The sequence below is a fragment of the Trichogramma pretiosum genome, unplaced genomic scaffold, assembly GCF_000599845.2.
Source record: "Trichogramma pretiosum strain Unisexual culture from Peru unplaced genomic scaffold, Tpre_2.0 scaffold112, whole genome shotgun sequence".
NCBI classification, from domain to species: Eukaryota; Metazoa; Arthropoda; class Insecta; order Hymenoptera; family Trichogrammatidae; genus Trichogramma; species Trichogramma pretiosum.
This window is the reverse complement of record NW_019641022.1, coordinates 3,870-75,958: the sequence shown is the minus strand read 5'-3', so window position 1 is coordinate 75,958 and position 72,089 is coordinate 3,870. Positions and strand designations below refer to the sequence as shown.

Genomic DNA, 72,089 nt, shown 5'->3' with positions numbered 1-72,089 from the left:
AATTACATGCAGAATCTTTGCGACCTTCGTGTATTGTCTTATGGTGTCTGATTAAAGCACTTTGTCGTCCAAACTTTTTCTCGCACCTATCGCATGCATAATCTTTTCGACCATCATGTACTGTATTTTGGTGTCTAGTCAAATCTATTGATGTTCCAAATACCTTCTCGCACTTGTCGCATGCGTAATCTTTGCGACCTTCATGAATTGTCTTTCGGTGGGCGAGTAAATTACTTTTGACTCCGAATTTTTTTTCGCATTTGTCACACGCGTAATCTTTGCGACCTTCGTGTACAGTCTTTTGATGGGTTAGCAAATGGGGTTTTTGTCCAAATTTTTTCTCGCACACGTCACACGCGAAATTTTTCTGACCTTTGTGTACTGTTCTTTGGTGCCCGATCAAATCGGGTTGTCTTGCAAATTTCTTCTCGCACTTGTCGCATGCGTAATCTTTACGACCATCATGGACTGCCTTTTGGTGCGAAATTAATGTACTTTTATGTCCAAATGTTTTTTCGCACTTAACGCAGGTGTAATCTTTACGATTTTCGTGTACTGTCCTGTGGTGCAAAAGTAAAGTCGATTTTTGTCCAAATTTCTTTTCGCATTTATCGCATGCGATATCTTTCTGACTTTCGTGTACTGTCTTTTGGTGCGTAAGCAAATTCGATTTTTGTCCAAATGTACTCTCGCATTTGTCGCATGCATAATCTTTACGACCCCCATGGGCTGTTGTCATGTGCAAGACTAAATTTCGCTTATTTGCAAATTCCTTTCCAGAGTTGTTACATAAGTAATCTTTAAAGACTTTGACGGTGAAATCTTTTTGACCCTCGTGCACTGTCTTTATGTGCTTGATCAAACTGTGTTTAGTTTCAAATCTCTTCGCACACTTTTCACATAAATAATCTCGGAATACTTCGTGGAATATTTTTTTGTGCTTGAGTAAAGTTGATTTATTTTCAAATTTTCTCTCGCACTTTTTGCACGTCAAATCCTCGCGACTTTTGTGGACTAATTTTTGATGCATAAATAAACTCGATTGTTTCATAAATTTCTTCTCGCACTGGTCGCATGCAAAATCTTTGCGGCCTTTGTGTACCGATATTTGGTGTCTACTTAAATGACTTCGGAACTCGAATTTCTTTTCGCACTTGTCACATGCGAAATCTCTTCCCTCATTGTGAGTTGTGTCTCGGTGTGCGATCATACTTGATTCTAATGTAAATGCCTCGTGGCAAATATCACAAACGTACTTTTCGTCGTCTGAAACAACAATGCCATGTTCACTTGAATTATTTTTCGTGACAATTTCGTCGGATTTCTTCTTACTTTTATCCATTTTGGGGCCTAATATCAATGTTGGGTCCTTCTAGTTATTGATACAGAAATTAAATGAGTAAAATGTACCTAGTTGACGTTATGGTCAACTAGGTATGTTTCGTCAAGAAAAGCAATATTTAAATTAATTTGTTTTTAATATAAACATCAACAGTAAGTTGAAGGTATATAACAAGATTGTTTATGATCTTATTATTTACAATTAAATTGCCGATTCATCCGTTTGTACATTGTTTTTACAACATTTGAAACAATTTAAAATTCCTATTCAGTGTTAATTTCTGTGATTGAATTTTTGGGTCTATAAAAACTAAATCGTTCTTTCGAAAAAACTCTCGACAGTCAACATAGATTTCATAAAAAATGTCTAGTAAGTATAACCACATGTACATACACGTTTGAAGTGTAACCGCTATATGTGGGCTGCTTGGGTAAGCCTTAAGTGATAAATTTCAGGATCATTACTCATGAACTAATGCAACAATAATAACGTATGTTGCAGTTACAGTTATATTAATAAATATTTTTGTAAAGTATGTTACTGAATATAATTTGACCGATAACATATAATTTATCTCTTTCGATAATTATTTTGTGATAAGTTGTTAAGCAAAAAATTTAAACCATACCATGGTACATATTTTGACCAACAATCAATAAATTATGATTTTACTTCACCAAAAGTCGGTACACTAGATCGTACGCTACAAGCTGTTTGTAATAAACCATTTAAACCATATTTAAACCATATTTAAACCTATTTAAACCATACCATGGCACATATTTTGACCAACAATCAATAAATTAAAATTTTACTTCGGCAAAGGCAGTACACTAGATCGTATGCTGTAAGCTGTTTGTGATAATTTGTTGAGCGAAAAATTTAAACCATACCATGGTACATATTTTAACCAACAATCGATAAATTAAAATTTTACTTCAGCAAAAGTCGGTACAGTAGATCGTACGCTACAAGCTGTTAAACCATACAATGGTACATATTTTGACCAACAATCAATATATTAAAATTTTACTTAGGCCAAAGTCGGTACACTAGATCGTACGCTACAAGCTGCTGGTAATGTGGAAATTTTAGAGACATACAAATGCAACGATCATCGACTGAAACTTATTTATTATATTCCTCAGCTAGTTTATTAAAAATTCAAAAGACCCACGGTCCCATGTGCACGTGCGAAACTTTTCTACTCGATTAATAAAAAAAAATTGGAATTTTGGAATCGAAAAATCAAGAACGATTTCAATCAGTTCGTACACGTTCTACACTAGACGCGTTAATTTCCTCGCTCGCATGATTTTCTAATCTAATTAATTAAAGACGAAAATGGGAGATCCGAAAAATAAGGTATTCTAGGCTTTCACTAGTGTGGCTCAACGCGAGTATTGAACATATTCCCTTCGTTATTAAGTACGACGGACTTTGTTTCGGTATCGAATCGCGCGCGGTCATCCCTCATGGAATTCCAACTTTTGCGACGCGAGAGAATCTCAAATGCACGCGTGTGGTGGATATAATTCGGTGGTTCGCGCGCGCGAACAATCATCGCGACTGTCCGAAAATTAACTAAAACCCGAAAGCGAAATACTTCGGATGTCTCGGGTTAAAATATGCCCGATATTATGTACATCGTCGAACAACGCGCACCATTTCTTTTTCTATCATTATAAATCGAAACGATGTAGCCGCAGCGAAGTCTGCTATTTTTCATATAGAATCTATACCGTGCGGTATTTCGACGAGTTACACGAGTTCCAAAAATTTCCTCCTAATAACGATATTTCGCAGGGGCGCGCTCATTATTGCGCACAGAGCCGCGAGCATCTCGCGCCTGGGTCATATGCAAATCCGCAAAATTTCTCACCTTTGCCTTCTCTCTCTCTCTCTCTCTTGGAGAAACTAAAATTGCAAGACATTGTTTAGTCGGCGGCGACGTCGACGAAAAAGCTCTCCTTCGCGCTCGTGCTCGCGTATATAGGAGACAAAAAACGAGCTCTCTGCAGGCGCGAGAGTATACGAAACTTTACTCTCGCGGCAGGCGCGAACTTTGTCTCAGGCATATACATTGTGCATGGGGGACTGTAGTATCGTTATACCGAGGAGCGAGAGAAAGAAAGAGGTTTTACCACTGCCTGCACACGCTGCACTGATTCTTCTTCTTCTTCGTTCTTCTTCTTCTTCTTCTTCCAGGGAGGGAGGATTCAGGCAGCGGTACACTTTTAACTCGTCGTCGTCTCGCGCGAGGGTATACTACCACCGTACCAGCACCCGCCGGGACACAATGTAAAATTAATTATAATTAGGCTCCATTCAGCTTGACTTTCCGTTTTCGACCCGCCCTACGGCTCTATACCTACCTACGCCTTGAGCCGAAAGTTCGGCTGTATGTTTTGCCGCGAGCTTCGTTAATTAACTGACAACTCGACACGCATTAATGGGACAGGCTGCTGCTGCTGCTGCCAGACACAGAGAGCAGTACAGTAACAACTCGGACGATTATGTTCCTCGGCTGCTTTTTCTCGTCCTTATAACTGCTCCATCCCTTAACGTTATAGTAATACGTGTAGGCAAGAGCTGTACATGGAGGTGCAGTTGTCGTTGAATTATGCCGCCGCGGTACAAACTTTCATCTCTCGTTTTATATATTACAGAGTATGTGCAATTATTAATGTAACTTTCGATATAGTTTTTTATTTATTTATTTTTTTGTAGTAATGCGGCATAGACATTTAACGGCGTGGACGACACTTTTCAGCGATTCTATATCTTGTTAATCATCATCTTCTTTTTTTTCTCTCCGTCTTTTGTCCTTTATTCGACTCCTCTTCCCCGGTTACTTTCTTTCTCGTCCTTCTTATTCGCCGAGTACTTCTTTTAATTAAGAAAATATACGTGATGTGCCTACGCGAGCGAGCTGCGTGCAGGTTCTCTCTCTCTTCTCTTCTCTTCTCTTCCGAGGCCCCGGGTTTTCTTGGCCCCGAGTTGCGCGTGGCACAGCGCCTATATACGTGTACTATTTTTTTTTCTTCCTTCTTTTTCCTCTCTCCCTCTCGCTCTCTCTTTTATTTAGCCGTATGTAATGCGCGCAACGGCATGGCTTCGAGCTCATATATATATACGCGCGTGCACCGATGCTCGATCTCATCCCCCCCTGCACCACCGCCGTATTTACCAGGTGAAGTTTTTGAGTATTCTCGGCGTTGAGTCAATCGAGTTCGAGGGTGCGGAGGGCGAAGAAGAAGAAGAAAAGCGAGAGGTATTGGTGCTTAGCCCGATTCTTCGAGAAAAACTTGTATGTGTGTACGCGTTTCCCCCCGCAAGTTGATCTCACTGTGTTTTTTTTTCTCTTTTCAAACTCTAATTCAAACCTAACGAATAAAAAAAGAAAATAATTCACGAATCGTTGACATTCTCAAAAACGATGAGTCGAGATTTTGCAAATTTAATACACGCACTAATTACTTATAATATAAAAATGTATTCCACGGACTTTTCTGCATGAACTGCTGCTGCAGCTGCGAACTAAAAAAAAGCTAACTGGTTTTCCACACTTTGGTCAAATACAAGCTCCAGCGTATCGCATCGGGCGCGTACAATAAACAAAAGGATCCCTCCTCCGAAAGGCCGCTCTAATTCGCTTCATAGGGTATATATAACTGGGTCGGCCTGCAGCGGCGGGTATAGTGTGGCGACGTCGAGAAAACACACGGGGCGGTGTATATATAATAATGGGGTAATTGTTATGCCGGGGCACGGTGCAGCAGCAGCAGCGTCGGATCGGAAACGCTTATCGCTGATAAGACACGGCTCGTAATATGCGGCCTGCAGCCTCGGATGTACTTAGCTCTCACGGTGCCAAAGTCTTTTGCGAGCGCCCCTTTTCCAGCCGCGTTGCGTACACACACACACACACACATAGACACATATACTGTGTGGTGTATGCATACCCAGCAGAGAGAGAGAGAGAGCGAAATTTCGTATATATAGCGCGCGAAACTTTTTGCCTCGCAGCTTGCGCAGCTTATTATATTATATGCCACTGCGGATATACATATATAGATATATATGTAATATACAATATCGTGTAATAATAATGCGCTTTTCGAGCGTATATACATAGACTTTTAATGGAGTGCTACGCGGTGGATAAGAGTGTATATTATGGGAGCCGGTTCGCGCGGTTTTTAGGTATAAGCCGTGAATTTATACATTGCAGCTACTGCTGCTGCTGCTGCTACCGCAATCTGTTGATTCGCTTTTATATTTGCGCGCCTGATAAGCGCGCTAATCATCCGTACTCGTGATGTGATATAGGAACAATTTTTCCGAACCTCGAGAACGCGAAAAGCCCCTCGCGCGCGCGTGCCTGACTAATTAAAACGAAATTCCGCCGATCGTTGTCGATACCGCGTTGAACTCGAGCGAAGTGCGAGTGAGGTGTGTGGTCGGCGTTGTACACGTTTAGTATCTCGCATCGCTCGCAATAATAATGTTTTGCTTACTCCGTACGGAGGAAGCTATGTGACGAGTTTGAGTATGAGTCTTTGAACCAGTACCTTGTAGGACAATTTGGTTTACAGATTATAGATTGAATTCGTAACACGTGTCTGTATGCGTATGTAACGTGAGTAACGTGTGTAGAGTATTATGTTGACAATGGGACGGTGAATCTTATTGAATTAAATGTCATTTATTGTCAAATGTATCAAGAAGGGGAGGGCGGGGGGTTATAGTATTTTTCGAAAAAATTTTCGATATTTTTTCTTATTCGATTCTATATATATTCAAGAGTATTCAGTTGAAATTTTAAGCCAATCCGAGCAAAATTAACTAAGATATGATCATTTTAAAAAAGTGCACTTTTTCGTTTTTTTCCTATTTTTTCAACTTCCAAGTCACACCAAATTTTCCATATGCAAATATTTAAAAAAACTCGACGTCAGTACCTTCAGATCCTCTGAACTAAAAAAAAATGTTATTGGGCTTGTTTCTGATGATTCTGCGAGGAGTTATCGTGTACACTGCATCTTTCGACGGGTTTTTTTTTCAAACCGTTGCCACAGGTTCATTTTTCCATATTTTTCAACAAAAATTTAACTGAATACTTTTGAAGTGATGCTTTTAGGGTACAAATCGATATTAGTACATTTTTATTACTAGATTGCAAAAAATAAATCTCAAAAATGAGCAAAAATAATTAAAAATTAACTATAAAAAATATGTATAACAAATCAGCTGCATGAAAACATAATTTTGACGTATAGGAGTACCTGATATAACCCGGTTTCTTATAACGCTATTCACTCTATAACGAGGTTTGTCGAATGCGCTGACTCCTCATGTAACGCGGATTTATCTAGCAATGTTCATTGTTTACGCATAACGCTTTTTTTAATAACCTATTTTTTTGATATCGGTATACACGTATATTTTCGGAGAATTTTTACGGTTATTTGATTTGTATTTTTATTTTTTCGTAATGGTACTGAATATAGAAAAAATCGCCAAAACCGACGAGAAAAGGCATCAAACTCGCGGAAAAGTTAAAAGTGCTCAATCTTTTGAGAAGTGAAGAACGAGTGGCTATAATTGCTAAACGTTTCAACGTCAATGAATCGACGAAATGCACAATTCGATACTTTTATTAAAGGCTGCATCGACAGAGGTACAACAGATTCAGGGACTTTTTTCAATTTTGTCGTACAGCTAAGAGATAATACGTAGATTTTTGAAATATTTTTTTTCCAGAATCACCAATAGCACTTTTAGAAAACTCTCAAGCAATAAAATTATTACTGAATAAATAGAAAAATACTAAAACTTGAAATCAGCATAAACTAACCAACACTTCGGCCATGTACGACAGACAGAGAATTATTGTTACTTAGCGGCAAAGCGACAGTAATAAATATAATGAAGGAGACAGAGACAACTCGCAAACAGACCTTGTTGGCTGCAACACTGTTAGCAGTAGATGTAGCTGACCGCTGTAATTGATTGTGTACTTTCATAATGGTAACAAAATAAACCAATAGTCCACTGGATGATTTGGGTATATTTTATGTTTCTAAACTAGTTTATGTAATTTCAGTACAACTGTTAAAGTTAGTATCAAGAAACACGTTGCGCAACCACGTAATAAAACGTTAAATGTGTATAACAAACTTGAATAAATTATACAAGAATTGTCTGTTAACAACATTTGAACAAAATTTATAAAGAAGTTACACAAATAGTACGAAAAAATTTCTTGTTAGGATCATCATAAGGATCGTCCTTTTTATAACTTATCCCAGCACAAGAATAATGGTACCATTGTAAACAGTGGTCACAAGAAATAATCTTCTGTTCCGAATTCAAGTAATTCTTACAATATTGTATACTACGCCGTTGCAACAGCAGAGCACACTTTTGTTTATTTTTATAGTACGTAAAAAAGTCGCTAGGGGGCGAGTTTGCAAAAAGCTCGCAACCCGATAACGAACGGTGGCTGAAAATGCTTATTATCCGAGTCGAAATAAAGTTTTTTCATCTCGGACAAACTGATCGATGTCGAAGACAGACGCACGGAGAGAACGTCGTCGTGTGCAACAACGGTGGACACGAGAACGTCGACGTCAGGAGCAGCAGCAGCAGCAGCAGAGACGACTGATCGATCCACGTCCACCCGTGAAAGAGGTTATTTGGCAAGATTTGGAATTGCCCTTACCTCCTTGGTCGAGCCATCATTTTTTAAACCTATAATGGTAGTAACCTTTTCTTTGGGCCGACCTCTTCGTTTATTAAAAGCGAGAAATTGAATCTTGTGACTATATCAAGTTCACTTTTACCCACAATATCACTTAAATGAGAAGTTACTAATAGATTTGGAATAACAGGTTCAATTTCAGCATTATCACTTGATTGGGTGATGCCACATCAGTAATAACAAGTTTGGTTTGAACGTTCTCATTTGATTGGGTGAGTGATGACAAGTCAGCGATAACAGGATCAAAAAGTGCACTTTCTTTTGATTGAACTCAATTCATATTATCATCTGCAATATCTGAAATGATTAAAAAAAAACAATAAAGGACTAATTCTCACAAACTCACTGGTATCATTTCTCTTTACTCTAACATTAAAGCTTTTAAATAAATGAATACCTTTGTAAAATCTATGACGAAAATGCTCCATAACATTAAGCTCTTCTACATCATTACTAAAGGTTTCAACAAGAGACTTTATGAAACTTGGATCATAATCAAGTGATCCCATTGGACTTTCTATCAGTGCAGACTTGAAAATGGGTAAAACTACTGCATCATGACTGACATTATCTGAATTATTACTTTCATCAATAGGTTTGGTTGTCGTGCTAGGCAAGGAGTAAAGAATAAGAGAGCGTGTCCTGGAGATGTCTCTTTATTGACTAACTCTTAACAACTAAACTTATAACTAAATAACAGGTAACAAATTAATTAATCATTTTCCCCCTCTTGCTGCAGCTGAGGCGGCTCGACTGAGGCGCCACATAGGCATTGTTATTCTATGGCTTTGAAGTAAAAATGCTCTTTTACATTTTATATTACATGTTTCAAGAACAAATAAGGATAATTTTTCCACTTTCCTAATTTTAAAAATATGTTTACAAGGTAAACGCACTGAAATGACACGAAAACAACTGCATGATTTCAATGTAACTGTATAACTAACACGATTGCGAGAATTGGATCGGACAATATAATTATCCGTATGAGTTGATTTTTGAAAAAACATTTCTTGTAAAGATAATTCTATTTGCTTCAAAACAATTTTATAAGCATATGGCGTCAAATGATTGTAATATTGAAAATGATCTGACTCCACGTGATAAAATCTTAATAGCACTATCATCTCTTACACAATTATGAAAAATTAAAAAATCAAACTTAGTTGTCAGAAAAGTAGTAAGTGATGAATTCAAAGTAACTACACCTTTGGAATACAGTACAGTACTTCATTAGCAATTGTGTAGAGATGGTTTAAGGTTCAATTGGTCTCACAAAAATGTACGTAAATAAACGAGAATTTTTTTAGATCGACGAGGATGGAATGAGCCGACGATGGTCTCAAAAAATCGATACTCCATTATAAAAACTATCGAATCGGTAGGAATCGTGTACTTAAAAATATCGAGTAAATTATGGGATTCTCAAAAAGAAAGTTTCGATTCAAATTTCGAAACGGTATATGCTGAGCACTCCGTCGGTGGCATTGCAGCTCGCACGCAGTCGCAGTCGATCCAAGTTTTTTTAGTGAAAGTAGCCTTCACAAGTACAACGGCTACACGCATCCCAGTCGTTTTTTTTCTCTCGCGTTGTGCGTTCGTCGTTGGCGGCTCTGCCACCGTGAATTACGATTCGAACGTCTACCACGTGTTCGTACGGTCTAACCACATTTTTTTCCTCGTTTCATAAAGAAAAAGTATCGTCGTGTATCAGAACATATTACGACGCCGCAGCGACTGCAAAAAGTGATTAAAAAGTGAAAAATATTTTTATTTGTGTGGGTAAACGCGAAAAACAATGTCTTCGCCCGAAGACCAACAACTAGTGGAAAAATTAAAGGACTTACGAGACAAGGTTAATTGGAATATCGAAGAAGACCGATATAATTTTCTTGTTCAACACTATCTAATATTCAACGATGTAACACACCGTTTTGAGACACCATTTCCAAATATTCAGCTATATTTGCGTCCCGGAGAGATTCAACGTCTTCTCTGGGACTCCATAAATTACAAGCACGAAGATTTCGGTTATTGTCAAGGCGATGTGTTCATTTCAATGGCTACTGTACATGGCTACAAAGACGAGCCCGAAGTTAATCAGAATGGAATTATCTCGCCGCGTCGCACCACACTAATACATCACTCGGTTAAAAGCTGGGATCCTGAAACCCCCCGTCCTTTGATTATACTGTTACGTCACCTTTTTGAAATATATAACAGGTTTGATGTGAATTACACCGACGAGTCAGGCTACACACATTTTCATGCGGCCTGCCAGTTCAGCTGCTACGAAGCCGTTCGAAGATTCCTCGAGAACGGCCAAGATCCCAATTGTATCTGGACAGACACGGGTGATTCAGCACTACACATTGCTGTGCTTAGTGATATAGTGGAACCGCTGCTGAGAGCAGGCGCCAATCCAAATTCAGCCAATAAGGAAGGCTTGACACCTCTGCACATCCTGGCCCAACAAGACTTCGATGGTGAGATGTTAGAGCGATTTCTTCAAATCAATAACGAATTGAATCGGACGGTGCAGATTAACGCCCGTGACAAGTTGGGTAATACACCGCTTCACTTGGCTGCGAAAGAAGCCCTTGATAAGAAGATGTTCGAGGAGCTGCTGAGAGCAGGAGCCGATCCGAATGTAGTCAACGACGAGGGATCAACTCCTTTGCATATTATTTGCAAAAGAGATATGCATTTTTGCGATGACTTTGCGGAATATTTTTTGAAAATCAACGAGGAGCTCAATCAGCGGGTGCTGATCAACGCCCGTGACAAGTTAGGTAGGACGCCCCTTCAATGGGCCATGGTGAGTTGCTTGCCTGACTCGGTCGAGAGTTTGCTGAATCATGGCGCCGATCTGTCGAGCTTCGTACTTCCCACTTCGAGTCATTTCGACGAGGGCTTCGAGTCGATAATACTACCTCGATGCGATGGAAAATTTTGGTTTGGATTACCGTGTGGCCTTCTAGCCGTCATCGAGAGCCTAGAGAAAAGGGGATACGAGCTGGACCGAAGCGACGCCATGGTAATTATGAAATTGTTCGACAAGTACAAATTGTTCGAGGTGCTGGAGGATTTCGACGAGCGTTGGTACGACGACGAGAAGCTCGCGAACGAAGCGAGAGAGGAAATTATAAAATCGGACTTATCGCTCTACGATCTAATCCATTCGAGGCCCCGAGAGGTGGCGAAACGACTCAAGTACGAAGACTGCTACTCGTTAGCGAGATCAGGTGATAAGGCTTGTCGTAGGCACGCTTGCGAGATGACGTCGAGAAAATTTTTCTGGAGCTGGGCACTGGAACCTTTCTGGAAGTTGATACACTATCGGCAGCCGCTTGAGATGTGCGAATCAATCCTTGAGAACATGCAGAACAAAGATTTATATAACATTTGCTTGGCGGCTGAAGATCAAAGTGATAAGGACGTTAAGGAGGTTCGGGAGTCTCAGAGGGGGACGAAGCGGGACGCGAGGGGCTCCTATACTTCCAATGTTAAATTTTCAGCGCTGCCAACTTCGAAATAACACGAAATTGTAGGTTTTTTCAATGAGCTGGCACACAATTATAGCTATTATTAATAATTCAATCATTTTGATGAGTTTTTTTCGATTTTTTAGGCTGAAAACAATACTCTATTTGTCATTGGAGTCGAATGAGCACATATTTTTGTTGTTCTAGCTCATTTGTTGGTTAGGGTACGCGCAAATGACCCACCAATTTTTACTCATAACAATTTATTTCTCGATAACTATACGGTCGATGAACTTCTTTTTGCAGTCAAATTATTCCTTATTAAATTTCCTACATGTACGTATTTTTTTCTATTTAGTTTTTGTTTTTTTACATTATGTTTATGCTCATTGAAAGCGAAAATTCATGATTTCTCGTAAGAAACCATGTTAAAAGGTCAAAAAATTTTTTCATCATTTTAACAAAATTTTGCGGTGAAAAGTTGTATTTTGATATTAACATTCATATTATAAAGTTTCAAAGCAATTAAACGTGTTTTAAAAATTTGGCTGCATTTCGCTGAGACTCCCGAACCTCCTTAAAATAAATGTGATAACAAATGAAAAATAATGTGATAACGAAAGACCCCCAGAGCTAGAAAAGCTCTAGAAAGATTACAAATCGATGGCAGACCAAAGCTCGTAGTGTTGATGAGCATATTTTCAATATTTTTTTTATGACTGTTTTTATTCACTTGTGTATATTCTTTGTGCAATTCAAATAAATAAATAAACTAAAAAAATTACTTTTTCAAATTTCTTAGAGATTCTTTTGTATTAGATTTTAAAAAATTATTGATTTAATTTTTCATAAATACTTTTCAGTTAGTTACAAGATTCGGCAGTGAGTGTCGAGGCCACTGGTGTGGCCTCGACTTACACCATCTTACTTTGCGAAGAATTTGATTCAACATAACTTGCAAACTCGATTAGGATAAATATTATAATATCGTCAATGCAAAAATGCTTGGAATAAAAATTGAATTTGTTCAATTTTCCAATAAAAAAGTGATGGGGTATGAGTAGAAACTATCGACTGGACTGGAATTGATATGGTCTATCCATATAATAAATTCGAATAAATTCATTATCTAAATTAATTATTCAATTGAATGCAACGAACATTGTAGAAAAAAACCTTTTTTCGATGAAAATTCTCAATTTCAGTAATGTACTAATGCATTAAAATATCTCATAAGTGCTGTATTCGTAAAACATATTTATCAACATGTATTTAATTTTACATTCTTAAAATTAATGAATAATAAAATTTAAAACTGAAAACCTAAATCGAAAATTTCGATCCCATTTTCCGAAAACATGTTGAATGAAATTGTATGAGGTACAGTTGTTCACAGCATCAATACGGAGGGCTCTACAAAGTCGAAGCCCCGATTTGGATCGACCGAGCATTAAAAGCGTAAATTTAAATAACTTTTTTACTAGACGGATTTTCGAAAAACGGCGCAGTGGAGCCCTCCGTATTGTTGGTGTGAACAACTGCACCAAATTTCAGTCCATTTCATCGAGTAAGTTTCCGGGAAAACTACCCTATGAAAATGGCATAATTCACATCAACAATACGGATGGCTCCACAGAGCCATTTTTCAAAAATCAGCCTGGAAAAAAAATAAAGAAAATATACATTCATATGCGCGGTCGAAAAAAATCGGGGCTTCGGCATCGTCTTAAAAATCTTGCCTATGGACTTTTCTCTGTGGTCTCAACAATTTTTATTTCAAATCGAGTTCGTTTTTGAAAATATTGTAAATTGGAGAAAATCAATTAACTAACGAGTCATGACGCTTTTTTGAAAATAACCTGATAATCCCAAGGTTACACACCACTTTTTAAAAAAGCTAAAAAGACGTGACGCAAGCTTGACTCGGCGACAAGTAAAAGATTTAACATGTCATCGTGCGTGCCTAAACGACACCCTTATCTCTACCTAATCTGATATAAGCAAGGATGTACACTTTTTCTTTTAGGCAGCTCAAAAGGTGAACAGAAGCTTGGCTTGTCAACAAGTGAAAAATATATCATCGTGCGTACTTAAACGACACCCTTTTCTTAGACTAAGATAAATTTCACAAGGTCCTACATCTTCTTTTTTCAGCCAGCTGAGATGTGAACGCAAGCTTTGCTTGGCAACAAGGGAAAAATTTCACATGTCATCGTACGTGCTCAAACGACACTCTTTTCTGAAACGATGCTGAGATTAACAAGGTCGTACACCTTCTTTTTCCAAACAGCTCAAAATGTGAACGCAAGATTTGCTTAGCAAACAGTGAAAAATTTAACATGTCATCACGCGTACTTACACGACACCATTTTCTCTAGCTAAGCTGAGATTAACAAGGATGTACACTTTTTCTTTTAGGCAGCTCAAAAGGTGAACGAATGCTTGGCTTGTCAATAAGTGAAAAATTTAACATATCATCGTGCGTTCCTAAACGAATCTCTTTTCTCAAACTAAGCTCAAATCCACAAGCTCGTACGCATTCTCTTTTTAAACAGCTCAAAAGGTGAACGCAAGCTTGGCTTGTCAACAAGTGAAAAATTTAACTTGTCATCACGCGTACTCAAATGACACTCTTTTCTCTACGTAATCTGAGATTAACAAGGATGTACACTTTTTCTTTTAGGCAGCTCAAAAACTGCACGAAAGCTTGCCATGTCAACAAGTGAATATTTTAACAGGTCATCGTGCGTACTTAAATGACACCCTTTTCTTAATCTAAGCTCAATTCCCCAAGGTTGTACACCTTCTCTTTTCAAACAGCTCAAAAGGTGAACGCAAGATTTGCTTGGCAACAAGTGAAAATTTAACATATCATCATGTGTGCCCAAACGACACTGTTTTCTCAATCTAAGCTAAATTTCACAAGGTCCTACATCTTCTTTTTTCAGCCAGCTGAGATGTGAACGCAAGCTTTGCTTGGCAACAAGGAAAAATTTAACATGTCATTGCGCATACTTAAACGACACCCTTTTCTCTTCCTAAGCTGAGATTAACAAGGATGTACACTTTTTCTTTTAGGCAGCTCAAAAGGTGAACGAATGCTTGGCTTGTCAATAAGTGAAAAATTTAACATATCATCGTGCGTTCCTAAACGAATCTCTTTTCTCAAACTAAGCTCAAATCCACAAGGTCGTACGCATTCTCTTTTTAAACAGCTCAAAAGGTGAACGCAAGCTTGGCTTGTCAACAAGTGAAAAATTTAACTGGTCATCACGCGTACTCAAATGACACTCTTTTCTCTACGTAATCTGAGATTAACAAGGATGTACACTTTTTCTTTTAGGCAGCTCAAAAACTGCACGAAAGCTTGCCATGTCAACAAGTGAATATTTTAACATGTCATCGTGCGTACTTAAATGACACCCTTTTCTCAATCTAAGCTCAATTCCCCAAGGTTGTACACCTTCTCTTTTCAAACAGCTCAAAAGGTGAACGCAAGATTTGCTTGGCAACAAGTGAAAAATTTAACATGTCATCGCGCGTACTTAAACGACACCCTTTTCTCTTCCTAAGCTGAGATTAACAAGGATGTACACTTTTTCTTTTAGGCAGCTCAAAAGGTGAACGAATGCTTGGCTTGTCAATAAGTGAAAAATTTAACATATCATCGTGCGTTCCTAAACGAATCTCTTTTCTCAAACTAAGCTCAAATCCACAAGGTCGTACGCATTCTCTTTTTAAACAGCTCAAAAGGTGAACGCAAGCTCGGCTTGTCAACAAGTGAAAAATTTAACTGGTCATCACGCGTACTCAAATGACACTCTTTTCTCTACGTAATCTGAGATTAACAAGGATGTACACTTTTTCTTTTAGGCAGCTCAAAAACTGCACGAAAGCTTGCCATGTCAACAAGTGAATATTTTAACATGTCATCGTGCGTACTTAAATGACACCCTTTTCTCAATCTAAGCTCAATTTCCCAAGGTTGTACACCTTCTCTTTTCAAACAGCTCAAAAGGTGAACGCAAGATTTGCTTGGCAACAAGTGAAAAATTTAACATGACATCGCGCGTACTTAAACGACACCATTTTCTCTAGCTAAGCTGAGATTAACAAGGATGTACACTTTTTCTTTTAGGCAGCTCAAAAGGTGAACGAAAGCTTGGCTTGTCAATAAGTGAAAAATTTAACATATCATCGTGCGTTCCTAAACGAATCTCTTTTCTCAAACTAAGCTCAAATCCACAAGGTCGTACGCATTCTCTTTTTAAACAGCTCAAAAGGTGAACGCAAGCTCGGCTTGTCAACAAGTGAAAAATTTAACTGGTCATCACGCGTACTCAAATGACACTCTTTTCTCTACGTAATCTGAGATTAACAAGGATGTACACTTTTTCTTTTAGGCAGCTCAAAAGGTGAACGAAAGCTTGGCTTGTCAACAAGTGAAAAATTTAACATGTCATCGCGCGTACTTAAACGACACCCTTTTCTCTACCTAAGCTGAGATTAACAAGGATGTACACTTTTTCTTTTAGGCAGCTCAAAAGGTGAACGAAAGCTTGGCTTGTCAACAAGTGAAAAATTTAACATGTCATCGCGCGTACTTAAACGACACCCTTTTCTCTAGCTAAGCTGAGATTAACAAGGATGTACACTTTTTCTTTTAGGCAGCTCAAAAGGTGAACGAAAGCTTGGCTTGTCAACAAGTGAAAAATTTAACATGTCATCGCGCGTACTTAAACGACACCCTTTTCTCTTCCTAAGCTGAGATTAACAAGGATGTACACTTTTTCTTTTAGGCAGCTCAAAAGGTGAACGAATGCTTGGCTTGTCAATAAGTGAAAAATTTAACATATCATCGTGCGTTCCTAAACGAATCTCTTTTCTCAAACTAAGCTCAAATCCACAAGGTCGTACGCATTCTCTTTTTAAACAGCTCAAAAGGTGAACGCAAGCTCGGCTTGTCAACAAGTGAAAAATTTAACTGGTCATCACGCGTACTCAAATGACACTCTTTTCTCTACGTAATCTGAGATTAACAAGGATGTACACTTTTTCTTTTAGGCAGCTCAAAAACTGCACGAAAGCTTGCCATGTCAACAAATGAATATTTTAACATGTCATCGTGCGTACTTAAATGACACCCTTTTCTCAATCTAAGCTCAATTTCCCAAGGTTGTACACCTTCTCTTTTCAAACAGCTCAAAAGGTGAACGCAAGATTTGCTTGGCAACAAGTGAAAAATTTAACATGACATCGCGCGTACTTAAACGACACCATTTTCTCTAGCTAAGCTGAGATTAACAAGGATGTACACTTTTTCTTTTAGGCAGCTCAAAAGGTGAACAAAAGCTCGGCTTGGCAACCATTGAAAATTTAACATGTCATCGTGCGTGCCTAAACGAATCTCTTTTCTCAAACTAAGCTCAATTCCCCAAGGTTGTACACCTTCTCTTTGCAAACAGCTCAAAAGGTGAACGCAAGATTTGCTTGGCAACAAGTGAAAAATTTAACATGTCATCGCGCGTACTTAAACGACACCATTTTCTCTAGCTAAGCTGAGATTAACAAGGATGTACACTTTTTCTTTTAGGCAGCTCAAAAGGTGAACAAAAGCTTGGCTTGGCAACCAGTGAAAATTTAACATGTCATCGTGCGTGCCTAAACGACAACCTTTTCTCTAACTAATCTGAGATTAACAAGGATGTACACTTTTTCTTTTAGACAGCTCAAAAGGTAAACGAAAGCTTGGCTTGTCAACAAGTGAAAATTTTAACATGTCATCGTGCGTACTTAAACGACACCCTTTTCTTAATCTAAGCTAAATTTCACAAGGTCCTATATCTTCTTTTTTCAGCCAGCTGAGATGTGAACGCAAGCTTTGCTTGGCAACAAGGGAAAAATTTCACATTTCATTGTGCGTGCTCAAACAACACTCTTTTCTGAAATGATGCTGAGATTAACAAGGTCGTACACCTTCTTTTTTCAAACAGCTCAAAATGTGAACGCAAGAATTGCTTGGCAACGAGTGAAAAATTTAAAATTTCATCGCGCGTACTTACACGACACCATTTTCTCTAGCTAAGCTGAGATTAACAAGGATGTACACTTTTTCTTTTAGGCAGCTCAAAAGGTGAACGAAAGCTTGGCTCGTCAACAAGGGAAAAATTTCACATGTCATCGTGGGTGCTCAAACAACACTCTTTTCTGAAACGATGCTGAGATTAACAAGGTCGTACACCTTCTTTTTCCAAACAGCTCAAAATGTGAACGCAAGCTTGGCTTGTCAACAAGTGAAAAATTTAACATGTCATCACGCGTACTTAAATGACACTCTTTTCTCTACCTAAGCTGAGATTAACAAGGATGTACACTTTTTCTTTTAGGCAGCTCAGAAGGTGAACGACAGCTTGGCTTGTCAAAAAGTGAAAATTTAACATATCATCATGTGTGCCCAAACGACACTGTTTTCTTAATCTAAGCTAAATTTCACAAGGTCCTACATCTTCTTTTTTCAGCCAGCTGAGATGTGAACACAAGCTTTGCTTGGCAACAAGGAAAAATTTAACATGTCATCGCGCATACTTAAACGACACCCTTTTCTCTTCCTAAGCTGAGATTAACAAGGATGTACACTTTTTCTCTTAGGCAGCTCAAAAGGTGAACGAAAGCTTGGCTTGTCAACAAGTGAAAAATTTAACATGTCATTGCGCGTACTTAAACGAATCTCTTTTCTCAAACTAAGCTGGGATTAACAAGGATGTACACTTTTTCTTTTAGGCAGCTCAAAAGGTGAACGAAAGCTTGGCTTGTCAACAAGTGAAAAATTTAACATGTCATCGTGCGTGTCTAAGCGTCAATCTTTTCTTAAACTAAGCTGAGATTCTTAATAAGTCGTACACTTTCTTATTGCAGACAGCTAAAAAGGCATCTCCGTGCTTCACTGAGCGTCGGTCAGCTCTTAGTCTCCGTATCTTAGATGGCAGAGCACTTGCCGGCTAAAGACGTGTGTCGCCGCTTCGATTCCGGCCGAAGCCCATATTTTTCGTACGGTGTACATTAATTTAATTAGTCGTTTTTTCTCACCCATCTCTCGCAGCTGGACGAGGTCCATGATGCATACATGATGCATGGCAGTTCGGACAATTTTTTGTTATTTTTTTGTTTGTTCGTTCGTTTCCTTCGATAATGCCTCGTTCTCGTTGTGCGAAATCGACGAGGCGTCGAGCGAGCTGGTACTGATTGAAAATCGACCAAAGATTCATTGTGAATGATGCACGCATGACTCGTTCTATCTTTCATGCAGCGTTTGTGTATAATGTGTGCGTTTAGGGCTTTTCTCTCTCTCTATTTCTCTTTCTCCGCGCTTCATTATCAGTTATATAGACGAGAACCCGCGATGCAGCCTTATATGTATACGAATAAGTAGGATAGCTTTTAAAACACTTTCGAATTATAATCTCTTCGTTTCCAGTTCCAGTCTGCTGACCAATTGGAGGATGTTACATATCTTATTTGTAGAACAATGATGGCTCGAAATTTGAAAATAAATAAAAGGAATAGATTCTTTTTTGGCATTGTTTTCGTTTACCATCGGTGTTCATGGATGTAGGCAAAATAAAAATATGTCCAATAAATCTATCCCATCAAATCAAAATCAAATCGTTATCGGCAATGAGGAAAGTGTAATTTTAGCGCGTTGCTATGTTGAAAATCATATATTATTCATAAGCTCCAAGGTGGACGACGTAAATACGTAAACCTACCTTATATAGCAGCTTGACAATTCGATGCAGTCGTACTTGTTGTACACTCGTGTTCACAACTTCTTCGAGCTATTGTATTCGACGACTTTGCGAGAAATATAGTTTTCTGTGGGCCATCTAGATCTACCGGCGACACGTTTAACTCTTTGAATACAAAATTATTAAAGTTACATGGAAAAAGTAAAAAAGTGTAAAAAAAAACATTAAATTCTGCCGTAATTATCTTAAATGTTACAATTTTTACTTATGAATTTGGAATTCCAGCCAAGCCGGCATGCGATCGCATCGACCGCAGCGAGTGATTTTCGTGAAAAAAGTGAACTCACTCTAATGCAGCAGAAAGCTGCATCTGTCCCCATCAGAAATCGTCCTAATTTTTTCAGAAAAAGTAGGGTTTATGACAGAGAATTCAATAGTATTTTACTTGTCAGCGTGTAGGCCTAATAAAAAAGTTACAAAAATTATCAACATGACCTCTTTGAGTTGGAAAGAATATTACAATCTCATGAGATTTACCCATATAAGCCCTGTACATTGCTTATAAATGTGTACTTGTACGCGATGATGTCGGCATGGGAAGAGGTCGAAAGTATAAAATGTAATGACGAGCCGTAAAAATCACATGCGAGACATCTCTCGTTCTCTCCTTTTTTCCCTCTTTCTCTCTCTCTCTCTCTTTTGCCGCTAAACGCCGTAAATTGTTGCGACCGGGCTACCCTTCCTCCCACCCTCTCTCTCCCTCTCGTATATTTATGTACTCTTTGAACGCAACAACGGGTAGGGACAAAAAACTTTACATAACGCGCGGCCCCCGCGCGGACACGGCATTCAGCTCAACGCGAGTGTAAAAGCTCTCACAATACTAGAAATAAAAGAAAAAAAAACAAAAAAAAAAGGAGAAGAAGGAAGAAATAATTCGCGCACGAAATTTTTCGACTCGCTCGGCCCCCCCATTGTATATACTATACACGTTGCGGAATTTATAATGCATAATATGTATAATAATACGCGTGCGTTTGGGCGCGGAGGATAGCAGGCAGGCAGGCGCAGTTAAAATGTATTTGTCGTCGTATCGCTGTCAAGCTCGCGTCTACGTTCGTAAAAAAAAAAAAAAAATGTACATAATAATAATATATAATATATATAAAATATATATACGCGGGTATATAGCTTAACTTTCGTCGGCGGGCTCGCGCTTTATGGAGTAATAAGGCTGCTTCCGCGAATAAACGTTATCATTTCTCCTCCGCCATTGTCCGGGGGGAAAAAAAGGCAATCGAATTGGGGGTTTTCAAAAACTAAAATTTATATACGGGGGTCGTTCCCGCGCAACGTATAATAAATAAAGCAGAGACTCAATTTTTTTTTTCCATTCGAGAAATTTTCTTCATTTATTTCTCGTTTTTTTTAATATCGGTTTTTATTACATAATTCTTCCTCAATGTTATTCAATCACATTCGTTACAACGGATAACAACATTTAACTCAACGTTCGCAGAAAAGCGTTTTTTTCATATACAATTGTTCGTAATAATGATAATTACAATAATAATAATAATGATAATCGTACATGGTTTAACGAATATTATTTTTTATTTTTGCATCTCAGTATATAACATCGTGATATTCCTTGACCGATTGGCAGTTGATTTCTTCGTTTCTTCCGTTCCGCGCGTTCGTGTTTTTGTTTTTCCCCTGTTAGCCTTTTAATCTTACTTTTTTTTTTTTTTTAATTTATTTATACTTCGTATATTTATAATTTTTTGTTTTTATAATTCCCCAATGTATTTATAATATGTATACACTTATACCTTGGCGATAATTCGTTTTTTTTCCTCATCCTCGTATATGCACTCTTCCGACTGGTTAATGCGAGACGGTCAATTAGGACTCTTATCGATTAATTCGTTCGTGTTTTTTTCCCATTTTTCTTTTATTATTAATCTATATGCTACATTCAAAATAACCTCATCTGTATTTTGTTTTTTTTTACTGTGCTTTTCTATAACACGTTCCATACCGTCGCAGGGTTAATTATTTTATTATCTTCGTCGTGCTTTTTTTTCAATCGTCTGCAAACTACGGCCACATCGTCTAATTATATGCTCTTACACTTATTTTATATGTATACGTTTATACCTCTGTATTTACATGTTTTCTGCTCTTTTTCTGTATTTTTTTTTGTCTTCATTAGCAAACGCATACTCTGCACTCTCACGCATTTATATATTTATAATAATATCCTTTATACAATCATTCGAATGCGAATTCAGTACGAAAAGAAAAACCGAGTAAATCGATTATGCGATTAAAAACTTTGCGCTCCATCGTGTTCTCTCCGTCTCTCGAGCACCAGCAAGCGAGTGAATTATCTTAATTTTAATTCCTCCGAAGGACTATTATTTGCCGAGTCACGCGAGATTCGCCGCGGAGCTTATCCGGCGATGGGGGAGAGAGAAGGGTATCGAGCCCTCAACGGAGATGTCAAGCCGGGGGTAAATTTGTGTAAGTCTCTCGCGAGTCCTTTATCCTCTCGAGCGCCTTGATACATCGCGCAAATCCTTAATTGACCCTCGCGATCGTGGAGTGTTATACATACCCTCGCGCGCCCTCCCACTTGCGGGCTTATGAATTATTTTCGTACCCGGATTGTAAGGAGAAAAAAGCACCGCGACGACGCGTCGACTTGTTGCTCGCGAGAGGCTCGTGTCGACGCGAGTATTTTTAATTTTCGAGTCCGCGCGTGCTACGCGTGTTCTTCGTCGACGCGAAGTATGTTCGCGTGCCCAGACGTCTCGAAAAAAAAGCGCAACATCTGGCATAAAAATTTCTCATTACGTCGGTCTCGTCGTTTCTGCAATCGAAGAGTCGTCGTCGTCGTTGCTTCGGTACGAAACTTATCGAAAGCTCGAATCATCTCTCTCTCTCTCTCTCTCTCTCGAGGTAGAGGTCGGAGGGAGCTGACGAGTGAAAGTAAAAAAGGGTATGCGGAAAAAGAAGAATAAAGGCGAGCCGATTTGCCACGATATTGTTATGCAATTGTCATTTGACAGCTGTTCTCGTCGCGTCGACTTCTCTTCCTTTATACCTTTTTTTTTCTTCTCTTCTTCATATCGAGCCTCGCGACTTTTGTAAATTATAATATTCAACTTTTTAATATTCGATCTCGACGTCCGCATAAAAAATACATGTATAAAAAAAATGTGAGAGAGAGAGCGAGAGGGTAAAAGGAGGAGGATGAGCAGAAGAAGAAGGAAGGTCGAGCGAGAGTCGTCGTCGTCGTCGTCGCGAATCTGACGTTTCAATCTCGAGTATCCAGATGGGATCCCGCACACAGCTCCCCGTGCGATTCGCACGGAGTTATATATATATATACACGCGTAGATGAAGAGTGCCTAGAGAGAAGAAGTAGGTAGTGGTGGGATGCTCACCGAAAGGAGTAGCGGAGAGGACGAAACCCCCGGCTGCACTCGAGTCGAGGATTAAAGCAATGTATATATACGGTGTGTAAGGATTCGTCGCCGCCCGCAAGAGTTTTCGTCGTGGAATGTCGTCGCGTCGTCGACGACGAGAGAGAGAGCGAGAAAAAAAAAGAAAATAATACTAAAAATAATGTTCTTTCTTCAGGGCCTCCGAGTAGCACTCGATTTTTTCATGGGGACTCGATTTTTTTTTCGATTTACCACCGCGCGCGCGCGCGCGGTTATCGGCGATTGCTTTTTTTATTTACATAGGCGAGAAGAAGAAGAAGAAGAAGAAGAAGACGGTGGAAAAAAATTGTAGATAAAGCAAGAATGCGTATTGTCCATTCACGAGAGCGCAAAGTTTTTCATTTTGATTTTGTGACGATCTCGTGACTTCTCCAAAGGGAGAGGAGACTCCGTAATCGAGATATAGATCAGCTCGTGTCGTGCGTGCTATTACGAAAAAAGCTCGAAACGAATCGGTAAATCAAAATCTCAGCGCAGCAGCTTACGTATAGGCTCTCGAAGCACGTGGCACATATTTATCGATAATAATATTATTTGCACCCTGTATCGTGTTTTTTTTTCTGTTTATATACTCGTTCTCGCACTCAAGCTCGATTAAGAAAGGAAGAAGAAAAAATAAACAAACGTACCATGTTCACACGTACAAAAGCTATTTATATACTTAATACGTATTGTTTTTTTTTCTTTTGTTTATTTATAAATATTTCGTCGCACTTGCATTTCCACACACACGCGCGCGTTTAAATAACACCAAAGTCGCAGTGTCGTTTACACATATCGTTATATATAATTATCAGTAAAATAGGCAGTTACACATCAGCGAAACGTCGCTCATTTTGTCATCTCGACTCGTCGAATCTATATCATTAATATTATATTATGTAATCGTTCGCGCGGCTATTGTTTTTTTTTGGTAATATGTTACATCGAAAGCGATTGCATCTCTCCCCTTAGTTAATTTTTTTCTTCTCACACATACATTCATACGTACGTACACATTATACAGCACGACTCCGTTCTACAAACTACCGTAAATATATTTCATATATATATTTATATAACAATCAGGCTCTCTCGCGAGAAAGAAGAATCTTCCTTTCGTTTCCTTACACGTCTACGGGTTTAATAAAGGCTTCGTCTTGATTCTTCATCCCCTGCATCGTCGTCAACTTCGTCGTCGTTATAATTTACAACCATTTAAAATATTTACCTCCCTCTCATTCCTAATCTCTCTCTCTCTCTCTCTCTCTCTTCGTACTAAACACCACGTCGAGAGATCTCGTGCGCTGCAGTAGCGATGCCAGATGTCCCCTTGACTTATCGAATTATCCAGGCGATGAGGAGCAGCAGCGATATCAACGTACTGGCCGTCGTCGCCGTCTCCAGTGCCGATGCTGCGAATCAATAACGAGAGAAAGATCGTGAGTATATATAGCGAGAAAAAAGGAAAAAATATATATATATACGTAATGAAAATGATGATGGAGAGAGGCGCATTTATCGCCGTTGTCGTCGTCGTCGTCGCGCAACGAAAGTTTGACAAATTCGCTGATTTTTTTCCCTCGCTACTTCGTTTCTTTTTTCTACGCTTATGCGAGACAATAATAGAAGTCGGGTAATAATCTTCATTTACTACGGAGGAGGAAAAGGCGATCGTTTATACTATACGCGCACGCGAGAGGAGCCCAAGGAGGAAAAGCAGCACGAGACAGCGAGCAAGAGAGAGAGAGATAAGTAAAAAAATGAGGGAAACAGTGGCATTATGAGATGCGCGCTTGACAAGCCATCCGACAAGAGACGAATTGCTCTCGCTCGGCAACGTAGAAGCAGCGGAGAGAGAAGGGGGAGCACGTGCTTTACATCTCTACGGAGCTTATATACTCCGAGTTCATCTCTAATTACAAATCAGAAGATGCTCCACTGCGTATCTTTCTCTCTCTCTCTCTCTCTCTCTCTCTCTCTTATGCCATTTCTCAACGAAGGCTAGAGAAGAAGCGAGAGGGATTGACTGTCACGCAGGGATCGCAGAGGGATCCATTAAAATGTGCAGTGACATTTCTTTTCTTGCTCTTAATTTTTACAATCGTTTAATTTGGAATGGGCTGTAAATTTCCCGTCCCTGTGAATTTTTTTTTTTCTACTCGCGTACTTTCGGAGTCGAGTTGAATTTTTTTACGCCGTGATTTACGAAAGTAAACACTTATCGTTTCGCTGACGAGAGTATACGAAAATTTCGAATTCACAGCGATCCTCCTTCCATGTTAACATATTGTACGCGAGATGTGATGTCAATCTTATACATTTTGAGCTATAATATTCGGTTTATCATAAATCATTGATATAGAAAGTCAAAATTATGGGAAAATTTGTAGATGATAGGAAATATCATAATATATGCTAATCGAATCTTCATTCGAAACGCCGGCCGGCAGCGCGCGTATTTTTGCAGTTTCATTTTACTATCGTTGCATCGACACGTTCGCGTGAAGTCGCCACTGAGATGTATCATTCAAGGGGGCGCGTGGGGCACTCGCATGACTCTGCGTGCATGTTATTTCCAGTGGTCTTCACCGTCGTACGATAGCTCAGAGCTACAACACGCATCAACTCAGACAAATCAAGGAAAAATAGAGGGAGATTTTTGTAACGACTTTTTGCTCTTTAAAACTTTTCGTTATTATTTCGTTATTATCTCGATTATACATAAACAGATGAATCGATATTAGAGACTTGTAAACAATATGATCATCATTCATTACTGATACACAACTCATTAAGTTCACATTAAAAACAATTTAGTTTGATCGTTGTCTTTCCCGAAGAAACAAGTTGTAATACCATAAGATAAATTTTACTTATTCAGTTTTTGTGGTACTAAATAGAAAGATTTATAGTTTAATTCAGACACTAAAATGGATAAAAATGAGAAGAAATCTGAGGAAGTTGTCTCTGAAGTTCATTTAAATGAACATCACGTCGTTATTTCAGATGAAAAAAAATACGTTTGCGACATTTGTCAGGAGGCATTTATACTAGAATCAATCATGATAACACACCGTAACACATTTCACAATAAACAAAAAAATTACGCATGTGACAAGTGCGAACAGAAATTCGAATTCCGAAGTCATTTGAGTAGACACCAAATATCAGCACACAAAAGTCGCATTGATTTTGCATGTGACAGATGCGATAAGAAATTTGTTAAACAATCGAGTTTATTTACGCATCAAAAATTAGTTCACAAAGATCGCGAAGATTTCTCATGTAACAAGTGCGAGAGGAAATTTGAAAATAAACTCACTTTAATGAAGCACAATAAGATATTCCACGACATTTTTAAAGATTATTTGTGTGAAAGGTGCGCGAAAAGATTTGGAAACAAACAGAATTTGCTCAAGCATATAAAGATAGTACACGAAGGTCAGAAAGATTTCGCCTTTAAATTAATCTTCAAAGAATACTTGTGTGACGATTGCGGGAAGAAGTTTGGACAAAAATCAAATTTGCTCAGGCATATAACAACAGTCCACGAGGGTCGTAAAGATTATGCTTGCGAAAAATGCGAAAGTAAATTTGGAATTAAATCAAATTTGTTGATGCACCAAAGGACAGTCCATGAAGGACGGAAAGATTTCGCATGCGACAAGTGCAGGAAGAAATTTGGACAAAAATCGCATTGGCTTTGGCACCAAAAAACAGTCCACGAAGGTCGCAAAGATTACTCATGTGACAAATGCGAGAAGAAATTTGGAGAAAAATGGAATTTGACTAGACACCAAAAGATAATCCACGGAGGTCGGAAAGATTTTACATGTAACAAGTGCGAGAAGGAATTTGGGCTTAAACATCATTTGCTCGACCACGAAAGGACAATACACGAAGGACGCAAAGATTTCCCATGCAACAAGTGTGAAAAGAAATTTGGATTCAAATCAGATTTGTTGAAGCACCAAAAGGCAGTACACGAAGGTCAAAAAGATTACGCATGTAACGAGTGTGATAAGAAATTTGGATATAAACATAATTTGTTACAGCACCAAAGGATAGTACACGAAGGTCGCAAAGATTTTACATGTGACAAGTGCGAGAAGAAATTTTCACAAAAATGTAATTTGTTCGACCACCAAAAAAAAAATACACAAAGGACGATAAGCATTACACGTGTGACAGATGCCAAACGAAAAATACGGACTTGAATGTAATTTACTCACCCACCAGAGGATAACCCATGAAGGTCGCAAAGGTTTGGATGCGACAAATATGAAAAAGAATTAGGACGTAATTGTAATTTGTTCCAGTATATAACAGTAGTCCATGAAGGTCATAAATGAGATTATTTATGCGACAAATCTGAGCAAAAATTTGGACAACAATTTAATTGGCTCTACCACCAAAAGATGCTGCATAAAGGTCGTAAAGATTACGCATGAGATAAATGCGAGAAGAAATGACGACTTTATAGATTTTTGTACATATGTTTCTCTACAATTTCAATGAAAATTGGGCCAAAATTATTAAGTTTTACCTTATATCAACTATCATATTACACCTTTGTAAAGTATCCATGGACCATAATCGGACGCAAGTTTTTTACGCGTCTTATTCGGAGATGTGGATTTTTGATAATCCTCACAATATATAGTTTTTACTGTTAAAAATCAACGTTGGGGCCATTTGATAATTTAATTGAAATCAAAAAATGTTTCCCAAATTTCTCTAAAATCGTAATCCTGTTATGAGTACTTTTATCAATCTAAATTCTTATATTTTGAATTGCTTGAGCGACAAACGAAACTTGGCATGAATATGACACTTTTTCCAATTTCCCACTATACACGACAATTTATTAAGCTGAGTTTGTGCAAGAACTAGGAAAGATGAACTCTAATGCTGGGCTCCACAGAGCATTATATTGATAATAAGATATATGAACTTTTTTCAGAATTATGACGATCGTTTTTTAATATCTTGCACTCTTTGGTTTCTTATTTTTACAATCGTTTGATTTGGAATGGGTTGAAAATTTCCCGTCTCTGTGAATTTTTCTTTTTTTGCTTCTCATGTACTTTTGGAGTCGAGTTGAATCTTTCCTCTAGGGCGCGATTTACGAAAGTAAACACTTATCGTTTCGCTGATGAGATTTGAAAAAACTTTCGAATTCCTGGCGATCCTTGTATATGTTTAGATATAGTTCAAGAGATGTGATGTTCCAATCTTATATTTTTTTTGCTGTAATATTCGTTTGATCATAAATCATTGATATAGATAAGTCAAGATCATAGACACAATTATATAGACCACATATCTATCAAAAACATATTATGATCCTATCATATCTTAATCGAAAATTTTTTTGCCACTTGCGAGTTTACATTATTCCATCTGTTGATGAAAGCGAAAAGCTCGTGATCAAAAGAGAGAGAGAGAGAGAGAGAGAGAGAAAAAAATGTGACACCGTTAAATCTTGTTATAATACCCAAAGAATTCTGCAATGTTAATCCTTGGTTTTCCTTCAACATTATAAAATTTTTTAAAAATTGTCAAATATTCGCTTAATAACAGCAGTTAGAATTGAAAACGACGACAAATTAGGTTTTATAAGTCCAAACAAATTCCCCAAAGCGACCAAGTTAGACATTTTTGAATGGTTCGAATTTTGTACGGGCAATGTATTAGCAGTTAAATCGGTACCAAATAGTAAACAAAATGATATTTATTGATAACTGATACATAACTCGTCATAATAGACCTCAAAACAATTTAGTTTGAATGTTGTCTTTCCTGATGAAACAAGTTATAATATTCATAAGATAAATTTTACTTATTAAATTTTTGTGGTACTAAATAGAAAGATTTATAGTTCAATTCAGACACTAAAATGGACAAGAATGAGAAGAAAATCGAGAAAGTTGTCTCTGAAGTTCATTTGAATGAACATGACATTATAGTTTCAGACGAAAAAATATACGTTTGTGATATTTGTCAGGAGTCATTTACACTAGAATCAAGATTGATAGCACACCGAAACACAATTCACAATGCAAAAAAAGATTACACATGTGACGAGTGCCAACAGAAATTTGAGTTCCGAAGTCATTTGAGTAGACACCAAATATCAGAACACAAAAGTAGTAAAGATTTCACATGCGATAAGTACAAGAAGAAATTCGTGAAGCGATCGAGTTTGTCTACGCATCAAAAATTAGTACACAAAGATTACAAACATTTCTCATGTAACAAGTGCGAGAGAAAATTTGAGAATAAATCAAATTTACTCAAGCACAATAAAATATTCCACGAGGTATTCAAAGATTGCTTATGTGAAAAGTGTGCTAAGAGATTTGGAAATAAACAGAGTTTGCATTTGCACATAAAAACAGTCCACGAAGATCAGAAAAACGTCAACTTTAAAGTCTTCAAAGATTACTTATGTAACAACTGTGGAAAAAAATTTGCAAATAAGCGAAATTTAGTCTTGCACTTGACAAGAGTTCATGAGGGTCGCAAAGATTATACATGTGACAAATGCGAGAGGAAATTTGAACGAAAACCCCATTTGCAACTTCACCTAAAAACAGTACACGAAGGTCGGAAAGATTTCGTATGTGATAAATGCGAGAAGAAATTTGGATATAAATCGAGTTTGATTTTTCATCAAAAGATGATCCATGAGGGTCGCAAAAATGTTTTATGTGACAAGTGCGAGAAAAAATTTGGAAGTAATTCAGATTTGTTGAAGCACCAAAGGACAGTCCACGAAGGTCGGAAAGATTTCGCATGTGATAAATGCGAGAAAAAATTTGGACTTAAATCAAATTTGATTTTTCATCAAAAGATAGTCCACGAGGGTCGCAAAAATTTTTTATGCGATAAGTGCAAAAGTAAATTTGGAAGTAATTCAGATTTGTTAAAGCACCAAAGGGCAGTCCACGAAGGTCGGAAAGATTTCGCGTGCAACAAGTGCAAGAAGAAATTTGGACAAATATCGAATTTGCTTCGACATCAAAAGACACTACACGAAAGACGAAAAGATTACTTATGTGACAAGTGTGAGAAGAAATTTTCAAATAAATCTAATTTGCTCTACCACCAAAAATTAGTACACGACGATCGCAAAGATTACGCATGTGACCAATGTATAAAGAAATTTGGAATTCGAAGCAAATTGATCATGCACCAAAGGACAGTTCACGAAGGTCGTAAAGATTTCGCATGTGACAGATGCGAAAAAAAATTTAAACAAAAAGGGAGTTTGCTCAGACACCTACTTACTTACTGTCCATGAAGGTCGCAAAAATTACGCGTGCGATATGTGCGAAAAGAAATTTAGCCAAAAATGGTTTTTTCTTTTGCACCAAAAGACAGTACACGAAGGTCAAAAAGATTACGCATGCGTTAGAAGAAATTTACACAAAAAACGCTCACCTTCATAAAGACAGTCTACGATAGTCACAAATATGATTATTTCTACGAAAAGTAAAAAAAACAAAAATTGGATAAAAATTCAATTTGCTCTAACAACAAAAGACGCTGCATGAAGGTCACACGTTAAAAATGCGAGAAAAAATGACGTTTGAACAGATATTTGTACCTATCTTTTTTTAAAATTTTCAATAAAAATTGAGCCATTATGATTGAGTCTTACCTAATATCAACTGTCATCACACCTTTGTTGTTTGTGTCGTTGTGTCAACAATTAATCGCGAGTTTTTTCACGTCTTATTTGGAGATGTAATTTTTTGATAATTTCCAACGTTGTTAAGTTTATTATGTAAAAACCAACGACTAAGAATTATATTGATAATAAGATATAATATGAGATTTTTTTCAGAATCATGTCGATCTTTTAATTTCTTGAGACAATAAATATGAATTGGATTTCAATTCTTTTAAAGGAATTCATTGAAATTTTCTTATTTATTTAGATGATAGGATACATCATTATAGATGCTAATCGAAAATTTTTTTGCCACTTGCAAGTTTATTCGATCTGATGATGAAATCAAAAAGCTCGTGATCAAATGTGATACCGTTAACTCTGATAAATCTTTATGTTAAAATAGCAGTTAGCAGTATCTTTTGGCCAATAGGTGTTATGAAAAATACTTTGAATACACATTAATATTGAATTCATATGGATTTGTGAAATTGATATATTTTGTCAGAAATTTTTTGGGAAGTACTTGGATTTAAAAGTCCAAACAAATTCCTCAAATTTGACACGTTAAAATTTTAAATTGTTTCGATATTTGTAAGATAATTTACAAACAAATAAATTGAAATCTGAATCGTAAACGATAATTTCTTCATTGATGACTGATACCCAACTCATCATGTTCACATTGAAAACAATTTAGTTAGAACGTTGTCTTTCCTAATGAAACAAGTTGTAATACCATAAGATAAATTATACTCATTCAATTTTCGTGGTACTAAATAGAAAGATTTATAGTTCAATTCAGACACTAAAATGGATAAGAAAGAGAAGAAATCTGAGGAAGTTGACTCTGAAGTTTATTTGAATGAACGTGATATTATAGTTTCAGACGAAAAAATAAACGTTTGTGATATTTGTCAGGAGTCATTTATACTAGAGTCAAGCCTGGTCAAGCACCGAAACACATTTCACAATGACCGCAGAGATTTCGCATGTGACAAGTGCGAACAGAAATTTGAGTTCCGAAGTCATTTCAGTAGACATCAAATATTAATGCACAAAGACCGCAATGATTTTGCATGCGACCAGTGTGAGAAAAAATTTGTGAAAAAATCGAGTTTGTCTACGCACCAAAAACTAGTACACAAAGATCTCGAACATTACTCATGTAACAAATGCGAGAGAAAATTTGAAAATAGATCAAATTTACTCAAGCACAAAAGAATATTCCACGAAGTATTCAAAGATTATTTATGTGAAAAGTGTGCCAAAAGATTTGGAAATAAACAGAGTTTGTTCTCACACATTAAGACCGTACATGATGGTCAAAAAGAATTCTCCTTTCAAGTCTGCAAAGATTATTCATGTGACTGTTGTGAGAAGACATTCGCAAATAAGCAAAATTTATTCTTGCACGTGAGAACAGTCCATGAGGGTCGTAAAGATTTTGCATGCGATAATTGCGAAAGTAAATTTGGAAGTAAATCTAATTTGTTGAAGCACCAAAGGACAGTCCACGATGGTCGGAAAGATTTTGGATGTGACAAGTGCGAGAAGAAATTTTCAAAAAAATCTTATCTGCGCATCCATCTACAAACAGTACACGAAAGTCGTAAAGACTTTGCATGCGAAACTTGCAAGAAAAAATTTGGACAAAAATCGAATTTTCTTGTCCACCAAAGGACAGTCCACGAAGGTCAAAAGAATTACGAATGCGAGAAGTGCGAGAAGAAATTTGGACGAAAATCAGAGTTGTTGACGCACCAAAAAATAGTACATGAAGGTCAGAAAGATTATGCGTGTGACAAGTGTGAGAAGAAATTTTCACATAAATCTAATTTGCTCTACCATCAAAAGGCAGTACACGACGGTCGTAAAAATTACGCATGCGATATATGTATAAAGAAATTCGGGATTAGAAGCAATTTGATCTTGCACAAAAAGACAGTTCATGAAGGTCGTAAAGAATTTTCATGTGACAAGTGTGAGAAGAAATTTACACAAAAACATAGTTTGATCCACCACCTAAAGACAGTCCATGAAGGTCGCAAAGATTACAAATGTGACACATGCGAGAAAAATTATGGAAGCAAATCAAATTTGTTAAAACATCAAAAGACAGTACACGAAGGTCGCAAAGATTTTGCATGCGACAAGTGCGAGAAGAAATTTGGACAAAAAAAGACTTTACTTGTGCACCAAAGGACATTACACGAAAATTGTAAAGATTACACCTGGGTTAAGGGCGAAAAAATATTTGGACATAAAAGTACATTACTTTCGCACCAAAATACAGTCCACGATGGTCGTAAAGATTATGCATGCGACAAGTGCGAGAAAAATTTTGAGGGACGAAGCAATTTGAACAAACACCAAAAATCAGTCCATGACTGTAGCAAAGGCCACACATGCGATAATTGAGAAAAGAAATTTGGAGAAAAATCAAAATTGATTAGACACCAAATGACAGTCCACGATCGTCGCAAAGATCACACGTGTGACAATTGCGTAAAAAAATTCGAATATAAATGCAATTTGCTTTTGCACTTTACCACAATCCACTAAGTTTAATTAGCTCTATCCTAAAATGACGCTCCATAAAGGTCATATGTGAGAAATGCAAGAAGAAATGACGATTAAACAGATATTTTTACCTATCTTTTTCTAAAATTTCAATAAAAATTGGGCTAAAATGATTAAGTCTAACTAATATCAACTATCATTGCACTTTTGTTATTTGTGTGGGGGTTTCAACAATGAACCGCGAGTTTTTTTTTCATGTCTTATTTTTAAATGTCAATTTTTGAGAAATCATAAGTTATATATCTTGTATCGAAAAAAAGAAACTTTGGAACCACTTAATAATTTTATTGAAATAAAAAACTTTTTTGGATTTTTGTAAATCGAAGTAGCGAGTACCCAATTCAGAGCTCAAGCTACTATCGATCAACTTTTCAAAATTACGGAAATATGCCTTGGTTTCGCTATTATGTATATCCTCTCTATTCGCAGCCTCTCCTCGCGTACGAATCGTCAGTAATAATCTTCTAGACTCGGCTCGCCCGGACGACCCTCATCATCCTTCGTCAAACTCACCGTTACTGGACGACAATTCCATGTTGCGCTTCTTGTCGAGGCTGCCGAACTTCTGCTCGTGCTTGCTGATCTCGTTCAACTTCGAGGGCGTCTTCTTGCCACCTGCGAACAAGACACAAACAGACGTGTACGTAAACAGCGCGATACAAAGCGAAACGGGCGCAATTATTATTCATTAATCAACGATGCGCCCCCGTGACAATTAACGATAATGCTGTACGTATACGTAATGTTGGTATTTACTCGTCCGCGTCTTAACGCTATATGTACGAACTCGAACAATCGTCGCGCGCGCGTACAGTTGCGCGCGAATCAGGCCAATCAAGAGTTGCGCTCGCTCACGCGACTCGTACAATAAACACGTATACACGTACACGCTCGAGCACACGTACAAACGCAAAGCAACAATTAAAGTCAAGTCGTCTACTCAAACAATCGTTATCGTCCGTCTTCGCGAACAACTTGCTCCTGCTTGACTTTGAGTCCTCCTCGTGTATTGTATAAACAGTTGTACGCGAGTCCTTCGAAATCGTGCAATTACCCAACGAAAAATCAAAAATTCATCCCCTCTTGGTTTCCGCGCGAGCCGAGTAAATAAACTCAGCCGTATATGGTCTCTCCTTCGTGTGCAGTACTGCGGCCGGTTCGATCGACGTTACTATCGCGCGGTATTATTATTAGCGTCATCGTCCCGCGCGAGCCACAAAACCCAAAATTGTTACACAGCTCATTGAACGATATCAAAAGTACATCGTGGTTAATGCCGTTGGCGAGAGGGAGAGAGAGAGAGCAGCAGCAAAACGTACCACGCTTATATGGGCGCGTAATTTTGCCACGAGTGCCAGAACACTTTGTAATCGCGAAATCGAGGTAATTTACGAATCATCGTTATATCGATAAGAGGAGAGTTACCTGGTATTAATTTTTATATGTCGTGCGTAATTTCAATAAAGTAAAAATTAAAAAAAAAGAATCAATACCATCCACGATTGTCCGAAACGAGCGCGAATTCTCAACAATTGTCAAGCAGGCGAACATTACCAATTAAGCTTCGAAACGTTTGTCAATTTATCGCCTCCCTCGAACTCGTGCCTTCGTTAAGCTGCATCATCATCTCATCATCACCGTCATGATTATCGTCGTTGTCGTCGCATAGCCGACGTTATCATCTTCGTCGGTCAGCGCGAGTTATTAAACTTTCGCACGTGTGCGCCGGGCGTAATATTATCTAATGCCACATTGCGCTTTAATACTACTACTGCAAGCTGCCGAACGATCGAAGGGCATGTTCGATTAAATAGTACACGTTGGTAAACGAAGATCCTCCCACTCTCGGTGCGAGTCGTCGTTGTATGTATGCGTGTGAATGCGGATAAACGCGCTCGAGTGCAATACACCTATCATCGTAATGCCACCTCTCACGAGGGATAATTCAATATTAGTCGTACGTTCGGTTGAGCGATATTCAACTGCAAGTTTTTTTCCCCCCCAAGCTCCTGCGGTATGAGCATACGCACAGTTGTACGTATTATTAGGGTATCGCTTATGTTCCAAGAATATAGCACCTCGCTCTAGTGCTTTCAAAATATTTGCTTAAACCTAAAAATGAAAAATGATCATCCCTGCTCAATTTTCAAAAAAGTCTTTAAATAAATAGAAAAAAATTATTCTTCGACTAATTCTAAAGGTTTTTTTGTTCTTAGGTATTTTCTGTCTATATGGTAGTTTCTTTCAAAAATTAAAGAAATCGCGAAGATCAAAAACTCGATGATAGTAAAACAAAATTTCGCAGGAAATTCTAGTGTCTTTTGAGCGAGGTAAATTGACGTCATAATTTCGGCAACAACCCGCTACTTGAACGTTAATTAAACAAATTAAAATCAAAATGTTTTTATTTAAAAAATGTACTCGTGGCTAAACAATAAATGATTATGCGTACCACAAGTTGAGGTATGTACCGTAAAAATATAGTATAGCTGGCAGCGACGAGTTCCGAATTCAGACGCTAGATGTCATGATCGATTCCGAACGCGAACAAATGAAGTTGTGGCTATGTAAATTTATTTAACGCCAATAAAAAACTATCTATACATGTTCAAATCGGCATTTTCAAATCTGCCTATCGACACATTAGTCGCAGCTTTTTCTTTCAAGTGGGACCGTTATTCTGCTCTAATTAACTTCAAGTCAATTCGTTCTTCAGCGCAACGAACTGATTTTTTTTGTAAAACCTAACCGGGTGTTAGGAGCTTGCTTTACCCTTTTCAAAAATCTTTTCTGCATTTTATTACCGCAGAAGCACCGCAGCTATGCTCTATGCAGCTCGACAATATAAGAGACACGACCTGCTGTGCATATTCGTTCACACGCGCGTTCCCAGAAACGAGACGAAACGTTAATGTACCTCGCGGACGACTATGTAGCGTCGAAGCTCGTCCGCACCTCGACTCGAGCTGCTAACTCATGCACGCGCGTCGTCGTCGTCGCAATAAGTAACGCGCCAATTGCAAATCTCAGCTGCGTCGGGGCTAGCGCTGTATCCATATGCAGAGAGCTCAGCAACAATCGCGTGGAACAGCTTCCGCGATGCGCTGCATACATCTACGCGCATTGTGTCCTCTCTTCTTGCCGAGGCCCGTATGCAGAGCGAAACGGTAGTTGCTTATGCGGAGAGAGAGAGAGAGAGAAGCTTGCATATGGATACAGCGCAGAACCGTAGCAGTCACCGGCTGCGCGCGGTACGATTGTTTGAGCGATGCCTCGACGCTCGCGAGCGAAACTGTATATATGCACGATGTCCGCGAGGCAGGTATAAACTACATCGCGGAGAAAAAAATCGTTGACGATGGACAAAATTACACGATTGTTTTTGTGTCCCACGAGGCGCTCTATTACATATTTTCGTGAAAATTCAATATGAGCATCTGCAGCGCGCACCATATCTCTTTCTCTCTTTCTCCTGTGTGCACATGCAAACACGCGTACACACACATACATAATACCACGATGTGTATGTATAAGCAACTCTCGAGTTGAGTGAATACGCGTTATATCAACCGTTATGTGCCGCTGCTCTCTGTATGTGTGTGTGCACACAGTAGGATTATTTCTCACGCGCGCAAAACCACGACTACTACTACTACGACGACGAGAGATGAAAAGCTCCTACGCGAGTACATAATATTAGGATGCGCCTGTGCAGCGAGCAGGGGAAAGAGAGAGAAGAGAGAGAGAGAGAGAGGTTTAATATTATTCTTGGCTCTTTCTGCCTAGGCATTTCGTGCTATAAGAGAGAAAGAGCATTATTAGTTCTGGCGCGTTAGCATATATGAAATATTGATGTTACAATCTCTCTCTCTCTCTTTCTGTAGAGCTCCGAGTCGAACATTTTCGTACTATATACGAGAGAACAAGCTGTGCAATACCCATGGCAGCTGATGTATTATATATATCTCAAAAACTCGTAATTTTTTTTCTGCTCCGCTCGACTTTTTCTCGCTGCCAATAACTGCGATGCGCGCGCCCATTTTCGAGCTCTCGCGTGTCTACTTAATCCGTGATTTTCCATGCAATTTCCATGTCGAATGTACATATACGTATACAAGTGAAAAAAGCCTGTGCCTCGTCGTCTCACCTTTTTTCTTGTCGTTGTGAATGGTCAGCGAGCTCGGATTGCCGTAAACCGAATTGTTCAGCTCCGGCGTGATGTCCCACTCTGCGGAAACGAGAAAGAGAACAAAGATTAGTTCATTCGATGTTTTAGTTCATTGAATAATTTGTCAGCCGCGATCATATTCGCATAGTACGAAAAAAAAAAATATATAAATCTAATGAAACGATTATTTTACTGTCTTTTTTTTTTTTGTAAATGGGCAATAATTCACGATGCCATTATATATACTCTCTCGCGGTTGTAAAAAACAAAAAGTGAACGCGACTATCCTCGAATGCGCGTGTACAAAGTATATAAGGCCCGATGCAATTTTATGGCGTTAATTAAATGCCGCGCAGGTGAAGTATTGGAATCGCGGCGAGCAACAATAGGTCCGCGCTCGTTCACAGCATCGCTCGGTATAGTTACAAAACTCGCAACAGATATAGAGCCGTAAATCACATTTAATATCTCGCGCGTACGAGCTGGGAGCGAGCGAGCTTCGGCTACCAAGATTTGCTGCACTTTTGTCAAAATTATCCCCGATATGCACCGCGCAGCGACCCTCGCTTTCTCTCTCTCTCTCTCTCTTTCTCTCTCGGTTCTTATAAGCCATTAATATCATTTCGTGGATAAATTCGAAAATTTTGAAACGAGCTCGAGCGAGCCAGAGAGAAAGCGACGAGAGAATTCGAGGCGTGCATCGATTCGTTTGCGCGGAGCTGTACCGAGGGGTCAGATCGAAGAATGTAATAATCGTGTACACTAGGCGCACATACCTTTGCTGGCCAGCTCCGTGGTGACGGGATTCGGACTGGTGCTCGGCGGCGTCGACTCTGCAATTGGAAAATGAAAGGCAACAAATTATCATCTCTATCGTAATGATTGTATAAAGTTTTTTCTTCTTAAGATCGGTAAATTAATTCCACCCTACGCGTCTATATGTGTATAACTACGGCAATTTAGCCGAGAGAATTATTCAATCGCAAGCGAGCAAGCCTATCTCTATGCATACGTAGTCGCGCGGCTTCGCCGAGATCAGCGCATCAAACTTTTCCGCTCAGAACACTTTATGCATTATAGGCTCGCTCGCTCGCGCGAGATGGAAAACTTTCGAGGTCAAAACTGCGGGATATAACGTAGATCGAGGATGTTACCGGCTGTGCGCAGCAGCAGCAGCACCTTCATATTATAAAGTAAAAGAAAGCTGTGTATGTGTGGGTGTGTTCTGATTTCGTGACGGGGTTACCAGGCAGCGCGATGAGAGAGAGAGAGAGAGAAAGAGAGTCGAAGGCACTTACAGATTTTAGCGGCGCGCAGCTCGAGCTAGAGCCATTATATGGAAATTCTATGCGCGCCACCTGTTACCATTAGCCGACTACCCGCAGCACGGCTTTTCCCTCGAAACTATTGCACTCAAATATTATATATTAGCTGCGAGGGGAAAAAATATGAGGGAGGTGCTGGTAGCCGCATACGGCTAAGCGTATACGGTAATAATGAAATCGCGGCCATGAATAATCTGAGAAATTCGTTCACCGCGTCGGTCACGGCTAATATCGGGATACGCTGTAGTATGTATGTTCGAGAAAAAAACTGGGAGTTCGGACTCGATCGAGACGGAAAGATGTTTTTCCTTGATTCGTTTGTTTGAGCATTACGCGTGTGACGTATATGAGGCGTTTCAGCCCAAGTGTCCCAGCGCGGCGGCGGCACGGCACTTTTAGGCGAAATTGCTTAATTTCTATCTCGCTATAAAACCCCCTAAACGCACTCAAAAAAAATATGTGACATATGATTTCGATTGAAAATTTCTTCAGCTTTCCAATGGCGAAGTCAGATTTTTGAAAATTTCCCATTTTCCACGGAAAATTGTAAAAATAAACTTTTAACATTAAATATCTCAAAAATCGCATTTTTAAGATTTTTTAAAGTAGTCTCAATCGAAAGCTGAGGAAATTTTCTATCGATAAGCAAGTTTTCAGAGAGTACTTTTGATAATTACTCAATGAAGTACAGCGACGAACGTGTAAAAACGTGAGATTTTGCTCCGCGCGGGGTACTACGCGCCGAAACAGCTGCCGCGCGGGCCGTAAAGTCGCGTTTTTACACGTTCATCGCTGTATTTCAGCTGGTAAAAATAAAATGTACTCTCTGGGAAATATGTATTTCGATGGGAAATTTCCTCAGCTTTCGATTGAGACTACTTTCAAAAATCTTAAAAATGCGATTTTTGAGATATTTAATGTTAAAAGTTTATTTTTACAATTTTCCGTCGAAAAAGGAAAATTTTTAAAAATCTGACTTCACTATTGAAAAGCTGAGGAAATTTCCAATCGAAATCATATGTCACATATTTTTTTTGAGTGCGTTTAGGGGGTTTTACAGTGAGATAGAAATTAAGCAATTTCGCCTAAAAGTGCCGTGCGGCCGCCGCGCTGGGATACTTGGGCTAAAACGCCTCATATAGAGTTTAATTTTTGTTGGTCTATATAGACTTTTTTTTCATTACCCAAGCATACGTATACATTGTATACAGTACATATGTTCATGTCTGTAATACCAACTCGGAAATCGTGGAAATTCAATGCGTTCATCTCATAACAACGTTTTCTCGAGTCGACCGACAATTTTTTCATCCAAAGTCACCTATATAAGCTGACGAAATTTAATTGATCGATGCGCGCATTGTGTCAAAGCAGTCGGTCGTACAGTCGTAGGCTCGATTCCAAGTAACTATACAAGTGAAAGCGACCCACCTGCATCATGCGTCTCTGCGTAGCGTCGTCTTGTACATCTCTCGTGTGCGCTCATCTCTCTCGCACGCATTGCAAGATACTTGCTATATGGTCTGCGCTTTGTTGGTGTGCGCGACCACGCGACTCAAACGAATTACGAAAGTCGACACGTATGGGTCACTGAACTCAGTCGCTCGTTGTATACAGCTCGAGCTGCATCTCTCGACTTCACACAAGTGTTCTACTTTTTTTCTATATGGATCGTGCATGCGGGACGATATATAGGTCATTATTCGTTACGACATCGCAGCGTAAGCAGCTATAGAGGAACACACATCGCATTGACCGCAGTGAGTAATTTTTGGTTTTTTGACAAAAAAGTGAAATGATTTCTTAAATCCCCGGTGGATTTTTTTTTAAATAAAGTGCATAATAATGTTGTAAACTGTAATAAAGAGTAAAAAAGTGTAAAAAAATGTAAGATTACTAGGGCTGTGTGAGTACTCGAAAAAACTGGACTCGTCGAGTTCGAGTCGAGTATTCGTTTTTTCGGGTACTCGAGTTTTTTCGAGTAATCAAGTTTTTTCGAATATTCGATATATATTTAAGTTTTAAGTAAATAAATGATGAATCAACAGTCTCTGGACCCCTCCTTTTGTGTGTACATGCTTATAAGTGTGATGAGGTGTGGTAATATTAAAGTATTTTCTTCTTACAATTCTAGCCGCTGCGAATATCACACTTATAAGCATATACACTCAAAGAGAGGGGTCTAGAGACTGTTGATTCACCATTTATTTACTTAAAACTTAAATATATTTCGGGTATTCGAAAAAACTCGAGTCGAGTAAAACTCGAAAAATCGGATACTCGCATAGCCCTAAAGATTACGAACGATTTCGGACATGTGCACCGAAAAAAATATCGTAAGCTGATGCTACGATTATTGAGCGCTACTGCGGGTTCCGAAAACTCGGAATCGTAGTCTCAGCATTCGTGACTCGAAATGAGAAATTTCGACAATTAGCGAAGTGTGTGGGATTACGAGAAGCGTAGCGAGATGCTACGTACAATGTACGCGCGCGGAGGCTACGGCGAGTCGTATAAGCCTCAGACTGCAAACGTCGGATCGTGAAGCTGCGCTCTGTGTATCGAGGGAACGCGCTCGCGTTCGCTCTGGCAAGTATGGCAGAGAGAGCTGCGGCGTACACGCTCCTCATATACAGCGCACTATGGCCTTTTTCGCTACCAGCGAAAACTCTTTTGCACTACAATATACACGCGACAAACATTATTGAGTTCGTTCGTATATTGTTTTACAATTTTTGTATGAATCAATATTGTTTCGTTATATTAAATTATTTAATTCTGCATTGAACCTTTGAAAGTAAAAGTTGATGAATTTTTATATACTTTTGATTAGAGACAATACGCACAACACTATCACTATATACGTAACATGCTTTATTGAATGTTTACTTATTTATTATGCTTCATTTATGTATGCGGCATTACGGCCTGATGTTCGAAATCGTGGACCGACTCGGCGTAGCCTCCGCCCGCTCACACAGATCGTAGCTTCACGATCGGACGTTCGTAGTCTGAGGCTACGACCAGTCGGACTTGCCGCACGCGTACATTGAACGTAGCATCTCGCTACGCTTCTCATAATCTCACGCTTCGTCATAGCGGAATCTAAGACTTCGAAAAGTAATCGTAGCCGTGGGTTACGTACACGCGCAGCCCATACTTCCGATTTTTCTTTCGGTGTGATACGTTTTTCTACCTTTTTTTACTTTTTATTACAGTTTATTACATTTGTTTACCTATAATTAGAGAGATGAAAACCCTATAAATTCAAGCTCATTTAATGTTACATGAAAAAAGTAAAAAAGTGTAAAAAAACATAAAATTCTGTAATAATAATTTTAAATGTTACAATTTTTACTTATGAGTTTAAAATCATGGTCAAGGGCGCATGTGATCAAATTGACCGCAGCAAGAGGTTTTCGTGAAAAAAGTGAGCTCATTCTAATGCAGCAGAAAGCCTTATAACATCATCATATAGATGTACTTAGGAGTACTGATAATTTGGTTTATATACATATCCATGATAATTTGTCTTAATTTATTCATGAAAATCAATACATTTTTTTCACGAAAATCACTTGCTACCACACGCGGATAGCATATATAGTCTAGGAGCCACACAGGTGCCCGCTTCAAAATGAATCCCGAGAGCTGAACCAAGGTGTTTTCTTTTTCCCGCTGAACACGAATTTCAGAGGTGGACATCGATCCGAGTGGTCGTTATTTGTTATTAACAATTTGATTGTTTAAACGGCCATAACTCGAAAACTATTGAAGATAAATTAAAACAATTTTCCGTCATTCTATGCTAGATGAAAAGGCGAAGAGATTCCATTTTTAAAAGTTAAAATCGGTTCATTAGAAAAAAAGTTATTGACAATTTTGTGTTTTTTTGCCTTGTGATTTTTAATTCGTTACATACGCAGCGGACGAAAAAATGCCAAGAAAAATTTTTTGTTTAGAATTGTCCACGGAGTCGAAAAATATTTTTATTTTGCAAAATAAACACTTTTTTTGCAATAACAATTATATGTTTATTTTTTTCATGTAAAAAAATATTCTTTTCCTCTTATTTTTTTCTGCTGGACACGAATTAAGAGGTTGGAAATCGATTTGAGTCGCCGTTCAGTTGTTATTAACAATTTGTGAAAAATTCAATTGAGGAAAAATAAAGAATAAAAAACTTTTCATTTATTAATAACTAAAAGCAGTAAAAAAATTAAATATTTTTACACGTATCTAACTTTTTACATTTACAAAAATATGAACACAGAATACATGTAATAATATTTAATTTTTTTATTGTTTTTAATTATTATTAAATGAAAAATTTGTTTTTTTTTACTTTTCCTCAATTTAATTTTTCATAAATTGTTAATAACAACTGAACGGCGACTTAGATCAATCCTCTTAATTTGTGTCTAGCAGAAAAAAATACGAAGAAAAGATTATTTTTTTACATGAACAAAATAAACAAATAATTGTTATTGCAAAAAAGTGTTTATTTTGCAAAATAAAAATATTTTTCGACTCCATGGACAATTCTTAACAAAAAATTTTTCTTGTCATTTTTTCGTCCGCTGCATATGTAACGAATTAAAAATCGTTAAAAACTCGAAAGTTGCAGATTGAGATCGACTTGGCAAAAAAACACAAAATTGTCAATAACTTTTTTTCTAATGAACCGATTTTAACTTTTAAAAATTGAATCTCTTCACTTTTTCATCTAGAATAGAATGACGGAAAATTGTTTTAATTTATCTTCAATAGTTTTCGAGTTATGGCCGTTTAAACAATCAAATTGTTAGTAACAAAAAAACGACCACTCGGATCGATGTCCACCTCTGAAATTCGTGTTCGGCGGGAAAAAATACGAAGAAAACACCTTGGTTCAGCTCTTGGGATTCATTTTGAAGCGGGCACCTGTGTGGCTCCTAGACTAATTGAAGAAAATGTAAAAAAGTGTAAAAAAATGTGATTTGATGCTGCCTTTTTTAATTCATTGGCTGTCCGAAATCGCTAGTAATTTTACATTTTTCTACATTTTATTACATTTTACAATTTAATATGATGGTTTTAGTTACTACTTTTACTCTTTCTTGAACGATTTTTTTTCCATCGGGAATTATAAGCTAAAATTATATTTGTGTGTATATAGCGCTTACAACGATGGCCGCTTTCAACGACGAATCCGATCAACTGTACGATATTTCCATCGAGAGCGACAAAAGCCGTGACAACGACGACGATGTCAAAGGCCGAGAAAACTCAGCGAAATTGAAGAGCTTACGCGCGAACGTCGACTGGCGGGTCGAAGCTCAGCGACGCGAATTTATCGCTCGACTCTATCCCCTGGTGCAGAGTTGGCAGGGCCGACTACCCGATCTGCTCGACGTCTTTCGGCCCGAGGAGATCGACTGGCTGCTCGCCGAGGAAGTCACGTGTCTCAGCGTGTGTCTCGGCTGCGACGTGCACGCCCTGCCCATCGTCGACTTCGTCATCGCGAGCGGCTACGAGGACAGGCCCGAGCAGCAGCCCCAGCCGTCGTCGCTGCTAAGAGTCACGCCGCTGCACGCCGTGGCCAGGCGTCGATTCTTCAGCTGGGACACCGCGGCGCGTCGCCTCTTTCGGATCTACAACCAGTTCGAGGTCAATTACGTCGACGACAAGGGCTTGACGCACTTTCACATCGCCTGCATGGCCGGCTGCGACGACGTCGTGCAAAAATTCCTCGAGCTCGGCCAGGTGGATCCCGATCTCGCGGTGCCGGATACGGGCGACTCGCCGCTGCATCTGGCTCTGGCCCACTGCAGAATCGAGGTGGTGCGCACGCTGCTGCGACTGGGTGCCAATCCAAATTTTGCCAACAAGAAGTCGATGACGCCTCTGTTGGTTATCTGCATGCGCAGGGGCGACAGCGACCTGCTGGCCCTGCTGTTCGAGCACGCTCAGGAGAGGTATCGACCGTTGCCGATCGACGCTCGGGACCCGTGGGGCAGCACACCGCTGAACTTGGCTCTGTTCCGCAACCACCAGATGGTGACGAGGGCGCTGCTGGGCTACGGCGCCGACCCGAACCTGGCCAACGACGACGGCACGACGCCCCTGCACACGATCTACGACAAGAGGTCGTCCTACGCGACGATCGACGGATTGGCCGAGACTTACTTCCGGATCTGCGACGAGAGACGCTGGCGAGTCGATATAGACGCCCGGGACTCGATGGGCCGTACGCCGCTGCATCTGGCCTGCAATCACGGCAACGCGCAGGCGATCGCGACGCTGCTGCGACGCGGCGCCGATCCGAATCTCGCCAGCGAGACGGGACTGACCGCTCTGCACGTGGCCTGCTTGAGGGCCGACGACGGCGACTCGGTGAGGCTGATCGTCGACGTCGCCAGACGGGTCGGACGTCATCCGGTGCTGATCGACGCGCGCGACAAGCAGGGCGACACCGCCCTGCATCTGGCCCTGGAGCTCGGCCACATGCAGTCGGCCGAGGCACTGCTGAGACGGGGCGCCGACCCCAATCTGGCCAATAACGCCGGCTCGACGCCGCTGCACGTCGTCTGCTCGGACTATCACGACATAACCGAGCTGTTCTTCGAGGTCTGCGACGAGATCGGGCGCGAGGTGCGGCTGGACGCCCGGGACCGAATGGGCGACACGCCGCTCCATCTGGCGCTGAACCTCGACGAGCCCGATCCGGCCGAGTGTCTGCTGCGGCGGGGCGCCGACTGGAATCTCGCCAACGATTACGGCGAGGCGGCGCTGCACATAGTCTGCGCCAAGACGCGCCACAACGAACGGACGGACGGCTTGGCCGAGCTGATATTCGACCTGGCCGCCGAGAGAGGCCGGCCGGTAAGGATCGACGCGCTGGGTAATCTCGGCTACGCGCCGCTGCACTTCGCTCTGCGTGCCGGCAACCAGAGGCTGACCGCGCTGCTGCTGAGACGAGGTGCCGATGGGAATCTGACGACCGAGCAAGGATGGACGCCTCTGCACGTCGTCTGCAGGAGAGACGAGGACGACGACGACTTGGCCCAGCTGTTTTTCGACGTCAACGCGGAGATGAGGCAGAGAGTGCGGGTCGATGCTCGGGATGGTACGGACCGTACGCCTCTGCAATGGGCCGTCGCGTTTCTTTTGCCGAAGGTGATGGACGTGCTCTTGGATCAGGGCGCCGATCTGGCCGGATTCGTCTTTCCCGCACGGAGTCACTTCGAGAAGAGACCGAAGCCGAGCGAGTCGTGGCGCAATTCGAAATTGAAGCTGGTCGCTGGGGCTCTGGCAGTGGTCGAGCGCCTCGAGCGCGCAGGATACGAGCTGGACCGAGCCGACGCCCTGACCGTCATGTCGCTCTTCGCCAAGTACAGTATCTTCGAGACAGCGACGACAACGGCGGAGGATCCGAAAAAGTCTTGGTACTACGACAACGCGGAGCTGGTGAGGAGAGCGAAGGAGCTGAGGGTCAAAGAGGACCTTACGCTCGACCAGCTGATCGAGGCACCGCTCGACGTGGCGGCCAAGCTGCTCGTCCACGTGGACAACCTGGAGCTGGCGCGCTCGTTACACGTGCTGCCCCAGGGCTACGTCGAGGCCCTCGACCGGCATCTCTGCGAGAAAGCGTCGAGGCGATTCTTCCGCTCCTGGGCGCTGGAGCCCTTCGTGGTGCTGACGCACTGCCGACTGCCGCTACTCTGCTGCGTAATGGTGATCGACAATCTCACGAACGCAGATCTGTATAACGTTTGCTTGGCTGCCGAGGGCTAAAACACTGTATAGCGATTTTTTGATATAATTTTGTATATTTTTTAAATCATTCAAATAAATAAATTTAAAAAGTGAGTTTCGATTTTTCTATTGATTATCCATACGTTTGTTTGAAGTAAACTATTTTCATCGAGCTTCTTGAGCTCACTTGATAATAATTGATAACATTCCTATAAAATTATAAAGTATAATTTTTATTACAAATTTAATGAAAAAATTGAATTTAGTTAGATTTGCATACCCTCAACGATCGTTATCTGTCAATGTAAATTGGCTGTATTAATCAAACAATTTTATGCGCAATCAAACACCTAGTTTAATAACGCACTCGTTGTAAATTTTAATTATCCGAGTATAAAAATTGATGTTTACGAGCGGCATTTAAACTTGATCCCAGTATATAAAAGTCTTTCGATTGATCGTCGCTCCAAGAAGTCATTGCAGCTCGAAATCCGAAAAAATGTTCAAGTCTCCGTTCTTATTTCTACTCGTCGTAGCAGGTAATGATATTTATTCTACACCATTGAGATATTCAATTTTGAAATAATTCATGTCTTGAATTCAGTTTTTCTGACGGTGTTTGTTTTCGACGATGTCGAGGCAAAAAAGGGTGCAAAGAAGTGTAGAGGACGTAAGTGCAAAGGTAAGCAAGACGCCGCCGCTGCAGCCTCCACAGCAGCACCAGCAGCAACATAAACGTGATTCGAAGGACTGAATTCATGTAAGTGTTATTTGGTCTACTTCACGAAAAATTTTATCAATTCCAAGATATGGTTAAAAATAAATCTAAATTTATGTATTCGATTGACAGGTTAATCAATGTCACGGTGGATTAAAAACCAAACGTCACATATTTCGATGATTCACAGCCAAGGAACACGCTGAAGATCGCATTATTTTTGGTTACAAGGCGTTGTGAGCACAAAATGTGTACGTGACATTGTAGAAAAAATTAAATAAATGAATTAATCAATAATTTTAGTATGTTTAAATATCGTTGCATTTTTACGATAAACTAATGGTAGTATAGAGAGCAAGTTGCGAGTTACATGCGCTCATGAAGTAAAAGGGGGTCATTATAAGACTCGACGATAGCTGTAATCTGTTAACAGCCACGAAGTCGTTTGGTTTTGTCTCTATTAATTCAAGTAAAAGTTGATGTTAAGTCATTTTCAGGCATCTATACATACAGTATGCATACAGTGCAAATTTTTTCGAATTAAACCTTAGATTTGAAAAGAGCAAGTCAACTTACATAAGGCACGACACATATTTACTAGTATCAAAAGTATATTTTCATACACCTTCGTTTCTGATTCCCGTCCAGCCATTTAATTAACATCGATGAATGATTATCGGACGAGAGGGTAACAAAAAAACAATAGCCATCTCGCGTCGTCACGTTGCGCTCGCGTATCCGAGAACAGAAACTTTTCGTCTCGCAGAAGGGGGGGGGATAGGTCGAATCGCGCGATATGAATAATCGAAGCTCGGAGAAAAATTCATTCATCACTCGGCGCGTGCTCTCGGATATATAGGTAGAGCAGTAGTAGTAAAACGGTGACTGCCTCATAAGCGCCTTTAGGAAAATCGCGAGGGATATAATACCGTCACCGGGGCAGCAGCATATATACGAGGACACGCACTCGAAGCTAATGCGAGACAAAAACGAGGGAAAATTGCAGAAAGTGAAGGGGGGAAAAAAAGGGAAGAGAGAAGAAGGAACAGTAGCCCGGCACTTGGACGGCGACTTTTCACTTTTGATTTATCGCGCCAACTTTTATTTCGAGCCACCCACTCCCTCCCTCCCTCCCTCCGTTGGCAATACGTATAAGTTCTCTGTCTCTGTCTCCGGGATTTCGTGCGCTCGTATAGCTGCACTACCGTTTCTAATACCGAAGAGATATTAAAACCCGTTGTCCCGGCCATTTAACTTTTCGTCCCGGCTCTGATTGATGATTGGCTCTCGCCCCCTCGTCGTCGTCGTCGTGCGACGCGATCAATCGCCCGAACGAGAGACTATATGTACGAACTTTCCAACTGCTGACGTACGCGCACATATGCAACGTATATGATGTATACGTGTATGTACGGGCGCGACGATAGCTCGAGTAAAAGTCGCAGTTCTCTCTCTCTCTCTCTGATTACGCACATCGAGTCCTACGGAACGAAATGATTCGGCAAAACTGTACATATTTAGTTCAAGCACAGGCTGCACTTTGTCCCTGTCATATATAGTAGCGGAGGAAAAGCTAGCAGACTTATCGAATTTGTGCGAGTGCTAAGATGTATTTGTTATATTTATGTTTCGTACATACAGAGCGAGAGATTTTGAGTTGGCTAATGTTTTGTAAACTATTCATCTGTAATTAAGTACATTTTATAAATAGCAAGAGAAAAGAGAAAAATTTTAATAATAGTGCTTCGATTTATGTAATTGATTTGAATTTTCTACTTGTAGATTTACAGATACATAGATACTCGCCATCTAGTGGTAAAAGTTAAAAGTGGTATTAATAGTTGATAATTGGCTTACAACCTTTGAAGTCATTATATTGCCACTTTTAAGTCTTTTGCCAGGATTATTCGATACGAACTTTAAACGATACATATTGTCAATCATAGCTCCACAATCATATCCTAAAAATAAAGTAGAGTGTACGAGTTAAGAGTTTATTTTCTCTCTCTGTTTAAACCGATATAAGAGTCGTGTTCCGGTGCACGATCATTCACGGCGTCACTTTTCGTTGTTCTCTTTATCACGAGTTTCTCCGAACGTAGCGAATTCTACCTATTTTATTTTTCCTGGACTTCGAGACCGTTACGAGTCGTTTTCTCTATATTGATCTAGGCTCTCCAAACATAACAACGCTCGTGATACGCGCGCAGCCCTGAAATTAAGTCGTTGCGAGACGTAGCATTTTTTCTCCGTCCGTCATCGATTCGAATACCTCTCGTTGCCTTCTTTTTTTCGCGCGCGCTACACAGCGTAACGGACGGCGATGCATCAAAAGTAAATTTTTTTTTTTGCATGTTTCTTCTCGCTTATATGCAAATAGAGCAGCATGTACCAGTGCATGACGTACTTTGATATAACTCGAACGGACGATAAGTTGCCTTCGCTAGCCCCTTTTTTATTCTCGTCCTCTTTCTGTTTTTCTCGCGTATAGCTCCTCCGGCGCTATACGTATACACTATACATGTACACATAACGCGCGCAAGAGAGAAAATGACCCAATCGTTCTCAAGGTAGCTAACGTCAGAAAAATAACTCGACGAATGTCAAAGTCGGGACGCGCACACGGTGTACACGTTGTGCAGCACACGCGAGGCGAAGATCTTATTCCGTATGCAGGACGTAACAGAGAGAGAGAGACAAGGCGAAAAAAACGACGACGACGACGAAGAAGAAGAAGACGAAGAAGGAAGGAAAATGGCAAGTTGGGGTTATGCGATGCTGTCCGAAAGACGAAGAAGAAGAAGAAGAAGAAGGCGTGCACACACACACACCCGCGTATAGACTTCAACGGAGCCAAGAAGTCGAGATTAGTATGCGGTGTCTGTCACTCCTTTCTCTCTTTTCCCTCTTCCATCTCCTCCGTAGCTCCTGCGCGTCCCACCCCCGCGCCCCGCTCCTCTCCATTTTACTCCTGTACCCCCCACCACTGCCACACAGGCACGCAGAGGGCCGCTCGCAGAATGCGTCGTCTGCTGGTACAGTATAGTAGTACTGCTGCTGCTGCTGCTACACGGCGCGGCGCGCAGACCGTTAATTTTCCATCTCGTGACTCCAATCAATCTTGCGCCACGTCAGCGGCTCCATCCTTCTCTCTCTCTCTCTCTGCAGCCTTCTTATATAACCTTACATATATAAACTGGCGCAGCGAGGCTCGCTTTTTTGTCTTTCGCGATTCCCTTTTCTTTTCGCTTATATAAAGGCTGCCGCTGCTGCTGCTGCTGCTCTGTCTTGCAATATACGTCTCTTTTTTTCAATACGCATCACCTACCCCACTTATGCCGGTCTTGCATTTTTCAACCCCCCACCTCCGCGCGCGCACTTTTTACCTGTATCGAGACGTGCATTATGTGTATTGCCTCTTGCCACTTAGAGGCACGTATCGCATCCGAGTGGATGCGTTATTTTATTGGAATAATAAATTTTGAAAGAGTCCGTACAACACACACGCTCGCGTTACAGATCACCGACGTTGTTTTTGCATCTTCTTCGTCGTCGTCGTCTTCGTCGCTATAGTCGTCGATGAATCATTAATCATCGTTTGTACATAGTACGTTCTTGATATCATATACTCCGTTTCCTCTTGTCTCGCTGTTTTTTTTCCATCTCCTCGCCAAACGATGGATCTCTTTACCCGTTCTTATCTTCGGCTACATTGGATCCATAAAACTGACATTTTTCGATCGACTATACTATACGCGTGTAGCGTGTATCAATCCACTAATGTACAACCCCGTTCATAATGTATCCGAGGGGTATATTATATATTATAGTTTCAGTCTAGCCACGTATTCGAGTTGCGAAGTTGTTGTCCGCGCGCTGTCCCGCTCTCCTTTTCGAGTTTCGGGGAGAGAGATCTTAAGCTTGCGCGCGCGAGAGCTTGTTACGTCAATTTCCTCTCATTTCGACCCAGTTTGTCGCCATAGCTCGACGGTGGCACCGGAATCCTTCGCCTCGCGCACGAGGAAGCTCCGAAGTTTCGGTCCTGGTGTGTGGGTATACGAGATAGGAAGAAAGGAGACTCCGGCGCATCGCAGAGAAGCTACAAATCAGCCCGAGCCTTTAAACAGTTTCGACCGAGCAAGTGTCTCTCCAACGCGTCTTGATAAAGGGCGCGCGAGCGGAGGTTGTTCTGTATCGCCTCTCGAGCGGCGCTATACGGTGTATATATGACGGTACATCGGAACGATCTTGCGCGACCAAGAAAAGCGTCTACGCATACATGCGCACATTTACATATTATCACGAGGCCAGTGCGACATCCTGGCCGAGATAAGTGACGTGTACTGCAGCTATACAGTACACGGGAAATTGAGGCAGTTGTTCGCGCGCGGCTTTTGACTTCTCTCTCTCTCTCTCTAATATCGAGTCCATGCTAACCAAGACTAACATTGGCGTACAATAATTTACTTGACGCTGTGTGACGTGGCTATACGATGGGCTGATTGTATATTGCCGATGATTTGAATTTACGAAGATATATTTTCTTTATTTAGATTTTATATTTTATCAATTAAATAAAAAGGAAATTTCACGGCAATACGAAGGTTATCCTTCAGTGTTGCACAACACGATTCTTTCTCGCTTACAAAGTCTTGTAAGTGTAAAGCAAAGTTGTAAGACTTTGTAAGTGAGAGAGAATTGTACCCATTTAAAATCGATGTAAAAACAATATATACTAAGGAATAACCTTCACAATATCGAGAAAATTTTTTCTATTTAATTACAGGTGCGATATCAGCTTGATCAACAACTCCGTATACAGCGGCTTCTTCTTCTTTTTTTTTGCTTCACTCTCGTTTCGAGAGCATACACGGATCGAATGGAAATTCATGATTCATACACGATTCTCGTTGTATACGACTCGAGTCTTAAAAAAAAAATATAGGAAGAAAGTATACACGGCTATATTTTTCAGCCGAAACACATCTTTCGTCGATGCCTCACGTATGCGTATATAATATACACGCGTGCGGAGCTTTAGAGGTGCGAAATTTCAGACTCGGCACGTCGTATCTCACGCGCCTTCGCTTGTATATATTTTGACGATCTCGCGTGGATACAAAGTATCGACGTCTAGTGGGTATAGTCTAGAGGCGAAAATAATATAGATCCTCTTCGATACGCGGGTATTCGATTTATACGATATTTCGTCGGTTCGTCCGTATATATAAGCGCGAAAATGACCCGCGAGTTTTGCTTCAAGCTCGGAAAATCATAGCCTCTGGTATGGATCGAGATGATTCCGATTTTTACGTAAGGCTCGGAATGAAATAAAGAATAAGCGAGCGCGAGCGTAAGAAAGAGAGAAAGAGAAAAAGTGGAAAGTCGAGTCAATTTGCTCCCGAAAATCCGCCGGCAGCAGCAGCAGCGACACGGGGTTACTATACTACACGCTATATAGCTACGCGTACAGCACTGCTCGCTACGCGAAAGCAATGGGAATAGCTTGTATAATTCATAGAGCAAAGCTCAGCAGCCCAGCCGGTACAGATATATATCCTATATGTGTATGTGTCTGTACGTATGCATATATAGCTGCGGTAGATTTGTGTGCGCGCGGGCAATTCAATGCTGACCGACGCGCTCGGACGGGCGCTTCTAGATTAGCCTCCGGGAAATTGCCAAACTTCTTACTCTCTCTCTCTCCCTCTTCTCTCTATCGTGCCTCGAACGGGCATAGCTCGTGCACGTATAGCATACGTACGGACACACGCACAGGGCCTCGTCGGAGGGAAAAAGTTAGACCAGTCTTTCAAAAGTCCTCCTTCAAACCTATATGTACGAGAGATATATATCTGGTATACTTTTGGCTGATATCTGTCCGATGCCGAGTAGCCAGCCTATACATCTTACATAGACGTTTCGTTACTGTTTTCTTCTTTTTCTTTACCCTTTTTTCAGCTTCTTCTCCATCAATTTCTTGCGGCGTTGAAAAATGAATTAGCGCGAGCGTATGTATATGAGAAAAAACTGTGCACTCGCCCTTCGTGGTGGCCTTCGACTTTTTTTTTGTCTATGCGCGCGGCCGCAAAAAGAGAGATAGAGAGAAAGAGAGAGAGAGAGCAACGATCATCAAATTACCCATATAACGATGCGACCGCGCAGAGGCTTAAAGGCACGCAGCGCGCAAGGCCGCAGTGAAAGAAAAACTACTTTTTAACGAGATTCTCCCCCTATAACGAGGCACTTCAAATTCTTTCGGGAAAATATCAAGAACCTTTACTCATTCAAAGTTAAAATAGGAGAGCGAGAGAGAGAGTAGCTACCGCTGGAAAAAAAACGAAGGAAAAAAAAAGTAAGAAGAAGGGAAGAGTCGCGGCGCTCGTGTACTACGAAGCCGGAGGGCTGCTGAAGGCACGAAAACTCTCCCCCCCCCCCCCCCCTNCGAGAGAGAGAAAGAGAGAGAAAGTCACGGACAATCTTAAACGTCTTTTGCCAGAATGTCGTGCATAATATAAGAACGAAGCAACACAAAAAAAAAAATTCATTTTTCACGCCAGCGAATTTAAGCGTAACGTCCTTACGGCGCGCATGCCTTTTGACTTGTTCTTGCTTTCTCTCTCTCTCTTGTTCTTTTTTTTTTTTGAATAAACTACAGCAATTTCCATGGGCATTTAATTAGCACATCGCTTCAATTACCGTTGTATCAAAATTTCGCTCGCTCGCTGACACGCGCCGCCGCCCGTTTATTTCGCGAACAATTACTGCGCGCGCGCGCGCGAGTTATTATTACATAAATATCGGCGAAATGCTATGTATAGCGCGGTAAAAGTCGACTTGCGGGTTTTCCTAGCATCCGTATACCTCTCCATTATGTTACACAATGATGGCAAAAATTCAACGTCAAAAAAAAAAGAAAGAAGAAAGAACGAGGGGTAAGAAAAAAAGATCGTAGCAGAATAAAAAAGAATGGAAAAGGAGAGAGCTTTCGATGAATTTTCCCAAAGCGTCTGGAAAGTTTTGATTGATTCGATCGATATACACATATACACACACGCACACTAGACCGCATGCAGCCAGCTCTTCTGGCCGAAAACCGTTAATTAATAACAAATCGATTGTACGACTGAATAATCGAAGATGTTTAGCATATCTTTTAACCGCCAGCAGCAGCCGTGAATAATCGAAGCTCGCGGGCGACTCGTTAATTATCGCAAAGATAGTTCAAGTTAATCGGATGATTTAGCTTTAAGGGAGAGAGAGGGAGAGAGAGAGAGAGCGAAAGAGGTAGACAGCGGATTGTCTATATTGGCTTCTCGCGCGCGGCATAACCCAAGTGCCTTAATTAGTCGCCCACCGCGGAGAATACAAAACGAAACCACAGCTCTGGCCTAAGATAAACAACAACTAAATATAAAGTCGAGTATCCACACCGCGTTTGTGTATACAGATACACATTTACACGGTGAGTTGCCTCGCTAGATGGAGAGAGAGAGAGATAACCGCAAGTTTCTCTGCCGAGTTTGAGTATGGACACTGCGGAGGGTGGGTAAAGTCAAAATAAAAGAAAGAGTCGGGACAACGACGACGATTGACATGCATGCGCAAACGATTCATTGCATAATGCAACAACCCCGTATACAAAAGCTTACGTAATCTCCGGCGCTCGATTGATCGAATGAATACAATATGCGAGATGGGAAGAATAAATTAGCAATGCCGATACACGCGGTGCGAGGAAACGTATAATGGAACAGCGAAGGATCGCGACAGACAGACGCAGAGGTACGTACATAAAAGCACTCGAATTGCTCGCTCGAGCGCGCATGCCAGTGTCCTTATCGGTCTTGTGTGCTTGTGCGCGAGAGAGAGAAAGTAGAGAGAGGCTTCTTCATAATGAATTCATATACATCGCCGGCGCACGAGCGAGCGAGTCTCTCGCACAATATAAACCTCGGGAAAAGCCTCGCCCCCCTGGAAAGCTCGACAAATTTATATACGTATATATAATACAGGCTGCTCGCACGAGCGCCACGACAAATCTTCTTTTACTCCTTCTCTCTCTCTCTCTCCTTTTTTTTTTACCGTCGCTTAATAAAACTCGTCTGACATATCTCTGACTGCTACCACTTAATTTTCGGCAAGAAAAAGAGACTTTCTCTCTCTCTCTCTCTCTGTCTTTCCTTGCATCGTGCGCGCGATATATATGTCTCGTGTTTTGTACCCGGCGCTGCGTATACGAGCCGGAAGATTTTATTTGCCTTGTTCTCGGCGCGCGCGGATATTCCCAGAGAGATGGATAAAAATAAGGAACAGATTTGCCGCTTTGATGCTCGAATTTAGAGAGGCACGCGCCAGTTTCATTACGTTATACATCATACAATTGCCCCATTAGTTTTGCAGACTGTGTAGGTTCATAGCTATTCATTTTATTTTGAGAAATTTCGATATCGAACGAAACCATCGACCGGCTTCGGTCTACGAGTTGTAGAGCACGAAAAGCGGGAAATGGCCAACGTCATTTTTGGCTCGGTCTTTTTCATCATTAACGCGGAATCCTTTTTATGCTAACGCGGAGCAGCTCGACTCTCTCGTTTCCATTTGAATGGCAGAATCGATTTTCGAAAACTGTCAGCTCTCCTCTCTCACCCCCTGTCCGTAAATGGCGTCATTACGGATTCGCGATTGACCCATCCATCTTCGTTCTTCCTGTTTATTTTACACTAAAATAGCGTGGATTACAAGTTTCGCTCTTATTTTTCGCCCAAATCGTATTGTCTGCCTCTCTCTCTCTCTCTCTCTCTCTCAATATGTGAACAATATGAAAAAAAGGAGTATCTAGAGTACATCGTGTGCACGCGTCTGTTTGTTATTCACAGCGCGGAACGGTATACAAATTTTATCGCGAAGTGAATACTAAACGATATTCTATTTTGACGCTTGACAAATGTTTGCTTCCTCGTACTTTTCGTGCAATATCGCATACCGTATGTATAATGGTACGCATCCAAGGGATATAAAAACAAAATACGAGTGGGTATATCGCGCGCAGCGGCGGACTTACCGTAAAGACGAATCGTTCCCTCGGTCTCTCCGCGAGGATTCTTGGCCATGCATTTGTAGCTGTCGTAATCCGATTTCTGCAAAACAAACAAACGAAAAATCGTCGTTTAAAAATAATTACCGCCAAAATTGGGCGAGCCGCGACAACTCACCTCGACGTCGTAAATGGTCAGGGTCATGTTGGTCTTGTAAGAGGGCTTCTCGGGCGTCGACAGTACCCTGTACTTGCGGCTCTCGTGTATCATGACGCCGTCGTCGCTGCGGGTCCAATAATTCAGCGAGGTCGGATGGGCCTCGGTGTGGCACTCGAGCGTCACCGAGTAGCCCAGCGGCACGCCCACCAGCTGGTGCGGTATCCACAGCATCGGAGGAACTGTACGACGCAGCAGCATCGACAATGAAAAAAAAAAAGAAAACATCGAAACTCGATTAATAATGTGCCAGAGGGTAATGTAAAGGAATCGTAAACTGGTATATAGTCGACCCTTGACATTTGCATGTTTACAAGGGGGAGGAATATAGTAGAGCACGGGAGGGTCGATCGATCGATTCATAAACATTTCAAACTTTAAATTTATGCAATATGCAGCGGGTTTACCAATTATCGGCGGCTTGTACACACGCTCTCGAAAATTCGCACACCGCATCGTGTGAATGTCTAATCGATCGAAGTGTTTACATATTGTGTAATACACACGCTAGACAATGAAATTCGCCCTTATCTCGTGCTCTTGGGCTCGTTAAAATTCATATAGTTGGAGAATCTTTGGTTTGCAATTGATTTGAGTAATCTCATCGTGTGGTGCCCTTCAAGTTCTCCTCCTTTCTTTTTATTTTTTCATTTTTAATTCAACGAGCGAGCACAGATTGAAATGATTTCAATGGTATAGAATTTTCTCAACTTATTCATTTTTTTTCCCTCTCCTCGCTCTATCCTTGTTCTACGAGTGTGTGTGTGTATGCGAGTGTGCGAGAGTTATACGATACGGAGGTTGTTGAGAAAGAGAGAAAAGGAGTGAGATCCCAACACCTTTTTAAAATGCAAAACAGCCCGTCGACCGTACGATGTGCAAGAAAGCTCGCGCGCAGGAATGAAGCTCGGGCTGAAAAAAAAAAGCTCGAGATAGAGAGTACACGGCTATATACAGCTTGAATTTGTGTACGTGTGTGTATATACACTGGTACAGAAGCAAAGCAAAAAAAAAAAGAAAAGAAAAGGAGAAGAGGAAAAAAAGCAGGTCTCGAGGATCGGTTGACACGTCGACGTTCTTATTGCATCGCGAGGCTATACATATAGGAAAACTCGCCCCTCTCCCGTCCCGGCCGCGCGAGAGTACACTCACAGATCGTGAACTTGATTCGCCCTCAGCTCTCTCTCTCTCTCTCTCTCGTGTTTTACGTTCTCGTATATACATACAAACGTGCTAAATGGAAGATAAGAGCGAAGGAAGGGAGAGAGAGAGAAAAAAAAGAAGGCGAAGGTACGAGGAAAGAATCTCCGCAGCGAGCAATCGATTAAGCTTCGCTCGGCAAGTGATAAAATCGAAACGACGACGACGACTACGAAGAAAAGAGCATACAGCAGCTATACACATTATAAATATAATAAAAAAAAGTCGAGCTTTGTGCGCCGCGCGTAAAAATTGCCAACGTCGCAAACGAACGCGTACGCGGCAGCGATTGTTTCGTGTGGTTCGTTAACTCTCCTCTTCGATAATTCCTCGGGCGAAAATCACAATGGATGCGTCTCCCTACAGCTCAGCCACCTACTACTGCGTATGTAACATAACGAACTGCCAAGTACCGCCGGAAAAATCCTCTCTCGTGCCTTTTTGGGCTTGCGACGACGACGACGTATTGTTTAATCTTTGAGCTGTGAAAACTACAGCTACGCTTTCCACACACACACACACACATGGTATATATATTATATACATATAACGTATCGTTGTCGCGCGTTGCCTATACACACGTCATTGTTTCAACGGTACGACGACGCCGACGACGCCGACGACGACGAAAACGACGACGAGTGGAATACGGCGGCACACAGGCGTGTTCGTGCGCGCGCGCGGGCGCCAAGTTAATTCAGGCGGAAGTCAAACAACGTCGTTTCGCCTAGTTTCGCGGTTTCGGAGAGCTACTGCTCCGTAACGTACGTACGTACGTACGTACACACACGTACTCACACGTACGCATGGTAAACTTTTCGAGTGCGTGTGAGTAGTTATATGTATTATGTATATCCCTGCGTGTGTAAGTGTGCGTTTAGTTTACACACTGCCATTTACGCTATCGCTCGTAGTGCGAGTGCAGAAATCGAGCGTGTCTCAAATTCATCACTCGTATACGAGAGAGTGTAAGCCTCGAGGGCGCGCGAGCGCGAGCATAATTCGCCGCCACTGCGTATATGTAATACTCGCGCTCTCTCTCGAAAGTGTATGCGCGCAAGCTCGTACGTGCGTTTATAACTGCTGCCTATATAGCTGGCGCATTCTTTACAGCTCGCGCCGCGCCACGTGCGGCAATATGTGTGAGTGTGCGCGCGATCGGGCCTCGGGATCCTTCTCGATCGAACGGAGAAAATTCGTCGAGAATCGAGAGAAAGAAAAGGAGCTATAGCTATGCCATAGAGGCGCGCTTCCGGGGATGTAGATGAAATCGACGCTCACTCGCGCGTCTTTGCATTCTTCAGTACATCGAGCTACTACTCGGTGCTATGTGTGGGTGTGCAGTGGTGTATAGTATATAGCTAGTACCGCTGTGCTTTCTTACCTTCTCGTGGGAAAAGAGCTTCGACTCGAGCTTTGGGCATAAGTGTATGTGTGTGTGTGTGTGTGTGTCAGTGTGCGATCCCTATACATACGGATCCCTGTGTGCCCCGTATAGATATACAGCAGAGACAGAGAGAGAGAGAGAGAGAGAGGGCAAGTATACAGGTCGTAGCGGCTAACTAAAACTTTCAGCGCTTCCTGTCGGCAACCTCCTGGAATTCTCCTGGAATTTTAATCCCATCCTTTCAGCGAAAAAGAGAGGAGTGTAAGCGAGATTCAGTGGGCGCGTTTGCTATAGGTACGGCTGTGTCTGCGAGAGTGTACGTGTGTACCGACGAGAGCCGAGAGCTCGTTCCAAAACTAACGTAGCCCCCGCACGGATATATACCTACAGGTATATATACATTACAAAGGAGCTCGAATTCCAGGAGCAGTTCATTTTGGCGAAAACCCACCGTTAGTTAAGACTCCTCCACGAGCATTCGTGGAGTGTGTGACAGAATCTGGCGATCGGCGCGCGCGCTCCGTACCGCGACCGCATATTATACGGATTCGAATTATTACGAGTCACTTTTTTTTCCAAGCTGTTTTTTTTTCTTTTGATTTTCTTTCTCTTTCGAGAATCGCATCTCGCTGTATATAGCGATCGCGCACACGTGTGCGCGGCGTATACGAGAATGACCGCACGAATAAAAACCGAGAACGCTCGAGAGGCTTTCAATAAGCTTTTTCAAAAGCTCTCCCGGGTATAACGTACAGGGTGCGAGCTTGCGTGCAAGCTCGATACCCGTTCGCTCGTTCGTTCCTGTGTATATATGCGAGCATCGAAAATTTTGATACAGCATGCGTGAACACATTGCGGAGAAAAATCTATGCGTGGACACGAAAAAGAGCTCGCCAACTATATATACTCGCTCGATTCGTTTTCTTTTTAACGAGTCGCGGTGGCTCTCGTATACCAGCATGCGCAACGCATTATATTCTAACTTCCTCTCGCGTCCCTCGGGCCGATAGACGACATAAAGAAGAGAGAAAGAATGATCTGTGCACCTTGATACTGTCACGTGGGACGACGTGACAATACATATTGTCGTCCCACGTGACAATACATATTATGATATATACTTAATAGTTGATACACGTTTCAATTTTATTTTATATCGAGGAGCGCGTTTCATACGCAGGGTTAACGATTACAGTAAGACGCTCGGCCAAGAAGTGAAAATTCGGGCGCGACGACGATCGGTCGTAGGCTACTCAATTACTAGTGTCGTCTGGTCGTCGTACTTGAGGTACGAGCATCGCAAGTTGCATTGCGCTAAATTCAAAGTTTCGCTCACGAGTTGATGCGTAAATTATAATTTACCGTTGTTACTGTTGTACAGTTACATGTATTAATCAGATAATTTGATTTTAAAAAAGAAGAAGAAGAAGCCATACTGAATGAAGTGCATGCAAGTACCATCTTGCAGCACAAACACATTATCCAGTATTTTGAATACTGGATAGAATATCATACGAATAGATGGATGAAAAAGTTCAAACAAATGTGGATGCCAAAAGAAAAAAAAACTTCGCTCGAATTTGCAGCGAAAAGAGCTAGACGATTGGGAAGAGTCCAACTTTTCGGACACAGAACGAAACAAGACCAATCGTGTGTACTATTTGAAATTTGAAATTGGTAAAACTTCACTTTCCCTATGGCTGGAACTAAACAAAAGGCGGAAGAAGCAAGAGATGGTTCGTTGGTTCCACCAATTTATACCATATTATGCGATTTATACCATTATTTTGATTTTGCCACTTGCAGATTTGAAAATAAAAATATTAGCCATCTAGCGGCGAAGGCTGAAAGTAGTGTTACTTTAACTAAAGTGCTTGAAAGTTGGTGTAAATTTTTTGAAACAATTAAATTTTCATTGCTCAATATTTTCAACATGACCTTAACAGAAAATTAGCCAAAAAACAAACAAATTATTTTAATTGTATTAATAACGGGAAGGTATCATTCGTACGCATGAAACTTGTACACGAGCATTTCCGCATACAAGTAAAATGTGTACGAATGATACGTTGCCTTTTTAACATTTTAAATGATGCTTGCTATTATTCATGTTGATAATTCTCATCGGGGAAGATTTGCATCTTTCAAAATTCATACATTCTAATAAATATAATTTTAATTTTGATGCAAATAATAACTGCCCTACTTTGCGTTCCATAAACCAAAGTTAATTTACCCCATATTTCGATAAAAAAAAAACACCAATCTCAAAATGCAATTTCAAAGACGCGATTAAAGAAGCTACACAAAAAAAGTGCTTTCTCTCTTGATGCCGGCGTAATTAACCGTGAGCTTGCAAGAACTGCTTCATCTCGGCAAATGTAAAAGCTCTCCTACGTGTAACGTATAGTTCGTTCGTTCGTTCCTTTGTATATGAGCATCGAAAATTTTGATACAGCATGCGTGAACACATTGCGGCGAATGGGTACGTATATGTAGAATAATCTATGCGTGGACACGAAAAAGAGCTCGCTGCCTATATATACTCGCTCGATTCGTTTTCTTTTTAACGAGGCGCACGGTGGTGTATTCGAGGCGAAAGAAGTCCTGCCGAGCTGCTGCTATGTTTACCAGCTGTGTATCAAAGCCGGGGGATTATAAGCGATTTTGACCTAGTTCGCATATAGTCTTTATTGGAGCGCGCACGCATACACACGTGAACACCCCCCGAACCATCACAGAATCGGCTTTATAAATTCGTCGAACTCTTGCGTTCCGAAACTTATGGATTTAACTTTCATCCGCTGCGAATCCGTCGAGAAATCGGGTTTTGATTTTTTTCCTCTCTCGACTCGGCAAAAAATAAAACGCGATTCATCCCGTTCCCCACAAACAATGACATTTTTCAAAAATATCACGCCTTTGTGTAAAGCGCTCGAACGCGTAGTTATTCGAACGGGTACGTCTACGCAATTTACACAGCCGTCTAGGACATATATAAAAAGGCGCGTCTGTCTGCGTGACGCTGCTGCGGTGCGTCCGCCGCCGCCGCGTCTCTGCGTGCGTATAATACGTAAAATGTACACAGTCACGCGGGACACGACGCGATGCCTTCCGACTGCACTACGGAGCTGAAGAAAGAGAGAGAGAGAGAGAGAAAACGAGTAAAAGAGCCAGTAGCGAATCGAGCTCGCTGCGTGGCATGTGCGCGCGCGAAAGATGAAAGGCAATGTCCCCGAGGAGGATGAGGAGGAGGACGTATATAGGATAAGAAATAAGCTGCTACGGCGAGACAGCATACAGGATTTCATGCGCGTAGGTGTGTGTGTGTGTGTGTATAAGGGCGCAAAGCGCGTAACGCGCGTGGCGTGGGCAAATAGAATGAAATAAAAAGAAAAACGAAAAAGTAGCAGAAGAAGAAGAAGAAGCGAGAAACACACACACACGCAGCTCTCGAGCCCTCTCGAGCGGTATATACCCGGGGCAAATTTCAAAATTTCTGACACGAGTCCGCCGGTCGAGTTAACCTGTTCTTGCTTGGGCTTTTCCTGCTTCTGTACACCGCTGGCAGTGGTAGTAGTAGTAGTAGTAGTATAGCGGTGCACATGCCCCGAGACTACGTAATCCGGGCACGTAGTCCCCGGGGGTGTCCACGCGCGCGTCCGACTCTTTTCCTCCTCCTCCTCGCTTTTCGCCTTTATTTTTCGTTCTCTCGCTCTATCTCAACTTTTTTTTCCCCACCTCCTGCTCCTCGCTGCCCTCTTCTCTCTTTCTCTCCCTTTATGCTTCTTTTCGACTTCTGTGGTTCGCACAGCAAGTATTTATCTATCCGTCACTCCTACGTATAGGGTCCATGTTCGCCTTTTTTTTCTCTCTCGTTTCCGTATACCAACATGCGCAACGCATTATATTCCAGACCAGCGACCTACGCGTAACTTCCTCTCGCGTAATAATAATAATAATAATACGTATGGATGAGCCTTCGTGTTTCTCGTCGTCTCTCGCGCCGATAGACGACATAAAGAAGAGAGAGAAAGAAAGATCTGTGCACCTTGATACATATTATAGCCGGTGAGTTTTGCCAAAGGAATTTTTACATCTAAGCACGATTTTGCTTGCCGACGGTAGTTTAGTCCCGGCGCTTGACGTTCGAGAGAGAAAGAGAGAGAAAGCGCGAGTTGCGAGCGAGCACGATGGAGTTTTCCTTCTTTGAAGTTCCTCCGGGGGGTGGTTAACTTCGTCTCTATTTTTTTCCTGCTTTTTCTCTTTCTCCTTTTTCTCTCTTCTTTCTTTTACCCGTGTAGTGTATATATACACGAGCACAACGAGACAGAGAGAGAACCCACGCGCGCGCGATGCTTCGGAACTAGGAGAGTCTTGAAATTCAGTTACTCGAGTTGTGAAATGCGCTCGCGAGAGAGAGAGAGAGCTACGCGAAGAAGAAAGTTTATCTTGGGTAGAATTGAAGGCAAAACAAAATTTAATCGACTGAAATAATTCGCTCCAACTGATTTATCAAAAAAATTTTCCCTCGCGGTGAAACGTTACGTTTCTTGCTACGATATATAGATAAAGCGCCAAGGCGGCAGCAGCAGCAGCAGCAAAAGCGCACGCGGAGAAAAACTTTGCGCATAAAATTTCAACGACTGCGTGTAACGCGCGCAGGAAGTAACAACTTATATATCTTCTCGACGATGCTCGAGGATTTCGACGTTGTAAATAGTCGTTATTGTTTCTTTCTCGAGGAGAGTCGATTAACTGGGTTAAAGAGTGACAAGAACAAAAAAATAGCGGAACGCTGCAAGCTCATAATAATATCCTAATAAATATATACGATGCGAACGTGTTGCTGGTCACGGAGCTTGCGAATTTCCGGCGATTATCAGGCGTGCGCTTCGTCGCCGCTGCGCAGGGGCCGTGCGAGTATAACTAATCCAGCGTGAAGCTATTAGAGCGAGCCGAGAGCCTGGAAAATCCGGCAATGCACACGCCTACGTATATACGTATATGTAGCCGCACCGAAGCAAGATGTCGCACAAGCCTATAAGACTAATGGCCCGAAAGTCGTAGCGCACAGAGAGATCGAGAGGGCGAGAGTAAGGCAGCTAGTGTGGAATCGATTAGGTGTGAACGGCAAGGGTAATTACTAGAAATAATAATGACGAGCGTTGTTCGGCACGATTTGAGCAATCTCGAGTCGGCTTTTTCCATTCGTGATAATTTTGTTGACGCGTTTGTTGTCGATTCGCGATAAACTCGTTAATTCATAGCGAATCGACTAGCTAACTCTAGAGTCTACGATGTTTTTCATCGCGCAAGCTGGCACGAGCTATGAATGTTTATTGATTATAACTCATTGATTAATTTTTTGCTACAAACCCGAATTGTATTATTATTCTTGAAATATTGTGTGTAGTGATTTGGTTGTTATTATTATATGTGTTTATTGAAAAACTGATTTTTCAACAAACTCTCACACAAGGTAAACCCCTGATAATTAATATTGCAACGTGGTAGACTGGTTCAACTAGTCACCGTTAGGTGGCGTCGACTGAGATCGTCGTTCGCGCATTACAAAAAGACTAGTTCTAGGTACATAAAAGAGTCGATCTCACGGCATAATGTAATATCAAACAAGTCCCTGAGCAATACATACATTTGTAAAAAATTTAACATGTACTATACGCTTTATAAGTACAGAATTTTTATTGTTTTTTGTTTTTGCAAATGTAAATAAATTTTACAGAATATTAAGTTGTATAATACATTTTATAAATTTCAATTTTATTTGATACCGAGGAGTGCGTTTCACACGCTGGGGTTAACGATTAAAGTAAGACGCTCGGACAAGAAGTGAAAATTCGGGCGCGACGACGATCGGTCGTAGGCTACTCAATTACTAGTATCGTCTGCTCGTCGTACTTGAGGTACGAGCATCGCAAGTTGCTTTACGCTAAATTCAAATTTTCGCTCGCGAGTTGATGCGTAAATTATAATTTACCGTTGTAACTGTTTGCATGTATTAATCAGATAATTTGATTTTAGAAAAGAAGAAGAAGAAGCCATTCGAAATGAAGTGCATGCAACTACCATCTTGCAGCACAAAAATATTATCCAATATTATGAGTATTGGATTGAACATCATTCGAACAGATGGTTAAAAAAGTTTCAAGAAATGTGGCTAACCAAAGAAAAGAAAAACCTTCGCTCGAAACAGCCAAAAGAGCTGGATGATTGGGAAGAATCCAATTTTTCAGACACGGAACAAAACCAGAGTCGAGTGTATTATTTGAAGCTTGAAGTTGGTAAAACTTCACTTTCCCTATGGCTGGAAGAAAACAAAAGGCGGAAGAACCAAGAGATGGTTCGTTGGTTCCACCAGCTATTATGCGATTTATACCATTATTTTGACTTTACCACTTGCAGATTTGAAAATAAAGGTATTAGCCATCTAGCGGCGAAGGCTGAAAGTAGTGTTACTTTAACTAAAGTTCTTGAACATGGTGTAAATTTTTTGAAACAATTAAATTTTCATTGCTCAATATTTTCAACACGACCTTAACAGAAAATTAGCCAAAAAACAAACAAATTATTTTAATTGTATTTTTAACATTTTGAATGATGGTTACTATTATTAATGTTAAGAATTCTCATCGGGGAAGATTTGCATCTTTCAAAAGTTATACATTCTAATAAATATTATTTTAGGTTTGATGCAAATAATAACTGCCCTACTTTCCGTTCCATAAACCAAAGTCAATTTACCCCATATTTCGATAAAAAAAAACATCAATCTCAAAATGCAATTTCAAATACGCGATTAAAGAAGCTACGCAAAAAAGTGCTTCCGCTCTTAATGCCGGTGATAGGTTTAAGGTTGTTCTAATAAAAAGGAACAATTATAGTTTTANTGGTATTTCCATGTAAATTTCCTCTTTTATCTCACCATTTAAAAAGGCAGTTTTAACGTCCAACTGACTCATTTCCAAGTCGAATTTATTTGCGATTGCTAGCACAGCTCGAACCAAAGGTAATCTAGCAACTGGGGCATAGGTTTCACGTAACTCGTACGTATTTTTATCTTTAAACCCTCGAATTACTAGCCGAGCTTTAAATTTCATCTCACCGGTTGATTCTTTCTTACGTTTAAAGACCCAACGAGAGTCAATAATATTAACTTTACTGCCATTCTGTGACACAGTCGGTCGATCTACTATGCTCCACACATCGTTCTTTGCCATTGAGTTTAACTCATCATTGATTGCAATTTTCCATTGGTGTTTTTCTTTGGACTCCATAGCTTCTTTGTAATTTATAGGGTCGCAAATTACTTCAGCCATCATAGCATGATGCAATAAATCTGATGTGAAGTTTGCACAAACATTATCAGACATTTGAATTTTGGATTTATCTAATGGGTGTATTTCAATATTCGGATTAGAAAAACTCGTATCATTGATTAAATTGGTACTTTCAACATAAACCTTTTCTTTTGGAGGTCTACCACGCCTTTTTCGTTTACTCGCCAGTGTTTTGACACTTTCATTTTCGTCCGACACAAACCTTATGAACCAATTTTCTTTATCAATGTGCTCATCAATTTGTGGAAAATCTTTAATTTGATTTTTTCCGTAAAGGTCACCGTAAACAAGTTTTTCATTAAATCGCACGTCTCTACTTTCGTAATATTTACCCTCTTCGGGCTTTAGAAGTTGATAACCAGTTGGAGTATATCCAACTAGAATAACAAGCCTACCTTGAGCCGAAAATTTATTGCTTATTTTACGCTGCTTTTTCATATAAGCAACGCAACCAAACCTTTTCAATTGACTTATTTTGAAACTGTGATGCGGAGCGAATTTGTCTAATGGAGTGAGCATATCATTTGACTTATGCGGTGTACGATTATAAGCGTACACAGCTGCAGATAATGCCAAGTCCCACATATACTCGGGTAATTTCGCATCATATATATAAGCTCGAACCTTTCGTTGAATTGTTTGATTAAAGCGTTCGGCTACCCCGTTATGTTCTGGAGTATCGGGGCAGGCTAATTGTAGCTCTGCACCAAGATTATTGAGTATAGTTAGTGTGTGACCACCAGTAAATTCAGTTCCTTGATCTGATCGCAAGTAGCACACCTTTGCGTCATGTCGTAGGAGATTTCTGGCACTTTTAACAAAGTAATTCAAACAGTCTCCGGTTTCACTTTTATGTCTCATTGGGTATGCCATCGCTAGGCGCGAGTAATCGTCAATGAACACTGCAATAAATTTGTACCCTCTCGGGTATGAAGCTGGAGAAATAGGACCCATTAAATCAGCGTGAATTATTTCTAAGGGAGAATTCGCTCGTGTTCTTACGTTCTTAAAGATCAACTTTTTGAAGTTAGCGATTTTACAGACTTCACAATCTACTGAGTTTTTGTCGAAGATCGCGCTTTTAAGTTCTTTATTTTCCGGGAATTTCTTTTGAAGAGCTTTGAGATAATCGAGCGATGCATGTCCGAATCTCACGTGCCATAATAAGGCTTTATTATTTTTGTTAAATTTATTATTATTGTTTGAAAAGGGAGATACATCGTCAACCTCTTCAGACTCTGATAACTCATCGAGATTAACAACTTTCCTGTCCCATATGGAAAAATCAAAAGATAAATGTTCAAATTTTTTATTATTTGAATCTTTTTGTTCGTCAATTCGCGATTCCTTTTGCTCGTCAATCTTTGGATCTGATGTTTGATTTTTGGTAATTAATTCAACTTCAGTAATTTGAGTAGGAGTCGAACACCTATCTACTATAGTCGGTGGTTCTATTAATGGCATTTCAACATCTCCCTCTGAAATTGACGTCGTTTCAGCGGTTTTATTTCTAGCCTTAGCACTGACGCTTCGCGTCACATATCGCACCTTGTCTGTGTCTGACTCTGCTAAATGAGTAGCCATGAAACTATTCAAATCGTAAGTGTGCGTAGGATTTATATTGTCTTTTTTTACTTTAAGTTCTATAAACCAATATGGCTTACTATACACGCCTGTTAAAAATGATTCTTCCGATACGGGATCGAAGATATCAATGATTTTATTATCTAAATAAATAGACAGCCCCATTTCAACAAATCGACGGAGTGATAATAGATTTTCTTTTAAGTTTTTCGCAAAAATCATATTATCTACAGTAAGACATTTTCCATTTGATAATTGAATCACAACATTACCTACTCCCTCTGTTTTTAAATTTGCCGATTCATTTTTATTTGCGCATTGAATCACACCACAATCCATTTCATTCAACGAGGAAAATACTAATTTAGAATTAGTGAAGTGCTCAGTCGCGCCCGAATCAGCAATGAAATTGAAATTTGAATCAGGATCTACTTTACTATTGCTACAGTCAATTTGGACATTGTTACAATATAATTTATTATGTAAAGTTTTGTTACCTGTATTAGCGCTGTTGGGCTTATCTTGTACCTTCTGCTGCTGATTGGAGTTACTCTGGAATTGCCTTTTATTATTATTTGATTTGTTGTAGTTAGCAAATCTCCCTCTCTTTCCGCCTCGAGAATCTTTCGCGCTGTTGTCAGGGTATTTGCGCTTCTTCGCGTCATTGTTGGCGTGAGAAGCACCTCTGCCTCGTGATGAGTTTGATTTGAATGATCTATTGTTGTATTTAGTCGTTTTTCCAGATCTATTTCGCAGAGGGCAATCTTCCTTTTTGTGTGTGCCAAACGTGTTACAACTGTAACAGAGAATACCTTTACCCAAGTTAGGACAATCTTTTCCGATATGTCCAAAGCCTTGACATTCAAAGCAACGTATATCTTTTGTATGGGCTAAGTTCGCTGATCTCCCAGTCGTGATTGTCTCAGCTGAGTTATTGATCTGCCTTTTCTCAGCCTCATCTTGCAATACGAGAGATTTCAGCTCCTCGTAATTTGCTTCAGTACCCTGAATATTTTTAGTCACAGTATTAACTGTTTGAACGAGTGGTACTGATATCATGACTGCATTGTAAAAGGCATCACGTTTTTCTTCCGCAGAAAATGGTACCGCGCCTGATGTATTTTCATAACTTCTTACAGTTTCTTCAAACTTTTCGACGAACTCAGCGGCACTTGATTTTCCAACTATGTATCTCATGTTATACAATTGTTGACGTACTGAGTGTGACGTTATATTTTGCTCACACCGTTTTAACTCTTGCAATTTCTTTATGATTTCTTTTGGATTTTTAAGATGCATTACTTTTGCATGATAGTGATTATCCAAATGATTAATGAGAATATCTCGAACTTTGAATTGTTTGTCTTGAAATGTTGGATCATTTTCATTCTGATTGGTATTTTCAATTACATGCAAGAGTCCGCAAGCTCTTAATTCAGACGAAAAATAGTCATAAAAGTGCTCGTACTTCATACTTGAACTAAGTTTATAGTCGCGTTTTACATTTGTTCCTATCGATTTAAGTTCAAGTTCCAGTGCATCTTTTATATGTTTCTGAGCATTATCTTCTTTATGAACTGTCTGGCTCCAGTTTCTTGCTAACGACTCAAACTTCTTTTCAGTCAATTTATTTATTTGATCTTGGAGATTAAAATTAGGGTCAATCTCACTTTCACTTTCATTTTCATTTTGACTGTCTTCGTCTTGCATGTTGTTTTTAAGCATACTTTCAAAATTATCTAATGNAGTTTTAAGAACACTTTATTATATTAGCAAAAACTGTTAAAAAGGACAAAGGGGTCCGCGCAGCGCAAAGGCTCAAACAGAAGTGAGTGCGCGCCGGATACGGCATCAATATCAAGCTGTCGAAGATAGCCGCTAGGTGGGCAGAGGGCAGAGGCGACAGTCGCTCAAATCTAACAGCCGGCGTAATTAACCGCGAGCTCGCAAGAACTGCCTCGTCTCGGCAAATGTAAACAAATGTTTTCCGACCTATCACTCGTGAAATAAAAAGGGACGTCTCGGCGGCAGTAGCGGCGGCGGAAGTAGTAGCAGCGTTGTATACACACACAAAGAAGATAATCTGCACGTGGTTCCGCGCCATCTCTCTCGCTCTCGTCTATATGCTCCCGGTATATGACTGTATATATCTCTACAGGCGTAAGCCAAGATAAGTACGCCAAGAGCCGCTGCCCATGATGCAGCGGCCGCCAAGAGCTGCTCTGTCTGCTGCTACCGCCACTGCGGAGGCGCAGGACTAAGAGGATCAAGCTCTAAAATGGGTGAAAAGAAGTGAGTGTGTGGTTGTGTGTGTGTGTGCAGCAAGATTAGCATCCAGTCAAAGGCGAAGGGAAGGAGACGCGCGGCGCGGTGGCGAGAGATTACGGAACATCATCTAGCTCATTTGAGCTATGTTCTTTCATCCGCATCACGAGCAAACGTTGTGCATATACATAGCGCGGTGTTATGCAAGCACTGCTAGCGAATAAAAAAAAAAGAAAATACGTATATATATAGAACACCCCAAGAGAGAGGGTGAGAGAAAGTGCGTGTCGACGTTTGCCAGCCGTGCGCGGGGATTGGAGAAATCGATGGACTATGAAATTGAATGGCTCTCGAAGGTGCCACTACTGCAGTAGGCTAGACACTTTGTTTCGATCAGTGCACACGTATACGTATACACACACACAGACACACAGAGAAAAGCTCTTCGCACGCGTAAATGATTAAACGCGCGTGGGAGCATTTGAATATATATATATCCCCCGGCATTACTCAGCTCTATTTATAAGCGCGCCAACATATTCTTCTTTTCTTACACGTGATAAATTTAAATTTACACGTAGATATATATCATATATAAAAGTGTCGGCTAATGTAATTCGCGCCCTTTTATTATATCATTCCTTGATACAAATGGCCTTTTCTCGCGATTTATCCTGCCCGCGCCGCTATTGCTACTGCTGCTGCTGCTGCTGCTGCTGCTGTGCACCTCCAAGGCGGCAATCAGATTACTACGGGTATTATTCACTTAAGCGTCTCTCGCTCGCGATTAAATCATATCCGCGCGCGAGCGAGCTAGGCGTTCCGGCGTTATTATTCATCGTTGTATAATAGCATCGACGACGACGACGAAGGAGGCTCTCTCTCTCTCTCTGTGCGGAGGAGCGCTCGAAATCAAAATTGCCCTATACCCTCCTCTTGACTGGGGTGGGGACTGTGCAGCAGGAAATATGCGCGCCACTTGGCTCGGCTATATAGTCTCTCTCTCGCTCGCGTTTCTTCAACAAATCGAGTAACAGCTGTTGTAGGCTGCTGCTGCTGCTGCAAGCTCGAGCTTGCAAGTCTCATTAGGTGTGCGCAAGCTCTGTCACACACCATGGCTATATACGGTCTAATTGTAAATGGTAATGTCCCTCCGATGCAATCCATTGTTCCCTCTCTCTCTCTCTCTCTCTTGCTCCCTCGCTCTATGTCTTCAGCAATTCGGATGAGGCTGAAACTACCCGCGTATGTATATATACTCAGCGCTCGCGAGCGAAAGAGAGAGACAGAGAGAGAGAGCTCGAGAGGAAGATCGATTCCGGGCGCGTGATTCGTAACTCGTAGCTGCTGCTGCTGCTGCCGCTGCGAAAGCCCGGAATGGGATTTTCCCTTTCTCTCTTTCGCAGACACACGCACACAGACACAGAGAGCTACTATGGTACAGTATACCGGAAGAATTTGGTATTCGGGCGACGCCACGGTGTAATGGCACGTCGTTTCACGCGAGCCTTTTATACATACATATATATACGCGCGTATATACCGTGTATATGTACGTATACGTACGCGCTGCACATGGAAAAGAGAGAGAGAGAGCATGCGGTTGCAGCGATAGGGGGTGTGGGTGCCGCTGCGAGTATTCATGTGTGTGTGTACCTATGTAGCAGAGAAAGAGAGAGAAAGAGAGCTAAGGCGCGCAGCAAGAGTAAAAGAGTGAAAGAGAGAAGCAAAAAAAAAAAAAAAACGAAGGAAGTGAGCATATTACGCAGCACGTTCGCTATTCAAATAAATAGCTGCCTGTACCGTAGCTGTACCTCTGCGGTTCCTCGATAATACAACATACAAGCGCAGGCACACTCGCGCGTGCCTGTATATTATACGGTACAACATGCGGTAACCACTTGGCGATTCGTGTTTTTTCTATTACAGGCTGCGCGCGAGAATTTATGTTTTTTACGTCGTCCCTGTGAGTATAACGTACGTGTGCGTCTCGTCGC

The 72,089-nt window shown here is 40.7% G+C and overlaps 2 protein-coding genes and 1 long non-coding RNA gene across 3 annotated transcripts in view; 1 reads left to right on the top strand and 2 right to left on the bottom strand.

Annotated features, from left to right (window-relative positions):
- LOC111693441 (zinc finger protein OZF-like) overlaps nucleotides 1-8,617 on the bottom strand; it is a 9,248-nt gene extending 631 nt beyond the window's left edge. The window contains exons 1-4 of the mRNA XM_023458023.1: nucleotides 8,455-8,617; nucleotides 8,237-8,366; nucleotides 718-863; nucleotides 1-570 (exon numbers count right to left, since the gene is read on the bottom strand). The exon at nucleotides 1-570 is cut by the window's left edge and continues 631 nt beyond it. Of these exons, the coding sequence (XP_023313791.1) occupies nucleotides 1-570; nucleotides 718-863; nucleotides 8,237-8,366; nucleotides 8,455-8,617 (1,009 nt within the window). The remainder of the gene's footprint in view (nucleotides 571-717; nucleotides 864-8,236; nucleotides 8,367-8,454) is intronic.
- Nucleotides 8,618-23,753: 15,136 nt separating this feature from the next.
- On the bottom strand, nucleotides 23,754-56,496 carry LOC106652737 (hemicentin-2-like). The gene is made up of 6 exons (XM_023458022.1): nucleotides 56,257-56,496; nucleotides 56,106-56,181; nucleotides 38,038-38,094; nucleotides 37,241-37,321; nucleotides 33,607-33,708; nucleotides 23,754-24,244 (listed from the first exon to the last, which is right to left on the bottom strand). Exons 1-6 carry the CDS (start codon nucleotides 56,494-56,496, stop codon nucleotides 24,168-24,170), a joined length of 633 nt encoding a protein of 210 aa, XP_023313790.1. The 3' UTR covers nucleotides 23,754-24,167.
- Nucleotides 46,752-47,334, top strand: LOC106652739. Its single transcript, XR_001339390.2, has 3 exons — nucleotides 46,752-46,862; nucleotides 46,928-47,083; nucleotides 47,174-47,334. It is a non-coding gene; the product is annotated as an uncharacterized LOC106652739 (long non-coding RNA).
- Nucleotides 56,497-72,089: the final 15,593 nt, after the last annotated feature.

Excerpts from the sequence above, each read along its gene's own strand:
- LOC106652737 (XM_023458022.1), bottom strand. The coding sequence starts at position 56,496 with ATGCTGCTGCGTCGTACAGTTCCTCCGATGCTGTGGATACCGCACCAG. Across the intron at positions 37,322-38,037 it reads CACGGAGCTGGCCAGCAAAG|AGTGGGACATCACGCCGGAG; the intron begins GTATGTGCGCCT and ends TCGTTTCCGCAG. Across the intron at positions 33,709-37,240 it reads TCACAACGACAAGAAAAAAG|GTGGCAAGAAGACGCCCTCG; the intron begins GTGAGACGACGA and ends TCTTGTTCGCAG.